Source organism: Pinus tabuliformis, chromosome 4_2 (genome assembly GCF_031772625.1).
Source record: "Pinus tabuliformis cultivar Carrire ecotype Pingquan chromosome 4_2, CPIR1, whole genome shotgun sequence".
Classification (NCBI taxonomy): Eukaryota; Viridiplantae; Streptophyta; class Pinopsida; order Pinales; family Pinaceae; genus Pinus; species Pinus tabuliformis.
The window spans coordinates 184,425,297-184,497,385 of record NC_142304.1 but is presented as its reverse complement, the minus strand read 5'-3'; positions in this window follow the sequence as shown (position 1 = coordinate 184,497,385).

The following is a 72,089-nucleotide window of genomic DNA, read 5'->3' as shown; positions in this document are numbered from 1 at the left end:
TTGTAGTGGTTTGGTGGGCTGATTGGGTGGCCATCCTTCAGGTCGAATTCCTTCTTTCTGGGCATGTGCAAAGGTGGTCTGACTAGCCCACACAGTCACTTGAGGAGTGCACTTGTTGTGAGTGGATTGATTGGGAGTTTGAGGTGAGTTTTTCCAAGGGTCATATGGAGAATTGTTGGAGGGATTTCTCAACATTTTGGGGGTGTTTTGGGCAGTAGATACACAGGGGGTGCAAATACCCAACTGGAAGAGGAAATCCCACTATTTGGGGTATTTTTGAATGGTTGGACGAGGCAAAACCCTTTCTGGGCCTTTTTGGGTTTAGTGAGGAGAGGCCACGGTTAATTTTGCAGAATTTTCTGAGCACTCTAGAGGGGTAAAATTTTAGTTCCTTTCTATCGATCAACAACAAAGTTTATGGGCTAGTGCAGGGGTTGAAGGAGAAATACTCCCTATCATCTTGAAAACACATTTTAACACCTGAGACTTGTCTAGATTTATTTTGCAAGCATGGGTGCACCTACTCCATACATATTTGTAGTCTCCTTGATATATTAATAAAATGACTTAGTTTGGCACAATTTTTGGGTGTCTAATTGCATGTTTGAATTTTTTTGTTGCATATGGTGTTTTTGCTTGATTATCACTGTTAAATTCCTAGTAGGAATATTACAGTGGTATCAGAGCGTCGATCTTGGCTCAGCCATAGGGGAAATCTTATATGACCATAAAAAAACAACAAAACATCACCAATAAGAGGCATAGATACATAAGTTGGGAGAGGGTGTTGGAGATCACATCATTCTCCTTTGACTCACCCACACACTTTAAGTGGGCCAACCAAAACCACATTGCCCACGCTTTTACCCTCAGGAGTTGGTGATCAGTTTGGGGAGGATGAGATGCCCATGGGAGACCATTTTCGAGAGTGACAGTTGATGGAAGAGGAGCTTCGAGCTGCACTGAGTTTTTGTGATTACTACTAGCTTAAGCAAAATGATAAGGGAAAGGACGCAAGAGGTTTATGCACGTAGAAATCGAAGTTGCAGCATACCATTCAGAGGATGTATCGCCCCACATTTGATGGTTCATCCAAGTGCATGGCTAGGGAATGGGTGGAGAATCTAGATACACACTTTTGTCTTAGCTGGATGACTGAGGTGGAAGAGATTAGAATGGCTACCTTACACTTGGGGGTCAAGCCACATGATCAGTGGTTCAATTGGTTGAACACGATGGGGCATGTCAGCATGACTTCCTATGAGGACTTCACATGGAGGGTTGTGGAGCATTTTGACAAGAGGCATCCAGAGGCACACTTCAGAGAGCTGACCCAACTCAAGCAAATAGGTAGCCCTAACCATTGCATAGTATATTTCTTGAGGGTGTCTATAATGGTGCTAGATTTATCAGATTCCAAGAGGGTCTACACCATTATGGAGGGTTTGGTGAAGCCCTTATGTGGGTTAGTGAGGGCAAGAAGGACCACCACTCTATAAGAGGCAGTGAATCACACACATGATTTGTAAGGCACAATTCCCAAGGCTAGGGAAGTAGTTCCATCACGAGATCCATTTCCACAAAGGGATCAGGACATTAGGCCCCTATCATAGAGATATGTTCAAGGGTGTGGGAAGTTGGACGATGAGGCTAGGAGAGACCTCCATAGGAGGAAGATGTGTCACACGGAATCTGTCAAGGGTGCGGACACGACTGACCTTCCTAGAAGTCTAAGACGTTCTAATGACAAACAAGACAAAATGGAGTGATCTTTCTCTAAATACACCTTTTACAACATGAAAACTACAAGTGTTTAGGCTTACCTTATTCCAAAACATTGTTGTTGAAGTCCGTTCTTGACGATCCGGATGAGCTCCTCCTTCAAGTCAATTCCTGCAACCACAAACAATCAAACAATTACCAAGCACTTGCATTTCATATAATAAAACATATATTCAACATGCAGACCAAGGAACACATGAAATAACTCATTAACACAAGCTATTGAGAAAAATAAACCAGTTTGTATTAATAACGAAACAAAGAAACTCTTACAACCTGGCCTTGGTGTTGTGCAAGTTCCTCCCAGGGTCCATCAAGGGTTTTCCTCTACTTTGACAAAGCTCACCCTCTCCCAAGTAGAATCAAGTGAAGACAATCTCTCCTCACAAGGGCTCTAATGGAAGACCTAAATCCTGCAGCATTTACCCAAAGAAAATGTATAGCTCCAACCTCCTCTCCTTCTGGCTCAATGCCTTTATTTATAGTGCTGTAAAGAGGTTATTCAGGTCCACTATCAATGGGATCATCCCCCTCTATGGGTGGGATAGCTCCCTTATTGATGGGATAAGTTCCCCCTTAATAGAGATACATGAACCAACTGGAGGCGCATCCATTTCATCAAACCGACCTCTAGAATGTTCTAGAAGTAACCACAAGTAACTTTTTCAAGATAAAACTCGCGCATTTTGCCTTTTACAGAGGGACGCACCTGTCCCTTAACATACAGAGCGTCCATGGACGCAGATTTTGTGAACATGGTCAGCGTCCCCGCAGGTAAGGCTAGAGAGAACCTGCGACCCCAGAGATAAACATGATTTTTACAAGACTTTCTCTCTTCTTTGAGTTTGAGATGGATAACAGAGGCATGAGACTTGCCTAAGAGGGTAGCATGACTTGTTGATTTGAGCCATACTAACTGTAAGTAGTCAAGGTGACATTTTTTAGTGTAACAGATTGCCCCCTAAAGTGCGAAGCCTGGAATAGAATAGGGTTTTGTAATTCTAGGAAGGGTGAAGCGCTTTATCATTTCAAGGATTGCCTTGTGGATGGCCTGGTTGGAACCTGCAATTTTCAACACAAAATACATGGATAAGATTATATCATCACTGAGGTAGGCATTCCCATACTCAGATTCAAAACTTTAACTAATGGACTAACTATCCTGATACAGGAATGATCTTGCAGTACATTATTTTTATAGACTTTTGTAGACACAGTATGGACGCAGCCATCTGTTTATGATAAGTCTACATAGACAATGAATACAAAACTCCTTGCAGCCTGGATGGTAGAAACTAGATCCAGGGTCTTCACTTCTACTTCCCGAATTGGTACGATTCTAGTCATGTGATTAAATGATTCGATGTCGAACATGGTAGAAACCACTTGATTACCAGTCAATGATGTAAACTGTTAACAAGTGTGAGAGAAACCACCAGTAATGTCAATGGTTCTCAAAGTACCAAGCACAACCCGTGAAATGTGAATAGATGTTTTGATGTCGAACACTTCACGGAATCCTCTGATCGAAAGTCAATGATGTAAACTGACGTCAAAGGCGAGAAACCTGCCATTGATGCATGCAGACTTCAAGGTACTGTCGATTCCTAAGTCATCTTTCTAGATAATGTGTCGATGTCGATAGAAAGCGACCCGTTGCAGGCAAGCCCGCAACACGAAATCATTGTTCAAGTTGAAGAAATGTTGCTGTAAGGACTGACTCAGGGATGGTCAAATGGATGACAAGTATTTTGCAGATGAAAGTTTTGCTTGCAGACCTCTTGAACACATAACGACACAACAGATGGTTTGGTGACGAATAACTCAAAGTTGATCCCTGAACCCGGTTAAAGATTTTCAAAGTGATTTAGTCAACTGTGAGGTAAAAGATTTCCCAACCCAGGTGAATGAAAAGTGTCGTGTTCAAGAGCGGTAATAAAGTTTCTTCTGAGGCAAAAGGTGACAAATAGGTTCATTCTTCTCTTTTTTCCCCCACCATTTCTGGCAAGTACCTCTTTATTTTTAACAAGCTTGAGGAGGATAACATATGCTTGATTATAAGCTCATCCTTCGGACGAGTCCAACCTAGTTTAAATGCGAACCCTAGGAAGGAGTGGTTCGTTCCTGTTTGTAATTGAACAGGTCCTTTACTGTAAAAGTTTAACGAGCCCAGTATAGGAGAAACTCGGCGTTTTTCAATTTTAGAGAGTCTGAAAAACTTAAGGAAACTCCACGTTGAACTTTTTCGTATATTTGTGTCCCTCAAGCCCGAAAAAGTATAAAATAATACCTGGGGGAACCGCTTGATCTTGCGACCAAGGAGTACTTTCATTATTAGTGCCACTGACCTGAAAAGTAAAAAGCGATCAAGGACACGTCGTTTTATTTCCTTATCGAGTTTGAAACGACAAAAACCCGGCAATCTTTTCCTGATTTTACGGTCAGAAAAGAGCTATAAGGGGACCGTCTTTTAATTCCGTTTTAACGAGTGTAAAAGAAACGTTCGGCAATCTTTTCATGTTTTAGGAGTCAGAAAAGGGCTTAAAAGAGAACTCCAAGTTTTCACTTTTTCGTAAGTTTTAACGAGTTCGAAAAAGGTATAAAAATGTACTCATGGTTTTCACTTTTTCGTAAATTTTAATGAGTTCGAAAAAGGGATAAAAATGTACTCATATGACCGACTTTCAATATAATTTACGAGCAGGAAAAGACGGAAAGAACTCGGCATTTTCATTTGTTTTACGAGAATGAAAAATAGCAAAATAATCTCGGGATTTTCATGAGTTTAACGAGTCTTGAAAATAACTGAAATTGACTCGAGATAGGTTTCATTTTTACAAAAGCTTGAAACAGATAAAAACTATGCTTCAAATTAGTTTCATTTTTACACAAGCTTGAAACAGAGATAAAACTGTGCTTGATGCCCCCTAAGCATAATTGTTAGAGCGCATGCCCCCCAGCTTCATTTCATTCAACTAAGGTGGATGAAATGAAGGTTCAAGAACGAGATCATTTGAAAGACTCGACCTAAAACTGTAAGAAAATTATGCAAAAACTGAAATAACTAACCTAAACGTACAACCTAACATCTATGAGGTCTAGTCAAACTCTCGACTCAATTAGAGGAGGATTTGTTTCATTTTTTAACGAGCTTGACACAGGAAAAGAACTATGCTCGGATTCGGTTTCATGTTTATGCAAGCTTGAAACGAAAAACTATGCTTGTTATAAGTTCACATGCCCCCAGCATAAAGATGCAAACCAAGGTACATGCCCCCCAAGCTTCATTGCATTCAATGAGGTGGATGGAATGAAGCTTTACTTTCAAGATCTTGGAAAGAATTGTGGGAGTTGTTTCATTTTTTATTGAGCTTGACACAAGACAAGGAACTATGCTCATAACTACTCTCTACAATCTACCTAACAAAAACTTAACTCTAAAAACCTTGATTCATTTTTTAACGAGCTTGACACAAGACAAGGAACTATGCTCAAAAATCCTTGATTCATTTTTTAATGAGCTTGACACAAGACAAGGAACTATGCTCATGACTACGCTCTACAATCTACCTACTTAACCTACCCTTGTTTCATTTTTTAACGAGCTTGACACAAGACAAGGAACTGTGCTCTAAAATCCTTGATTCATTTTTTAATGAGCTTGACACAAGACAAGGAACTATGCTCAGAAATTCGCATGCCCCCAGCATAATGATGCAAAGCGAGGTACATGCCCCCCAGGCTTCATTGCATTCAACCGGCTGGATGAAATGAAGGTTTACTTTCAATATTTAACTTGAAAAGGGAGTTGTTTCATTTTTAAGGAGGTTGACACAAGAAAAGAACTATCCTCATACCTGATTCATTTTTTAACGAGGTTGATACAGGAAAAAACTACCCTCGTACACACTGATTCATTTTTTAATGAGGTTGACACAGTAAAAGGAACTTTCCTCACTACATCCAGTTTCATTTTTTAACGAGGTTGCTACAGGAAAAACTATCCTCGCTACAACCTATTTCATTTTTTAACGAGGTTGATACAGGAAAAAACTATCCTCATACCTGATTCATTTTTTAATGAGGTTGACTCAGTAACAGGAACTGTCCTCAAAATCCTACTTTCTACAATCTACCTACATATCCTAAAATCTAGCTGATTCATTTTTTAATGAGGTTGACTCAGTAAAAGAACTATCCTCATACCTGATTCATTTTTAACGAGGTTGACTCAGTAACGGGAACTATCCTCGTACCATCCAATTTCATTTTTTAACGAGGTTGAGAGAGGAACAAACTATCCTCGTGGACACCTGTTTCATTTTTTAACGAGGTTGATACAAGAAAAAACTATCCTCGTACACACTGATCATGGCTTCCAACTAGAAGAAAGACATGTCAATGGACACACCTTGATCATGGCTTCCAAGAGGTCTTCATCAGAAGGAAGAATAGTTCTCTGGAAGGAACACATGTCAAGGGACTCAAAAGGGATAAGAACATCGTGTTCAAGTAATCCCATAAAGTTTTCCATGTCAATTACCGGTTCTAAATCAACAGTGAGAGGCTCACTTACATCGGTAACTGAAAACATGGGACCGGTTGCCACATAATTAACCCGTGGCAGGGTAGATACCACTTTAGAATCAGGAACATTTAAGGCTGTCATATAATTGGTAGTTGAAACAAGACTAGGGAACGAAAGCTGGTCTACAGTCACAATACTGCCATTGTGAGGGAAAGACATCACGCGAAAGAGTGTCGATACGACAGCTTTCATTGCATAAACATAGTCTCGCCCAAGGAGTAAATTGAAATCCAAGGGACCTCGAACTACCATAAGATCAATACAGACAGTTTTACCTTCCAAAGTAATGGAAAACTTAGGAAGGATCCCTAAAGGTTCACTAATGGTTCTGTTAAAAGCTTTCAGATTCTGCGTAATAGGCGCAAGCTGAGGGGAACCCAAAGCTTTCCAAACAGCTGAGGATAAAATACTAACAGAAGCACCTTCATCTACCTGAGTACGATGTATGTCCCTACCACCAGCCTTGACAATGATTTGGAAAGGGATGGAGGAAGGAAGACAAGGTTCTGTCAGTCTATTCCAATCAAAGGAAAAGACCTCAGTACTTGGAGGGGGTTCTGTAGAAACAGGTGAAATGCCCCCCGGCATAGAAGAATCCGATGTAACAAGAAGAACATCAGCGGTATGAAATTTACTCTCGAAAAGGAGAGTGTGATCGACCGAATGTGAAATTGAATCGACCACTTGATCAACTAATGGATCATCAACCTGAGTGACATGAGTTTCACTCTCCAATGGGAGAGTGTGATCGACTGTACTTGAATTTAGATCAATCACTCCGTCAGTTGACGGTAGGTTGGGAGAAAGTTTACGGTAACCAGTTGGAAATTCTTGCTGTGGAACAGTAAGGTTTTCCAACAATGTTGAGGCTTCATCCATGTGAGGGCAAATGTGAGTTTGATGACTCCCTTTGCATAACTTACAAGGAAACCTAACTTTACCTTTTTTCCCAGGAACCTGACTATCACTGGTTGATGGATCAACGGAAAGTTGATGGGATTTTTCTGACCATACTTCCAAGACCTTTGGAATACCAGGACAATTGACAAGGAAGTGGTCACCCTTACAAAGCCTGCAAGGGTATTTGGGTTTACGATGCATGTCGGAATTTTCCTCAACACAACTAACACTTACAGCCATGGTTGGTTGGTTGACTTCTTTCTTATCTTGCTTCTTCTTCTTCTTCTTCTTCTTCCCTTTCTTCTTCTTCTTAGCCTCCTGGTTACTAACATCAAGGCTTTTACCAGGCGAAGAGGAAGAAATGGAGGAAGAAAAATTAGGCGAAGAAGGTAAAGGGTCAACAGAAGGTTGGTGATGTTGAGATGGTGAACTCTGTTGAGGTGAAGCATCCGGTTGAGATGGAACAATTGGAGTATTTTGGGCCAACGAAGTTGAAAATAACCATATCGGTAAACCTATTGTAAATCCAGGTAATGACAAAGTAGCCATATAAGGAGGACCAACATTTCCAAAGTAAGGAAAAGTACTAGGATTCTCATTAGGAGGGGTTCCTAGGTTGATAAATTCCGGAACATTTGCCATTATATTCAACTTCAGTGAATTTTATTAACAATTTAAAACTAAAATTAACAATTCACAATTCACACTTAACAACTAAAATTCACAATTCACACCTATGGTCTCTAAAAGTAAAAACAAACAAATTAACACGCGCTATCAAATCTAGGAGTCAAACCACACACAAACAGTATTCTTCCGGACCAAAAACGCTAGTTGGTGATGAAGCCCAACCTCGCTGGATTCAGTACAGAAATGGCGGGTGGAACAGTTACGCTGACAACCTGCTTAATGAATAGACTGGACCAAGTTCCTCCACTTTAACCGTCTCGAGTGAAGTGAACCCCCCAGAAAATCCAAGTGAGTATAGCCGACGTCTGCTCCAGGTACAGTGGGACCTTCCCTCCACCGTCACCTTGGGTAGAATCCTAAAGATTATGGTCACTAAGGTTACCAACGGCCACAAGTACACCTGGGGGAACAGTCTAAACTCCGACAGCACGCAAGGGCAGAGTAGCAAGCTCAATCCCCTTACCGGCTCCTTGACAGTAATCCAAGGTTTACCGATAAGTGACCCCAGAGATAAACATGATTTTTACAAGACTTTCTCTCTTCTTTGAGTTTGAGATGGATAACAGAGGCATGAGACTTGCCTAAGAGGGTAGCATGACTTGTTGATTTGAGCCATACTAACTGTAAGTAGTCAAGGTGACATTTTTTAGTGTAACAAGATGTGCTTCACTTTCCAAGAGCCATGGGCACCTGGGCATAGGTGTACCAAGGGCAAGGTCCATTATATAGAGTTGTTTTCTGATAGTGAGTAGAAGGATGGTGTAGAGCAGGATGATGATGTAGGAGGTGGTGAGTTGCATACCATTGGAGGTAGTGAAGGAGGAGGAGAACCACCCCCACCTGATGGAGACCTCTTTAAACCCAATGGAGGGGTCATCACTTCATTGAGGGGAGTTCCCAAGTATCTCATGCTAAGGATCAGGGGCACAGTGCAACGACAACACATAGTAGTCTTGGTGGACAGTGGGGAAACCCATAACTTTATTTATGCATAGATGGTGGAGAAGAGAGGTATACAATCTGAGAGCTTTGAGGGTTTTCAATCCTGGTGTCAGGAGACATGACTATGTAGTGCACAAGGTATGTCCCTAGTCTGACAGTGACTATGGGTAATTAATTTATGATTGATCATTTCTTAGTAGTCAATGTTCCAAACACCAACATAGTCATGGATGTCCAGTGGCTCTAATCGTTGGGATGAGTCACTATAGACTAGAGGAATCTAGATATGGAGTTCATGGGGCCAGATGGGAAGCTGGTGTTATTGAGAGGGATGCATTCATACCCACCATAGATGGTTTCAACACCTCGAATGGAGGTTGATTTATGACATGGGACATAGAGTGGGTAGTGGAGTTCGAGATTACAAAGCCAGGGACTCAACCACGACCAATATATCCCGACATCTAGGAGATACTAGACAGGTACCCGACAGATTTTGGAGACATTCCTTTAGGTAGGCCACCTGGTAGGGGATTTGAGCACATGATTGAGTTAGAGGAGGGTGTGCATGTCATGATCACCACTCAATACTGACATCCCAAGGATTCCTAGGATGAGATTGAGTGTGCCATAGAAAAGTTGTTGGCCTTGGGGGACATTAGGCCTAGTTCGAGTCCCTTCACTTCTTCAATTGTGTTGGTGAAGAAGAAGGATGAGAACCTTCACATGTGTATTGACTACCATGACTTGAATAAAAAGTCATTGAAGAACAGGTACCTGATTACATGCATATATGAGTCGGTGGACAAACTTAAAGGATTTAAATACATCTCTAAGATTGATTTATGCTCATTCTACCACCAGATCAAAGTTTGAGAGAAGGACATCCTGAATACAAATTTTTTGTGCCATTATGGGCACTTTGAGTTCTTGGTGATGCCCTTTGGGCTAACCAATGCCCAACTACTTTCCAGTGTTGCTTGAACCACATTTTCCGCAAGTAGCTTTGCAGGTTTGTGCGGGTGTTCCTTGATGAAATATAGATCTCTAGTAGGACTTGGGAGGAGCACTGGAGGCATTTGGAGGAGGTACTTCATATCCTTGAGGAGCAATAATTGTACGACAAAGTGTCCAAATGTGAGTTTCGACTAACAAAGATTTTATACCTTGGCCACGTGATTGGGCAGGATGGAGTGCAAGTTCACCCTGATAAGATCAAGGCCATACTGGATTGGTCTATGCTCATGAGTGTGACTGAGTTATGTAGATTTTTGGGCATTTTCACCTATTATAGGAATTTTGTGAAGGGGTTTTCACAACTAGAAACACCCTTCATCGATTTTACCAAGAAGGGAACATTCGAGTGTACTAATGTAGCACAGGAGGAATTTAAGTGCCTCAATAGAGTCATTAGAAGTTTCTTAGTGCTAGTGCTACCTAATTTCATACTGCCTTTTGTTTTGGAGTGTGATGCATCTAGTGAGGGTGTTGGGGTTATTTTGATGCAGGGTGGGCACCCCATAGCGTTTGAGAGTCAAAAAAATCCTAGTCATGAGAGGCTCAATTCTATATATGACAAGGATATGTTGGCCATCACACATGTGTTGGCCAAATTCTGACAATATTTGGTGTGCAAGACTTTCAGGGTGAAGACTAATCACAACATCCTTCAATTCCTTTTAGAGCAAAGAGAGCTCAATAAGAGGCAAAAAAAGTGGGTGAACAAGATCCATGCCTATGATTTTGATATAGAGTATGTCAAGGGAAAGTAGAATGTATTATTTGATGCTTTATCCAAGAGGTCCATGACATTATCCCTTATGAGTATCTGCTAGGATTGGAGGGCATAGTTATTGGTGGAGTACTCTAAGGACAGACATGATCATGAGATATTAGAGGACACCCATGTGGATGACAGGTACCGAGTGATGAATTAAGTGATTTATTACAAGGGGAGGATCTATTTGGAACTTGTTTCAAGTTAAGGGAGAGGATCATGCAGGATGCGCATGATTCTCCACTGGTAGGACATCAAGGGTTCCTCACGACATACTGAGCCATTCAGGAGCATTTCACATGGAGGGGGCTCAAGGGGGATGTTTTGAGGCACATGCAGGAGCATGATACTTATTAGAGGAATAAAGGGGAGAAGACACACCCTGCAGGTTTATTGAAAGCCCCCCTATTACTGAGTGGAAATGGGAGAGTATATCTATGCCCTTTATTATAAGGCTTTGAGTAGTATAGGGTTGGGATTGAAAATATGTGGTGGTCAACTGACTAACCAATTATGCCCATTTCTTTGCCATACCTTCCTGATCATCAACTTCAAAGGTGGCTAAGTTGTCTTTCAGGGAGGTTTTCAAGATACATGGTCTCCCCAAGATCATAATGAGTGAGAGGGACAACAAATTTATGGGGGGATTTTGGTAGAGGTTATTTTAGTTAGTGGGAACAAATCTCACACCCAGTACCAGACACCAACCACAAACCAATGGTCAGACTGAGATTGTGAACAAGTGGTTGGACGAGTACTTTCACAACTATGTGAAACAACGCGTGTGGGTAAAATGGATTCACCTTGGAGAGTACTACTACGACACCACGTTCTACATGTTTATTATGTACGTCTCCATTTCTTTCACTATATGGTTATCGTTGAAGACAAAAATTGTTCCTTTTTTACACCTTCCCTAAACTCCATTCACTCAATTCTCTTCCTTTTTGACCATAATAATCTCAATAAGGTGTCAACTTCCAAGGTTATTGGAAAAATAAAATACGTAATCATCTTTTATTCATAGTTTCATTGTTTCCTTGTTATTTGATTTAATATTTGCATAAGCTACCAGATTGCAGCAATTTTGGAACTAATGATTGATTATGCAGCTTACTTGAAGAATATGTAGGTTCTTAAACACAAATTGAGGAACAAAATGTATGGACAAGTAACTAACAACCGACATAATGATATCCAACTATCTTCATTATCCATCAGGATGATAAGAATATCGTATGAGCAGGTCAACGTGGAAGTCAACCCAACAGAAAAGGAGCCAAAGACAAATCAGACAAGTAAAGAGATAAATGTAATGACAAAGTTGATATTTTTCCTCGTGATTTTCTTATGTGATAGAAAATCGTGAAGAATCACTATTTCATGTTATCTTATATTGTTTGTAGAATTGTTGTCGAGTGGGATAGGCTTACAAATATCTAAATAGTTTATTGGAGGAGGTTATAAAACCTACCTCTTGGCACGACAATGAAATACTTGTTGTTATGTTGAAATACTCTTTTCATTTATAAAAATGAGCTTAATATTCCCCTGTGCATTGTGCATTAATGCGTGTTTAATCTCTGATTGATCGCTGCTTACCTACAACTCATAGGAGGGCCCTCTTGGAGCTGTAAGGTCTCATTTTATTTTTAGTTTATATTTCAATTTTGTATCTTAAGTTCTGTAGCATTAGATTATCTTAGCTAATCTTTCAGTTTTGACTTTCAATGAATGCTTATGATAGTGAGAACAGATTTTGTGACAAAGTTTGCTGAAGATTTATTTTATATATTTAATCATTTCATTGTGTGAATGATGAAGAAAATAAATCAAATGGATCTATTAACATATGTAAATTTTGATCAATTAGAAGTATAATTTATTTCAATGATTTATTAGTGTGATTTAGATTTTCCAGTGTGATATTTTAATTCTGTATTTAAAATTTAGTTTCATTTTTGTTAGTGAGAAGTAGATCTAGATTTGTTGGTGTGATATTTATTTCTGCAATTTTAGATTAGCTTTCTTTTCTACAAGTGTAAAGATAATTTGGATTTTATTTTTCTATTTAATTCTACACCTTAATTTAGTTTTATTTATGTCAATGTGATATTTTCCTTTCTTGCAAAAGTGAACATTTCTTAGATAAACCATGTGCATGAAAACATCCTAATTTAATTTAAAAATTTACTCACATAATAAAGAATCCTAACACAATTGGTGCACATACACTTCATCAATTTACAAGAACTGGTCACCAATTTATGTAGGTATTTAAGCTGAATTAAATTACCAAACATTTTGGCGTCATTGTCAGGGAAGTGTATACATGATTTATTTTTAAGAGTCTCTTCATTAAAAAAAAATGATAAAAACATATTTATGCATAGGAAAAGATATTCTAGGGGTGGGTTTATAAGTAGAGGCAGGGGTTCCATTCCATCATAACCACTCACCCCACCACGACATCATAGTACCACACCATCCATCGAAATTCATATTCCATCTTTTGCAGGTAGACTTAGGCTTCCTGAGGTACAAAGATTTGAAATCCAACCAAAAGATTCACCAACTTATTCTACTGAAGTTGTAGTAGACGAACCTACATCCAAAATAGAAGGAGTAATCTTTTTATCTTCAACTGGAGAACCAATTCTAGGACAAGAACTAGAATTCCCTAGTGAAGAAGAAGAAGAAGAAACTTATTTTATTCCATCGATAGAAGAACCATAAGAGGAGATAGAAAATCCAATTGAATAACCCTACATTAGCTCTGAAGAATCTACAATGGCAGGGGAAGGAGAAGGAGAAGTACATAATCTGAATGTTGAATTTAGGATTGGAGGAAGAGGTAATAGAGGAGGAGGTAGAGGAGGAGGTGTAGGAATAGGTGGTAGAGGAGAAACAGAACCTTTTGGGTTTCCAATCTTAGATGAAGATACCATAGTTACAATGAAGAATATCTCACCCTCCATCCTCCCTAATTTCCATGGAGTAAGACATGAAGATCCTTAAAAATTTCTTTTTGAGTTTGAAGTTTTGTGTAGATCTTATGACTACTTGCTTGATTTTCAAAAATGGAAATTGTTTTTAGCCACGCTTAAAGACAGAGCACTTAAATGGTTTTTGGGATTAGGAATACCATAAGAACATGGGAAGAAATGAAAAATGTGTTCTTATAAAAATACAAAGACTATTGTATGCCTCATAATCTTAAAGATGAAGTCTTTAAAATGATGCAAAAAGAAGATGAAAATCTTGAAAATGTCGTTGAACGATTTTCTTATAATGTTAAAATGGCTAAAATGCATAAACTAGATGAAGAAACTATGAAATCTCTTTTTCTAAAAGCCATTAGAGATGAGTGGGTAGATATTCTCAATTTAATGGGAAAAGGAGATGTTTCTCAGTTATCATCTAGAGAAATTTGTTAATTGTGTACACATTTCAAGAGGAAAGGCTGGAACTCGGAAAAATCCAACAGACCCTGTTATGTCTAAGACTAATAAATCTGCCATTGGGATAGTAAGCAGAGCAGAAATAGGCAATTGTCTTGACAACTTCAAAACATATATCTTAGGGAGTATTAGTGAACAAATAAACACGGTTAAGGTTCAAAACAAGCAAAAAGATGAAAATGTCGCATTATCAATTTTTGTCCTAAATGAAAAAATAAACATGCTCTAAGAGAATGCCCTCTTGATAGTGTAGAAATATGTGCTATCTGTGAAGAAATTGATGTCACAAAGGAATTCCCTTCAATTCTTGGACTTAAAGCAATCTTGAAAAATGACGTTTTAGCAAGCCAAGCTGAGTCACTCTGTTTTATTGGTAAAATACCATGGCCACCACAAAAACCAAATATGGTACAAGGTCTTACTCCTCAATACCAAACATTTGCATAACCTCAAAAAAATTGGAATACTCCAATGCTTTGGCAAAATTGGCAACCTCAAAATCCATTATGGACACAAGGTTGGCAGTATCATCCTAGGAATCCTCAGTATAATCAATTTCAATAACCGTTTATCACATATCAACCTTCATATTACCATCCTCAATCAAACACTTTTCCACAATTTCAAAATCAAACTCATCCTTCTAAGCAACCACTTCTATTACCATCCAAATCATACCCCCCAAAAAAAATCAACAACTTGCTCAACCACTTCCAATATGAATAATAAAAATTCACAACATGTTTACAATATAGAAGGTAAGAATTTCCAAGCTTGAATGATAACTCTATTAGATCTAAAAAATGTCAAACTTAGATCTAGTAGCGTTTTCGAAAAGAAGCTACCATATGTTGTTATTCAGGAACACGGAGAGGATGAACCGCTTCAAAAAGAAAAATCTCTTAATCAAGAAGAAATTCCTCAGAAAGAGAGCACCGCTATGCATAATACCTCAATAAACTCAATTCCCATTGCAAAACAACCTTATGTTTCTGTTCAAAATCCACCCTTTCCTGAAAGGCTAAAAATTGAAAAAGGAATAGAAAAAGAAATTGTGTTTCCTGAATATGATATGTTAGATGAATTGAAAATTGTTTGCATCAAAATTCCTTTGTTACAAGCTATAAGGGAAATACCAATATTTGCAAAGACAATCAACGAGTTAAGCATTAAAAAACCAGGAAGAAGAAGAAAATAAGTTTTAAAAATTCAATTAGTTAAAAAAATTGCAGATATTATGATGGGAAAACCAACAGTTCAAAAGTATTTAGGTCTAGTTAGTCCCATTGTAAAAACACACATTAATGGTGTCGATATTCAAAACACATTGATTGATTTAGGAGTAGCTATCAATATCACGAGTAAACAAGCTATGGATCAATTAAAACTTTCTAATCTTCAATACACACCAACATTACTACAGTTAGCAAATAGATATGTTATCAAACCAGATGGTGTATTAGAATATGTATATCTCTCCTTATATTATTGGGAATATCCTATTGATTTTATGAAATTAAGTCCCAAAAATAATTTAGGAGGACATCCATTGATTCTACGCATACCATGGTTAGCTACAACTGATGATTTTATAAGTTGTAGATTGGGTGATATGTTTATCTCTGATGGAAGCTCTACTAAGAAATTCACATTATATCCTCTTGCAAAAACAACAATATAAGTAGAAGGTGAATTTTGGATAGATGATGATAATGAATATTTTGATATACAATCAACATTTTCTACTTCACAAATATATGAAGAAGATCAAATTTTAAATCTAATGAATAGGAATGATTCTTGCTCATATTGTGAACAAGACAAAATTTTCAAGAACAATACAATGTTGAATATCTATCATCACATCAAATGGATTTACATTCTATGGAAAAATTTTGGAAATTATTTAATAGAAATCTTTCTAGGGAAAACTTTGAACATTAATGATCATTTTGAAGAATCCCAAAAGAAAGAATTGATAAATATGTTACAAGAACATTCCTCTGCTTATGCATGGGAATACACTAATATGAAAGGAATTGATCCTAGTATTTGTATGCATGATATCTATATTGAAAAAAATGCCAGACCAGTTTGACAACCCCAAAGGAGGATGAATCCAAATTTAAGGGAAATTGTTAAAGAGGAGTTACAAAAACTCTTGAATGTGAATTTCATCTATTCAATGTCGGATAGTGAGTGGACCTCACCATTAGTGATTGTTCTAAAGAAAAATGGAAAATGGGGAGTATGCATTGATTATAGGGAATTGAATAGAGCTACCTTGAAAGATCATTTTCCGCTTCCCTTTATATATCAATTCCTTGATACATTGGTAGGAAAAAACATTTTTCATTCTTGGATGGTTTTAGTGGATATAACCAAATACAAGTAGCTTTGGAAGATCAAGACAAAACGATTTTTACTTGTCCATGGGGAATCTATGATTACCGGGTACTTCTATTTGGATTAGGTAATGCACCTACAACATTCAAAGGGGCAGTTCTAGGCATTCTTTCTGATATAATTCATGATTTTGTGGAAGTTAACATAAATGATTTTATTGTTTATGGTGATTCTTTTGAGGAAGTTCCTGAAAATTTAGAAAAAGTTCTCATTAGATGTAAAGAAACAAATCTCTCATCAAGCCATGAATATTTTTATGATGTTCATTGATGGAATTATTTTAGGCCACCACATTTCAGGAGATGGAATTAAAGTGGATTCATCTAAAGTAGAAGTTACTTCCAAATTACCAGTTCCTGTTGTTCAAAGGGATGTTAGAATTTTTCTTGGTTTTACAGGTTATTTTAAAAGATTCATAAAAAACTTCACAAAGATAGCCTCTCCACTTTTCAAATTGCTTACAAAACACTATGAATTCATTTGGAATTCTGATTCCTAAAAATCTTTTGAAACATTGAAAGAAAATATTTTTGAAGCACCCATTTTAAGAGGACCAAATTGGAGTCTTCCTTTTCACATTTCAACCAATGCTTCAAATACAACTTTACAAGTTGTATTGGGACAAAAATATTTGAATCCTTATGCCATTTATTACAAAAGTAAAAATTTGATGCCTGTAGAGTTAAATTATACAGTGACAGAAAATGAATTTTTAGCTATTGTATATGCCATTAATAAGTTTCGACACTATATCACTGGATATGAAACTTTTGTTCACACAAATCACTCTGCAATTAGATAATTAATGAATAAATCAATTACCAATGGTAGAGTTACAAGATGGTTATTGTTATTACAAGAATTCAATATTACTATTTTGGATAGGCCTAGAAAGGAGAATAAAGTTGTTGATTTTCTATCTAGAATCCAAAATGAATATATTTTTGCAGTATCTATTAAATCTCCTTGGTTTATAGATATTGCTAATTATTTTGCCATAGAAAAGTTATCATCATACTTATCTCCTCAGGAGAAAAGGAAAGTTATTCAAACCAATTCATCTTATTCATGGATAAATGGAGAATTGTACAAAACAGGGCTTGATTTAATCATTCAAAGATGTGTCATAGAAGATGAAGTACTAGAAATATTAAAGGCTTGTAATGATGAACCATGTGGAGGACACTTTGCTGATAAAAGGATTTCCTATGAAATCCTTCTCTTAGGATATTATTGTCCTTCTATTTTTAAAGATGCCAAAGAATATGTTAAAAGATGTGATAGTTTCCAGAGAATGGGAAAGCGTTTTCCTTTAGATGAGATGCCTCTACAACCTCAAGTGCTTATTGAACCACTTGAAAAGTGGGCTTTGGATTTTGTCGGTCTAGTCAAACCACCATGAAGTCAAAAAAGGTACATTCTTGTTTGTATAGATTATGTCACAAAATGGGTAGAAGTTAAAGCACTTCCTTTTGCTACTAAAATTGATGTAGTTTTATTTATTTTTGAGGATATTTTCACTTGTTTTGGTGTCCTAAGGGAAATTGTGACAAACCATGGTACTCAATTTACATCCAAGTTGGTGCAAAAGATAATGGAGGAATACAAGATCAAACATCGAAAATCCACTCCATATCATCGAAAAGAAAACAAACAAGTTGAAGCTACTAATAAAGTACTTGAAGCAATTCTTACCAAGATTGTACATTTACATAGAAGAGATTGGGCTGAAAATCTTCCAGAAGCTTTATGGGCATATCATACAACATGGAGAAATACAACAAGACATAATCCTTATGAACTTTTTTATGGGAAGAAATTCATGTTTCCTATTGAGCTCCAAACAAAGACCTTCAAAATAATAGTCAAATTAGGTCTTGATCTATCAGAAGCCCAAAAACAAAGAAAGGACCAATTGAATGAACTTGATGCGATACAACAAGATGTTATTCACATAACCAATATAGTTCAACAACAAAGATCCAGATGGCATGATAAGTTTATCAAAGATAAAAAGTTCAAGCCGAGTGATTGGGCATTTCTTTTTTATTTTAAATTTAAAGATTTTCAAGGAAAATTTCAAACTCATTGACTTGGTCCTTATGAGATTGAAACTCTCTTTGATAATGGAGCAACCAGAATTAAAACCATTGGTGAAGAAAAAGTAACTTTCCTTGTAAATGTTCATAGATTACGAATATATCATAAACAATTAACAAAGGAAGAGTTCATAATAAATATGAAAGATAATCTTGATTTGAAGTTGGTCAAGGAAGATTATCCTTCCTCTCCAACTTAGCTTTTTACTTTATTTTTCAAGAAAAATAAAGGAAAAAGTAATATATATATATATATATATATATACATATCTATATATATATATATATATATCTATATCTATATCTATATCTATATCTATATCTATATATATCTATATCTATATCTATATCTATATATATATATATATATATATATATATATATATATATATATATATATATATATATATATAAAAAAAAAATAAAATTGTATAAACATAAAAATCAATATTGGTGGCATGGTTATACAAAAAATCTAAGTTGAAAACCGAGAATTCTTGGCAGCCTAGATTTTCTTTTAATTTCGCTATTCTTGTCCCCTTTATTTTATTCCTCTTTGCAGAAATAAGAAAACTATTGAATTGTCAATAATCTACAGCTCTCATGAAATTCCGTAGTGGACTTAATAGATTATAGCCAAAGAAAATGAATATCATGACCAAAGAAACCTGAATGGAGATCACAACTACAACAACTTGAGCAACCTATAAAAAGAGAAAATTAGAAAGGAAGAATGAAAGATTAGTAAATATTAGTTAAATAATAAAGGATAAACATTGATTTGTGATATAAATAGTTGATTATAACTATTGCATCCATCATATTATGTATTGATTACCTTCGTCATGACATAATATTGTTTTTCGCCATTCAATGCATAAATTTTTGATAATCATAAGGAAATGTGAACGACATTAAAACCTTGTTATTGTTTAAATTCACTCACCTTTATCCTTATATATCCCACTTCCCTCGAATGATATCCCATTTCCCTCGGCTCTATTTCATTCTTCTTCGGCAAAACTGCTACCTATATTATGTTCCCCTCCTTGCTACACTCCATAATCTTGTCAAAAAGGGAAATTAGCGACTGAAGCTTCCTCACCATGGGAGTTATTGTGTGTTCTAAGCCAAATGGAACCAATTTTATTGAAGAATATCCACAAGTGAAGCAGCAACTGCAACAGGTACAATGGTTACAATTCTTTGAAAATTTTTATGGGCACAATAAGGATGTTACAAAGTCATTTGCTCGGGCCTATGATGGGATATAAATGGAAATTGGAGATATCAGGTTGGTCTTGATAGTGTCGTTCATGGCAGAAGCTACAAGATTGCCAAGAAATGGGGAAAGTTGGTTTAAAAAAAAAAAGATCAAAGAGAAAGATTGGGAAATGTTCTTGAAAAACCCAGGTAGGAATATATCCATTTTTAAGAAGGGAATTCCAGTAACAACTTTAAAAACTAAATGGAGAATTTGTTGTTAATCATTCATAAATTCATAACCTATGAGGCTAAGTTTGGAAATATGTTCTTTTATCATGCTCGGTTGATGATGCATTTTATTGATGGAAACAAAATCAGTTTTCCTTATTTACTGCTTTGTAGTTTAAGAAAAATTGTCTCTAATATTCAAAGAAAAGTACAGTATATTGACAGTGCTTTGTATCATCATGGGTTAGTAAAAATTTTAATTGAAGCCCACTTGAGGAGTAAAAGGGATAATTTGGAGGATTTTCTAGTTTGAAACCATTTTAAGGAAGCTGAGCAAGACGAATCCAGTTCTAAGATAAGAAGAAGGCATCAGAAATTTCCCTCAAACCCCAAGCTTCATAACGAATTACCTGCACAAGAAATTCCACAAGATGAGCACACATAGAAATATTTTGATGATGAAATTGCTCTTGCAAATGTTTTGGAGAGTCTTAGAAAGAAGAAATATTTCGTTACACATGAAGGTCCATCAAAAGAAGGATAGAGAAAAACAAAAGTAGCAAGAGAAAGAAAGTTCTCACTATTGAAAAACCATCAAGAAGAAGTGCACGACTTATGAAATCGGCCATTAAACAGTCTCCAAGTTTTGTTGATTTAGAAGAAGAAGAAGCAAAGAAAATATCATCACCAATTGCAAGTTCGACGAGAAAAACCCTAGAAATTGACCCTGTCCAATAATAAATCTATGACTAGGTAGAATCTCTTAAAAAAAAGGCACAAGGAAAAACTATTGATTTATCCTCAAATCAAGAAGAAATTCTAAGTGAAGAAGATCATTTCAACCCTCCAGAAGAATCTATAATTGAAAATTTTCTTAAATAGGAAATTTATGAACTAGAATTGTTCAACAAGTTTTCATAGCGGGAACATGAAGCAATGAAGGTACAAAAGACATTCAAAGGACTCAAAATGATAATATTCTATTACACCTTTGCCACTGGTACAAGAAAAAAAAGAAGTTAAAGGCTAAAAATAAACTTCTAAAAAGTAAAATCAAGGATTTGTAATGACAGATTTTAATGAAGAAACCAAGGATGGAAACCATAACTAAAACCAAAAAAACAGAGCTAATTTAGATGTTGTTGCTCAAGATTTGGAGGTAGATCAGTGACAGTGTGGGTCCCAAAGTTTGAAATTTTGTGCATGGGGACATGCAATATCTTCTATGCGGGAGAATGTTGAAGACCGAAATTGTTCCTTGTTGACACCTTCCCTAAACTCCATTCGCTCCATTCTCTTCCTTTTTGACCATAATAATCTCAATAAGGTGTCAGATTGCAAGGTTATTGGAAAAATAAGGTACTTAATCATCTTTTATTCATAGTTTCATTGTTTCCCTATTATTTATTTTTCTATTTTCATAAGCTATCAAATTGCATCAATTCTGCAACGAATGATCGATTCTGAAACTTGAAGAATCTGTAGGTTCTGAAATACCAGTTGAGGAATGACATGTATGGATAGGTAGCTAAAAACCGGCATAACAATATCCACCTATCTTCATGATCCAACAGGATGATAAGGATGTCGTATGAGCAGGTCAACGTGGAAGTAAACCTAGTGGAAAAGGAGCCAAAGACGAATCAGGCAAGCGATAAGATCAATGATAAGAACGAAGCTGATATTTTGCCTCATGATTTTCTTCTCTGATAGAAAATCATGAAGAATTGTTATTTCATGTTATCTTATGTTATTTTTAGAGTTGTTTTCGAGTAGGATAGGCTTAAAAATATCTAAACATTTTATTGAAGGAGGTTATAAAACCTATCTCTCATCATGATGATGACAAACTTGTTGGTATGTTGAAATACTCTTTTCATTTATAAAATCGAGCTTAATAATCCCCTGTGCATTGCATATTAATGCATGTTTGATCTTTGATTGATCGATGTTTACCTACAACTCACAGGAGGGCCCCATGGGAGCTGTAAGGTCTCATTTTATGTTTAGTTTATATTTCAGTTTTCTATCTTAAGTTCTGTAGCATTAGATTATCTCAAATAATCTTTCAGTTTTGATTTTCAGTGAATGCTTATGACAATGAGAAGAAAGTTTATGACAAAATTTGTTGAAGATTTATTTTATAGATTTAATCATTTCGTTGTGTGAAGGATGAAGAAAATAAATCAAAAGGATCTATTATGCACATGTAAATTTTGATAAATTAGAAGTATAATTTCTTTCAAGGCTTTATCAGTGTGATTTAGATTTTCTAGTGTGATATTTTAATTCTTCATTTAAGATTTAGTTTCATTCTTTTTAGTGAGAAGTAGATCTAGATTTGTTGGCGTGATATTTATTTCTGCGATTTTAGATTAGCTTTATTTTCTGCAGCTGTAAAGAGTATTTGGATTTGATTTTTCTATTTAATTCTACAATTTAATTTAGTTTTATTTATGTCAGTGTGATATTTTCGTTTCTTACAAAAGCGAAAATTTATTAGATAAACCATGTGCATGAAAACATCCTAATTCAATTTAAAATTTTACTCACATAATAGAAAGTCCTAGCACAACTCGTGCACATACACTTCATCAGTTTACAAGCTCTGTTCAATAATTTATGCAAAAATTTAAGCTCAATTAAATTACCAAACAATTATGATGCTATAACATTTGTTAATTTGGTGTTTGGAGACAGTAGGGCACTAGGGGCCAAATATTGGATACATGAGAGCCAAGACATCCTTAGGGCTCTTAAGGATAATTTATAGACAACCCAAAATAAATAGAAGATCTATGCAAACAAGCACAAGGTTGAGAGGAATTTTGAGGTTGGGGACATAGTATTTTTGAGGCTTCAACCATATAGGAAGTACACTCTAAATTAGAAGGAATTTTAGAAGCTCAAACCACATTACTATGGGCCTTAGAGGGTGAGCAAGAAGGTTGGAGAGGTGGCCTATGAACTGAAGCTCCCACCTGGGAGCAAGTTGGGCAATGTATTTCATGTCTCATGCCTAAAAAAGGCTATGGGGTAGAAGATGGGAACAACTATTGATCTATCCGCTTTGGATGATGAGGGGCATTTGATGTTAGTTTTGGAAGCCATTTTGGAAGTGAGAGAGAGAAAGCTCAGAAACATGACTATTCGAGATTTTTTGGTGAAGTGGAAATCTTTTCCCAAGGAATATGCCACTTGGGAAGGGGAACATGTACTCTAGCACCCATCACTACAATTTCTTGAGGGAAAGAAACATCTAGGCGGGGAGGACTGTGATGTTCCTACTTAACAGTTTTGCTAATTAGTCACAATTTTGAACAACTTTTACTTTTGCTAAGGAGGACTTAAGAAAAGTGCGTTAGGAGGACCCCACTTATAAATTTTGACTAAGGGAGTTTCCAACATAGGAGAAGGGCGACAAGTCGAAAATCTTGTGGATGGTGGGGACCACCCAAGAAGAATACATGCCCCTTGGAGTAACACACACTTTTGAAGGGAGATAGACAAGAGGGGATCAATGCATGGGACCCACATGGAGAGAAGGGAGCTCAATGATAAATATGAGGAATATGGAATAATTTCTTTGGGAAGGTTACATGCTAGTAAATCTGTTAAAAAAATTCTAATCCTGTGTATTTTTGCATGAGGTCTACCAAGGGATGTTAAAGATATTTCTTCTCTTAACAAGAGTTCAATGCAGAAATCACCTTGATTCAATTATTCATAACTTAAAGATAATAGTTTATTCTAAAAAACATATTTTGTGTCTTTTCAAAATCAATATTGAAAGTTCATATATATAATTTTGCATAAAGATTTTAATCTTGAATCTAGAAACTTATTTTGCCTCACCATTTTCACTTTGTAGAATATTGTAAATGTATTGTTTGATTTCATTGTAAAAGTTTATTTTCTTGCCTAAACCCCTCTAAGTATATTGAGACATATCAATTTTTCCTTGTAAATTTTTTTATTATCAAGTAATCTTTCATGGTATTACACATCATTTATATTTCAAATGATTATAAAGTTATCTATTTGTAAAGTTAGGTATTGCATTTTGTTTGGTTTTGAAGTTAATAAGTTGGAACATTTATGTAGTTTGTTTGATCTCGTACCAATATAGTTAGCATAAGCTATCTATTTATAAAGTTAGGTATTACATTTTGTTTGTTTCTAAAGTTGATAAGTTGGATAGTTTGTTTGATTTTGTAGCAATATAGTTTCACATATATTTTCATGGTTTATTTAAGGTTTTAATTTTTTAATATAAGTGAATACAAAATAGTTTTTTTTAAATAAAATTTACTATTTTTAAGAGCACATGATATGAAAAACTGACAATATTCTTATAGTAAAATAATTTGTAAATATTAATTGAAAATTCATTTCAATTGTTTGGTTATTAAACATAAGAATGACTAATGCAAATGGTATCCTCATAAATAGTTATGCAACATTTTCTATTCACATTCTTGCATCCTCACGTGGATATCCTTTGGCATATTTTTATTTTTATGCACATGTAATGTATTACTTATTGCATTGAAATCCTCTTTTTTAGATTCATTAGCAAATGTTTTGTGCATTTGGGTCATCACATAATACTTTTTGTATTTTATTATAAATAAGTTTTCTATCTATCAACGTGTATGGATGTGCACATGTTATGTTTCTTATTCAAATTGTGAAATGACCAATTTATGTTGCAACAAGACATCAACCTACATAGGCTAGGGTATGCTTTAACGTTCTTTCACTAAAAAATATTCACACAAATATTACTCTCTTATCTTTGTAATCTTATTTATTCTTTTATACAAGTTCTTTCATTAGAGAAGGGTAACAAAAATATCATAGTTTTTCATCTTTTAGTTGATACTTTTAATACAATGCAATTCTATCGCTCATACACTTTTGGTAGATATCCTTTACTATGGGAATGTTCTTCATCACTATTATATATACACACAGAAAGGGTGAAGAATTATATATCCTAATCCTTTGTCATAGAGATATTCTTAATCAATATTATAAATGTACATACATTTATGTGTACATAGAAAACTATAATGTGGGAAAAATGAGCAATATCCACAAACTTCTTCATTATGTTTGATTCCTTGCATAAAATTTCAATAGTGCACAAAGCGCGTATCTTTCCCATTTTTCACTGCACCACCAATTAAGGATTCAATCTTATATCAAAGTGTTACTATACACATTCATCTCTCCATATTTTCCCATATTGATTTAATGTGAATATTTTCATTGAATAGTCCATAAAATTTAAAACATAATTTTCAAAGTCAAGATAATTGTAATTAAATGATAACCAAAAATATCACGTGATAATATAATAATGGTTAGTTATTTAATTTCTTTAGTTGAACGATGTTGAAGTTTTGAAAAGTCTCAAAGTTTTTGAATCCCCACATATTATCATAGTATTCAATTATACTTTTGGTTTCAGTAAGATGAAAAGAGTGAACCCTTGAATAGCGTATATAAAATGTGAAGTTCTAAAATAATTAGTTCATATATATATAGTTAAGGAATGTTATTATTATTATTATAGAAATATTAAAAAAAAGATTTTTTTGGTATTATAATTCAATTTTGCATTAAGAATAACTATGGTTTCTACAACCATACTTTTGTTGCCTGCCATAGACTTCCATTCTACCATTTTCTCTTCCTGGAATTTGACACTTTTGAGTGCTTAATGCACCTCCTCCTTGAATTCCTCCTTTGTTGTTAGGCCTCCAATAAATTTTTGAGGGTTCACTTTTACAGAGGGCTCCTCTCCACCTATAGCCTAGGTCAAGTATGAAACAAGTGATGCCCTAGCCATGAAACCTTTTTCAACAAGATCGATATGTGATGCCAACGTCAATATCATGAGAAGGGTGTTTTAATAGGATAATGATAGTGACTTTGTGGCAACAGTTGACCAAAAACTAGATCTACTTAAGAATCTGGTAAAACAACGAAAATATTTTTAAGTGAAGGGTTCATCTTGCAACTACGAGGAGATTATTACCCCATATTTGGAGATTTTCATTTTCTTTGTGAAACCACTCTCAAGGGGATCCTTATGTGGGTCATATCCATAGTTATCATCGACTCACTAACAACCAATATACAATATTGATTGGGAATCCCATTTGGCAACATTCTCCTAAATGAGGTAGGAAGCTTCGAGATCTAAAATCACTCAGTGAGCAAGGCATAAACAAGGATGCCTTGATTCATTTAGTGTCAAGGATAAGAGGTGGAGCCAAAGGTTTGGTTTCATCCTCTTCCTCCTAGCCCAAATATTTCAAGGAAACTCTCAAGCCAAGGTCCACACAGGTGATTCCCAAAGAGATCTTGGGGATAACCTTCATTGTGGATTAGGAAGAAAAGATCCCAACTATTAAAGTGGATCATCTTCAAGACATGGAAGCTTATATGGATTATTCGATGCATACCATTATCTACCAAATTAATAGGTTATGTCCTACGAAAGTTGTGCTTTGGGGATGGGTGCATCATACCCGGTCCCCAAATAAAATCTATGTTTTGCTTGAAAGGTTTTTTGTGGTGTATTTTAAATATCTTAAGGGTTATTAAAAGGTTTTTGATGGACCTTATTTTTTGGGTCGTGTTGGGATTTTTTTCATAACTTGGTTTGCTAGTTTCACCCCTCTCTCTATGCCAACTATGGTCAGTCCAGGTTGGGTAAGACTGTTGACACCTAATCTTCATGATTGGGGGAATTTGTAAATAAATAAATTAGGAATGTGAACAGTCATCGGGAGATGAACTGAACAATCACTCCTATTGTATATAACAATAACCTACCTATGGAATAATAGACGAATCAATTTTACTGCCTTTGGAGAGTTACTGCTTGGCCTGACATGGTATCAGAGCCAACTTCTGTTCTTTGTAGCTCCCTCCTGCATAGTCTGCTCATATTCTACCCTTGTTCTGTAGGCTGACATGTCTGTCATATCCCTGCGAAATCTCAGTCATTGTTCAATAATTTCGTTGTGTGTGAGTTCCATTTTGCTATGCGTTGTGAGTCTCAACCCAAGCCTGCGCCTGCCTGTCTTCTGAATACAATAATCGCTCTCTGGCTGTCCTGACAGAGAACTGAACAGTCAGACCATGTCATAAACGTTTCAAAAGGGCGTTATTCCTCCATTGCATGAATTGCTTCAAGCTACGCCTCCATTGATTATACTCTGCGGATTCTCACATCTCACCTGCGCCTCCATTGATTATTCTATGTGGATCTTGCAGGTTTGATCTTGGCCACTGTTTGAGCTTTTTTTTTGTATCTTTGTTACCCGTATGCCTTGATCTTCGTTGATCGAACTCGGCATTTTTTTTCTCTCTCTGGATTTAGTCGTAGCAATAAATTTGTGCTACTTGTGCGAACTGATGTCTCGATTTTCTGAGTCAAATGATTAATAGTGTCTCCGTCTGCGGAATGGTGTCTCAATTTTCTGAGTCGAATGGTTAATGGTGTCTCCGTCTGCGGAATGGTGTCTCGATTTTCTGAGTCGAATGGTTAATGGTGGCGCAGCGGAATGCATACACAGCAAAGTTATATTAAATGACTTCGCATTAACATTATTGTTCATCGTTGAAACTCTCTTCAGACGTATTAACATATGTCTGTGGGTCTATAATTTTTTTAACGATCTTCAACGGTTGAATCTGGAACCTGAAGCGTAGCATCTGGAACCTGAAGCGTATGCGAACCTGATGTGCTATTAGAGGATGCGAACCTGATGTGCTGTTAGAGGATGCTAACCTGATGCATTTTGTACCTGTGCCATCAGCACGAGAGTCGTTGTAGAATATATTTGAAAATCTGGATTGAATTTTTAAAAGAAATGTGATGAATGAACCAGCGCCTATAGAATATTTGAGAATATTTGCTAGTTTGTCTATGAACTAGAGCTCTGCCGTTTTATTTTTGTGAATGAGGTCTCGGTTCCCCAGATAAGAGTCCACAGCAGCCGCACAGTCACAAGGAGTCCAACAAAGTGTTGAAGAATATCAATGCACAATTTTTTTTAAAAATCATTTAAATCATTTGAATGGTAATGTTACCCTGCTGCGTTGTATAGTTAAAGCGTTGAAGTGATATGTAATATATAAATATATTACATTTCAAAACATTTGATACATAATATTTCAATGTAATGCTGGATGCTTTTATCAAACATTAGAGGGATTTGAAGAAAATATAGTGCATAAAGTTGTAGTGTAAGGAAGAGATTTGAAATCCTTTGAGAATGCCTTTTTGAGTGCAATTTCACTGTATATCAACAGATTTTTTTTTTTATCAGTAGAAGTATTTTTTACAGAATGCATTCAATCATCTCTATGGTAGGAATAGTTCTCACTGGCAAGAAGAACTGTCCTGAATGGTCCCGGATGATAAAACACACCCTCATCTTCAATGAGTTGTGGAAAGGAGTGTGTGTCGGAGAAGCAGACAATGACCCAATGCAGCCTACATCAGACAAAGAGCTCGTCATTTGGGAAAAAAAGAACAACAAATCCTATGCATTAATCACAACATTTGTAAATGAAGAGGTGAGTCACCATATTTCATCATATTGAACTGCCTTTGTAGCTTTACAAAAGCTGAAAGAACTCTATGACTCACATTCTGCACCTGAAGTTGTTCAACTCATGATTAAACTCTTCACTCTTGAACTGAAAAATAATGATCCTCTTGCTCTTACATCTGAAGTAAAGTCTATAATGCATGATATCAAATCCACTAAGGTTGAGCTGGATATCCCTCTTATTGCTTTTCTCAAGGCACTCTATCCTACCTACTCCAATTATCTTGAGTCTTTACAAGCAAATGGAAATCTTAAAGATATAACCTTTGACTCTCTTGTGAAAAAGTTTGCTGAAAGAGAGAAAACCTTTGGAAAGAAGACAACACCTGAATCTTCTGAAGAGACTGTGTGCCTTGCTCATAAAGAAAAGCGTCCTGCTCAAGATTCTACAAGAGGAAGAGGTGGACGAAGAGGAAGAGGAAGATATTTCAGAGGCAGGGGGGGCAGACATTCTCAAGGAGAAAAGGCAGACTTACACTACATTCGCTGCAAAAGAAATGGATCACATGATGCTTCTACATGCAAGCTACCATGGGACAAAATTGAATAGAAAAGAAACCAAAAGAAAGGTAAAACTGATGATACAGACAAAGGTAAAGCACCTGAATCCGCTCACTATATTGAGGCACAATGTAACATTGGAGTAAATGAAGATTTGTTTAATGCTTCACTTGCTTCTTCGAAAAATGATTGGTTGCTTGATTCAGGAGCAACCTGTCATATGACTCATAGAAAATATTTTTTTGAAGATTTCACTAATAATGTTGATGGAGCAGTATACTTTGCAGATCAGTCAAAAATAAAGCCATCAGGACTTGGAACAATCAGGCTTAAACTGCCTGGTCTTCCAGACTTTCTTCTGGATCATGTTCTATATCTCCCACAGCTCAAAAGAAACTTGTTGTCCTTGATTCACACCCGCCAGCAAGGTCACTCCATTCATATGTTTGATGGCAAGCTTGAGGTAAGAAAAGCATCTGACCACTCACTTGTCATGAGGGGAATAGAAGAAGAAAGGCTTCTCAAACTGCAAGGAACCTCTGCTCATGCACAACATTTCTCATATATTTCTCATCATGAAGAAGGTACACTTCCATCAAGTTTATTATGGCATGCTAGATTTGGACATTTAAACTATGACAGTCTTCGCTTATTGAAGAAAAATGGTGTTGCTGGTTTGCCTACAATTCCTAGGAAACATAAGCAATGTGATGCTTGCATTCTAGGAAAGCACAACAAATAGTCTTTTCATGATTCACATTCAAGAGCACATAGGAAGCTTGAACTCATTCATTCAGATTTATGTGGTTCAATGCCTGTTCCTTCTGCAAATGGAAATAAATATATCATGACATTTATTGATGATTACACCAGAATGTGTTGGGTTTATTTATTGAAGAACAAATCTGATGCCTTTCAAACATTCAAGAATTTTCATAAATGGATTGAAAATGATGCACAATCTCATATTGGGTCTATTCGCACTGATAATAGAAAAGAATATACATCAAATGAATCTGAAAACTATCTTCGCCAACATGGGATCAAACATCAAACAACTGTGCCTTATAATCCCCAACAGAATGTTGTAGCTGAAAGAATGAATAGAACAATCTTGAATATGGTGCGATCCATGCTTTTCTTCAAAAATGTAAAGATAATGTTTTGGGTTGATGTTGTTCTATGTGCTGCGTATATAAAGAATAGATGTCCATCTAAAGCTATAAGAAACAAGACTCCTTATGAATTGTGGTATGGACATGTTCCTTCGGTAAAACATCTCAGGATCTTTGGTTCCACCTATTATGCTTTGATACCAAAGGTACATAGAAACAAACTTGGTGCTAGAAGTCGTAAGTGTATCTTCCTGGGGTATTGAAACACCTCCAAAGCATACCGCCTCTATGATGAAGTAAATAAAAAGTTTGTTGTATCTAGAGATGTATTTTTTCTTGAATCATCCAAATCTGACAATGTTGTTGAGCGGCAACTTGATCGCTTGGATAGATTCGCAAAATTGAAATCATTTCAAGGATTTGATAATCAGATTCCACATCTTGAAGGGGGGATTCCTATACTAGATCAACATGTGGAATATTCTTCTGAAGAACACTCTCCCCCGAATGAAACTCCAACAACGGATGATGCTTTAAGTGATTTAATTGATAGAATTGGGAGACTCAATCTTGATTCAGTCCCAACTCAATCAACAGAGCAGCCTGGAACATCTCAGAAAGGTCCCCCAAAGTGGCTGACAAAGACACTTGAAAGTGTTCATCCTGATGAAATTGGAAAAACAGGAACTAGAAATTCAAACCGACAAAATGGAGGTGATGTAGATGACTCTAATTCACCTGTTGATATGGATGTTACTTATGATTGTGAATTGAACTTGTCTACAGATTTTGAACCAAATTACTTCAAAGAAGCTGCTTCTCATGATGAATGGAAAGAAGCGATGCAAAAGGAGTATGATGCCCTCATAAAGAATGGCACTTGGAAGTTGGTTGATCCTCCATTTGAAACCAAACCAATTGGCTGCAAGTGGGTCTACAAGAACAAGTACAAAGCTGATGGCTCACTTGAAAAGCACAAAGCTAGGCTTGTGGCAAAAGGTTTTGCATAGAAGGAAGGGGTTGATTATGAGGAAACTTTTGCCCCCACAACAAAATGGGCCACCATCCGGACACTCTTTGCACTAGCAGCTCAGAACGGTTGGAAAGTCCATTAAATGGATGTAAAAAATGCCTTCTTGAATGGAGACCTAAAAGAGAATGTTTTTATGTCCCAGCCTGAAGGATTTGTTGTGAAAGGACATGAACATAAAGTATGCAAGCTTGTGAAGTCCTTGTATGGCCTCAAACAAGCACCATGAGCCTGGTATGAAAAACTAACTGAGCATCTTCTGAAACTCAACTTCAATCATTTTGATCTTGATGATGCAACTTTATTTGTCAAGAAAGTTGGCAAAACAGTTGTGTATCTTGTGGTATATGTAGATGATCTTTTAATGACAGGGAACAATGAAAGCTACATTGCATCCATAAAGAAGGAATTGGGGAAAAGTTTTGAAATGACTGATTTGGGCTATGTTCATTACTATCTTGGCATTGAAGTAACCCAACATCCAAAATCCATATTTCTTTCTCAAAAGAAATACATTGGAGATTTGTTAAACAGATTTGGCATGACAGAGTGCAATCCTCTTTCTACTCCAATGGAACAAAACTTAAAGCTCACATCTATTGAAGGAAAGGAATTTGAGGATGCAACAAAGTATAGACAGCTTGTAGGAAGTCTCATCTACCTCACTACTACCAGACCAGACATTTCATTTGCTGTTGGAATCCTCTCCAGGTTTATGCAAAAGCCTTGTGAGGGACATTGGTCTACTGCAAAAAGAGTTCTAAAGTACTTTAAGGGAACTCAAGACCTTGGAATCAAGTATACACAGGTGGACGACTTCAGCTTGATTGGATACTCTGATTCAGACTTCGATGGAGACAAAGAAACTGGGGTATCTACTTCAGGATATGCTATGAGTCTTGGATCAGGAGCTCTCTCCTGGAGATCACGCAAACAATCAGTTCCAGCAGATTCCACAATAGAAGTAGAATACGTGGCAGCAGCTGAAGCAACGAATGAAATTGTGTGGCTCAGGAAAATTCTTGAAGATTTACAGGTAAAACAAGTACAATCAACTCCACTCATGATTGATAACACCTCTGCAATAAAGTTGGCCAAGAACCCAAAGTTCCATGATCAAACAAAGCATATCAATACTAAATATCCTCTGATTCGACATCATGTTGAGGCCAAAACAATCCATCTCCGTCATTGTTCCACAAATGAGCAAATTGTAGACATCTTCACCAAAGCACTTGGAAAGGAAAAGCTTGAACGATTCAGAATGATGCTTGGACTCACCAAAATCCCTTCAGATTAAGGGGGGGAATGTTGACACCTAATCTTCATGATTGGGGGAATTTTTAAATAAATAAATTAGGAATGTGAACAGTCATCAGGAGATGAACTGAACAATCACTCCTATTATATATAACAATAACCTACTTATGGAATAATAGACGAATCAATTTTACTGCCTTTGGAGAGTTACTGCCTGGCCTGACAAAGACTCCCAAAATTTCCTCTTCATCTACTTCATTTGGAGATCTTATCTAATGCGGGAAACCCACTCAGTCAATTCATTAAAGTAGAGACAAAAAGGATTGAGAAGGGTATTGTGACCTTTGATCAAATATCTATTGAAATAAATCTCAATAAAGGGTTGTTGGACAAACAATTTGTCAAGTGGAATGGCATTATCTATTCACGCCGAGTGGACTATGAAAATATAGAATTTTTTTGTAGTATTTGTCAACAACCTAGTCACCTCCAAAACTTATGCCTCTATCCTCAAGTGTTCTCCCCTCCTCTAGATTCTAGGAATAATCCAAGGAGGGGAAGATCCAAAATCTCCAAAAGGAGACAAGACTTCTTCAACTCACAAGCCAAAAAATATGTAGTAACAATAATATTCTATAGCTAAAATGAGTCCTTTAGCCTCAACTCAATGATAGGAAGGTACATCTCATCATGTAGAAACTTAGATCCATCTCTCCAATGGAGAAGCAGAAGATGCAACTATGGTGTTAGATTTGTCAATGAGTGGCCACAAATGATTTTATGAATTAGATCTCTCGGATAATGATAAGGAAGTAGCTAAAGTAGAAAAACCTATGGGTTTGGAATTGGACCAAGTAAATCTAGTTATTTTCTCATCTACATCCACCCTTGGTAACCCCTCGGAATGGATTTATGTATGGAAGGAAAAAGTAAAAAGGGGCCCTCGATAAAATCCATGATCATTCCTGGGTTCTTTTACCAGGAAAGTAGTAAAAGTATTGGCATTGTCAATTGTAGGTTAGTTAGTTTTTATGTAAATTCAGATTAGCTTGTCTCTTGATATTGGAATTGGTTGGTAATCCCCTAACATTGACCAAGCCAAATTATTTGTGAAAATGTAATGGATTAATCAGAGGGAAACACAATTTTTTTTTATTCACAAAAAAGAAGATATTTTCTTAAAAACATAAAAATAATAATATTATTATTAGGAAAGAGTAACTAAGTCAATAAAGATAACTAAAATTATAGAAGGGAAGAAATATAAATCAATAATTAACTATTGTTCACCAAAGTGCTAGGTAAATTGATGGAAGGATAACTTAAATAGAGGGTAATGAAATAAAATATGAAGAATCAAAGAAGAATTAAATTAAAGATTTAATTAAATAGATCAATGGAGAAAAGATGAAAGAGTAGATAGGTAAATAAAATAACCACTCTTGTAAGAGTACAAAAACACCCATGGATCAAATTGCAAGATCTAGAGACCTATGAATGAGATTAAGAAAATTGAAGAAAAATAAAGATATTTCATTGCTTGAGTAAGAATGCTAGACATCGACCTAACTTATAGGAGTAAATGAAGGTTCTAGTGATAGATTGAAGATAAAATTACAACACAATATATAGGGATGTTGCATAAGCTTATGCATTCCAAGGATTCTTTATTGGAACTTTAACACCCCCCATTAACGAAATGTAGGGAAGAAATTAAAAAAAAATGGATCCTAGAAATAAGTTCTGCTTTGGAAATCATATACAACCTCTCATAAGCAAAGAAAATGAGAAAAAGTCACAGGAAAAAAATCCCCCCTCACTCCCCCCCTAAATAAAAAGGTACATAAGAAAATAAAGAAAGAGAAAAATGAGGAGGTGAAGGAAGGAGGACTTAGGATAACCCCATACGGACAACTTCCTTCACTCTAAACATTAGCCATAAACAAATAAATCTTGACGATGCCAAGGAATTTGTGAAAATATATGCTACTTGTTCGTCAGTATGAAAATACTTCGGGTTAAGAATGCCATATTGAATAACTTGGTGAATGAAGTGAATATGGATCTGAATATATTTTCTCCTTTTATGCTCCACGAGATTTCAAGAAATATGTATTTCACTTTTTATCACACTAGGGAGGAGTAGGTTTATCTTATTGAATGTAAAACTCAAGAAATGATTTTTGTAGTCAAAGAAGTTCTTGGCTTGCAATCACTTCTTTTCAATACTCGGCTTATGTCGTAGATGATGCAGTTGTTGATTACTTCTTATAGTACTAAGCAAACAAAATCCATGGGATCATTTTTTGATCTAGCACATTCAGACTCTTTGAAACCCACAAGGTTAAAAGAACCAATAGTATACTAAATCCTAGTTTTTAGCGTGAAAAAATTAGTTGACATGCGCAGTTTACCCTTATCGGGCCTGCGCACATCAACTGATTTTTTCACGCTAAAAACTAGCATTTAGTATATTATTCGTTCTTTTAACCCTGCGGGTTTCACAGAGTTTGAATGTGCTAGATCAATGAATGATCCCATGGATTTTTTTTGTTTAGTCCTGTAAGAAGTAATAAACAATTGCATCATCTACGACATAAACCGAGTATTGAAAGTAAATTATTGCAAACCAAGAAGTTCTTTGGATACGACAATTATCGCTTGAGTTTGACATTCGATAAGATAAACCTACTCCTCTCTAGTGTGATAATAAAAGTGCAATACATATTTCTTGAAATCTCGTGGAGCATCAAAGGAGAAAATATATTCAGATACATATTCACTTTATTCTCCAAGTTATTCAATATGACATTATTAACCCAGAGTATTTTCATACTGACGAACAAGTAGCATATATTTTCACAAATTCCTTGGCATTGTCAAGATTTATTTGGTTATGGCTAATGTTTAGAGTGAAGGAATTTTTCCTTGGGGGGTGTTGACATGGCGAATTTTTCGCTATACCAACAAGGGGAACTAACTCGATCACATACCCCAATTAGACCTATTTTTGTTTGGAATGGCTAGTTCCAACAGGTTTTAAGGGACCCTGTAAATTGTTAAATGCGTTGATTGCTTCTGGGAAGAAGAATTCAATTAAATCAACAAAATAAAACAGCTATCCTCTATGTATCAAATCCTGTCTAAACTACTTAAGCTACCCTAATCTAGTCCTAACTATCCTAATCTATCCCGCAGGAGCAAAAAAAAAAGGAGGTTAGACATCATATATAAATCCCAAGTCCAAATGAATCAATTACTGGTCCACATAAGAACAAGGCTATATTAAATCCTAATCACAATGCAATTACTTATGCAGGAATATACATTCCTTTCCATACAAATAACACTTGCAACTGATGTTTAACAAAGTCTAGAATCAACAACCTTTCATGAATTATTAATGCTATTGAATTACATTCGAATAACCAGGAATAAACATGAACTGCTAGTTATCAATATGCATAAAGCAAATCACATTTTCTCTATACCAGCAACAACATATTGATTCTAAACATATCAGAAAAAAGGGAACTAAATATGAAACAATAGGCTCCTTCTTGAACCAAACATATTTCTTTATTCACAATAAATCAAAACTGTTCTCTCCAAACAAAAAGTCCCTCTCTCCTATCTGGAGGTAATACTTATGCCTCAGGCCCTAGCCCTTCATCCCCCCTGATCTCTTCAATTCCCCTTTTCTTTGCAATATACAAATCAGAACGTGCCCGTGTAGCACAGTTCGTGTAACATCTGACATGTGAAGGGTATATCTGCTGGAGGGTTTCGTTTCCTGGGGAATGAATTGATGTTGATTGAAAGAGAATGACTACATGTCATCTCTTCGCACCTATGTAGAGCAGACGTTATCCCAATTGAAAACACTGCACTCATCATCCCACATCTAACATGCCTGAAGGTATGTTTTGGAGTAATGACTGTAGAAATTTTGAATAATTTAACACATATTCACAGAGATTATCCTGATCATACAATTATAAGCGGAACATGTATAATACATAATCTCCTCTATGTTGATCATCAATTTACAGAAGCAGAAACATTCACAGGCGCACATAGAAGCATCAATCAAACTCATAAACACAGTATGTATCCCGGGGAAAGCATCTCGCTAAAAACCCCACACTATCTGTATATTAATGATTGAGTCATGTAACATTACACAGCATAATACTTCTCACAAGTATCTCCACCTCTGTTACACACAATACAGCTCAGATCTGATCTCCAAATCTCTTCCACTGCTTGCCTGCCTCCACTGCTCAATACCTGCTCAAGAACTGATGAGAATTGCTTCCCAAACTCGATTTTCACCTGCAAAATAGTCACTCACTCTTTGTGGACGTGAGCAAAGGTTAAAATGCGGGCCAAATACGTGAGCAAACTCATTGGCATACTCAATCCTTTGATTGTGCAAGATCTGGTGCACAACTATAGTCACAACTGATAGCAATCTGATTCTCTACCACTTGTCCCTGTTGAACTGAACATGCACTAACATGCAACTGAGTTAACTGATGTATTCTTTAGTTGTATTATGAGTTAATAATTAGTTTAACAACTCATCATTAGTCTATCTGCAGTTAGACTAACTACAACCAGTTTAACTAAGTTAAACTGAACACAACTCCATCAACTGTACCTCCAGTCCACTAAACTCAACTCACTTGAGTTCTAACTGAAGTCATGCATGCAACAACTCAACTGACTCATAAGAAAAACGAATTTCCTTCTGACAGCTGCATGTGCCACTTCCGTAGCTCAAACTGAAGTGCTCCAAGAGAATAAGATTAAGTTTATAGTCCAAATATTATTGTGAGATAATAATATTTGACTTTTCTATTTTTGACAGCCAGTCTAAAAATAGACTTGATCACTCACACTTTCATCAAAAATAGAAGTCCATCTATTTTCCCAACTTGATCAATCATCCATAAACATAGACATGATCCATATGTCTAAAAATAGACATAGTCTAAAAATAGACTTGCGCCAAAAATAGCCTGCGGGCCCACTTAGTGAAGGCGACTCTTTTCACTAAGCTCCATCATCTTGTTGCAATCTCAACACTCCCTCTCGACAAGATATGGATTATCAGCAACCCCTATCCTGCCTCGGTGGTACTCGAATTTGCTCCTAGTGAGAGCCTTCGTCAGAATATCAGCATCCTGATCCTCCGTTGGAATGTACGAAAGTAACATGATCCTCCGCTGCACACAATCTCTGATATGATGGTACCTGATGTGCTTGGACCCGAAAAACCCGACCAAGATCATCCTCATCCACACAGATCTCTGCTTCCTGCTGTACCAAGAAACTACTGTCGATTCGATACTGAAGACCCCTCCTGATGTGCTCTTTCTGTCCGTTGGGCTCCCTACCCACTTTGCATCCTCCTGCCTGTACCAAGATCCATATCCCGATGTGCCTCTCAAGTGGCTCAATACATGCTTGCCCGCCTTCCAGAAGAGCTTGGTAGGCTTAACCATAGCTTGTGAAAGCTGGTTAACTGCATAGCATATATCAGGTCGTGTATTGACCAAATACATCAGCGACCCCACCAACTGTCGATAAACAGTGGCATCCACTTCTTCTCCCGAAGTGGCATCCTCCTTCCTCCAACCTCCAGGAAGAGGAGTATCAACAGGCTTGCAGCCATGCATGTTGAACTTCTCCAGTATCTCCCGAGCATACTTGCCCTGAGAAACAAACAGTCCACCACTGCGCTGCCATATTTCCAATCCTAGGAAATAGTGAAGGAGGCCCAAATCCTTCATCTCAAACTCTATAGCAAGATCCTTCTTGCATGACAGTATCAACAGCTCATCACCCGTTAGAATCAAATCATCAACATACAGTACAATGATAAGCAACTTACCCTCCACCACAATCTGGTATAGATTCGGATCCGCCTCGCTCTTGGAGAATCCAAGTCCTGTGAAATAGCTGTCTATCCGTGTGTACCAAGCACATGGTGCTTGCTTCAACCCATACAGCGCTCTCTTGAGCCTGCACACATGCGACTCGCTGCTGAAGACTTCAAAGCCTTCGGGTTGCTCAATGTACACCTCCTCCTCAATGACTCCGTTGAGGAACACAGTCTTCACATCCATCTGATGAATGTGCCATCCCATCTGCGCTGAGAGAGCAAGAATCGTCCGTATGGAAGAATACCTTGCGACAGGTGCAAAGGTCTCCTCATAATCGATCCCCTCAATCTGTGAAAAGCCTCGGGCAACAAATCTTGCCTTGTACTTCTCCACACTCCCGTCAGCTGCCTGCTTAACTTTGTAGATCCATCTCGAACCTACCACTGATTTCCCTTCCGGTCTAGGAACAATCTCCCATGCACTGTTTCTGACAATAGAATCATACTCTTCCACCATGGCGTCTACCCATGCGGGATCCTCCACAGCTTCCTCGAAAGAGGATGGCTCAGTCACAACACACTTGCTCATAAGAGCCATGTATCCAGTGTACCGATCAGGTGACTGTCTCTGCCTGCGTTGGGCTGTAGGTGGTCCTACAACTTTCTCTGCATCTTGAGCCAGTCGCTCAGCTTCTGTCAAGCGCTTTCGCCCTCTGATGGTTGGCGTTGCATGAGTGGTCTCTTCCACTCCATGAACCTCGTCCTGTGGCTGATCCACGTCCTGAAGCTCATCCTTAGGAACTAATAGCTCCTCATCTGCATGCAAGTGTAGCTCCCTCTCAAGCGAACACTTCATGGCTTTCTCCTCCTGAAATTTTATATCCCGTCGCACAACAGTTTTACCACTGTCTGGCAAATACACACGATAGTTGTGGGGCGTATCAGTGTACCCCACAAATATCCCAACCTCTGCAGTCGGTTCCAACTTCTTTCTGGCATCCTTCGTCACATGCATGTAAACGTTAGCACCAAAAATCCTCAAATGAGAAAGATCAGGCTTCTTACCAGAATAAGCCTCCTCGGGTGTACTCATGCCAAGTATCCTATGAGGACAACGGTTCTGCACATAAACTGCTGTATTGCATGCTTCCGCCCACAAGTGAAGGGGTAGGCCCTGATCATGCAACATTGCCCGTGTAGCACCCACAATCGTTCTGTTCTTCCGCTCAGCTACCCCGTTCTGCTGTGGGTTATGGGGAGCTATGAGCTCTCTACGAATCCCTTCTGCCTTGCAGAAATCCTTGAACTCGTTCGAGATGTATTCACCACCATTATCGCTCCTAAGAGCCTTCACCTTCTTCCCCGACTCCTTCTCGACCAGTGCTTTGAATTCACAGAACTTTGAATATGTCTCGCTCTTCTTCTGCATGAAGAAGATCCAGCACTTACGAGAGAAATCATCAACAAAAATCACATAATACCTGTGTTTTGCTGTCGAAGCAACTGAGAAAGGTCCACACACGTCTGTGTGAATTCTCTCAAGGTTCGTCGTGGCGCGACTATCCTTCTCGTGAAAGGTGGCTTTCACAAACTTCCCCAAAGTACACCCCTTGCACTGATCTGACTGCGCTAGATAATTAAGGGATTATTATGAATGAATTGAGCTAGATCAGTGCAATTATCTAGCATATGAATGAAGGGATTAAACAAGGTTATAGATGAATTATGTGAGGGATTTATTAAGGGGGCTTTAACCATTTGTGAATTGAAGATTTGACTCCCTAGAGAGCTAAATCCCTCGGGTAAAACAGATCATTCAGAGAGATGCAAGATTAACTTCTAGGGGACCCATTCAAAATTGTTGCCAAGGCAAGTTTTGATAGGGTGGTGGTTGTGGCTGCAACAAATGGCGAACCGCTGGGCGAACCAGTTATCTCTGTTCCTAAGTAGACCTTGGATCAATAGAACATCAGGGTGTTAAGATAAACTCGAAATGAAAACTGTATAGATGGAAAAGCATGGGTTCCACTTCAACATTAATTGCTTCATGTGGGATAGAGATAAATAGCTTCTATTGACTGATAGGGTTTTGACAGGCATTCTCCAATGGCAGTGTTATGGGGTTTATTGACCTTCCTTTACCTGTTTCCAACTTTCAAAAGTCCTTTTGGGGCCATCATTTGTCTGTCAATACCTGTTTAGGTGTGTACCTCAGCTCTTTATTGTTCATCAACCTTGATGTAGATATGTTTTATTTGCACTTTATACAAGAATTTCAGTGTTATATTTTCATATAATTGAATGGGGTGCAACCATGGATCTTGCCATATTTTTAAACCGCTTAAGAAATGTTGGGCATGCTATGTCAACCGGTACTCTAAGCCTAGCAACAGTCCCTACTCTAACCATCTTCCCAAACAACATGTCCTTCCAGATTGGTATAAGGACTTGACATTCCATTTTCTTTTAAATGAGTCCTTCCAGTTTCAGGCACAAGGACCAGAGCACAACTGGATTTGCCACAGGGTGTATGACAGTGAGCTTAGCCCATGAAAGGAGGCTTACTTGTAGATAATAGGTATTGAACAATTTAGTGTGATGGATGGGACCAATGGAGAATGATTGTAAACCTTACAGGCAAGTATAGGCTAGGTCTAAGTGGGATTTATTTAAAATGCAATGTTCCTCCATGCCAGTCCAGCTGTAGTTACACATTGTTTGTTTTATAAAGATGTCCCCACATGCTCCAGATATCCAAGTTATCAATAGACCTCACCTAGTTCCCAACAGATGCCAACAAGTGGCTTCAGTTTGAATTCCACCTCTGATTTACAAGTTCTCATGGGATTATTTAAAATTTGTTTGATTTGCAAGGTAATGATGGATTTAGAATCAGAAGACAAGTTAATGAGGAAAGTAAAGGCTGATGGTGGTGAATGAGTGCAATCTAAAAGGTAAAAGCGAGACTGGAGGACCGAAATCAGTTGGTTGAGGAGGACTGAAATTCAAAACAAAAGGAAAATGAACTTTGCAGAAAAAACAAGAAAGGAAAAGGTGGGAATGTAACTAAACTAACAACAAAATAAAATAAATCCTAACCTACTCAGGAGGTAACCACCATGTGGTGGCTACTAGAAGTATCTTTTGAGATGCTGGCCATTAACAGGGAGTCTTTCAGTTTCTCCCTGTAAAGTTTTCAATCTGTAAGTTCCTTGACCAATTTTTTCCACAACTTGGAATGGGTCCAGCCATAAGTGTTGGAATTTTGCATGTTTACTTTTTGGCTCACTCAACTTGTCCCATTTAGGACTAGCTCTCCTATTTGGAAATCTTTATTTCCTTTCAGATGATGATCAAAACATCTTTTTACAATCATTTGGTGATTCCTAAATTTATTTTTGGCTTTATCTCTCAATTCCTCCACCCTCATCAGTTGGTTGATCCTCTCTTGAAGTAAGGTAGAGGGGGTTCCTCTTGAAGCTTGGGAGAGTTTTAAAGAGGGAAGGGTAACGTTGGGAGGTAGGATGGCTTCCTGTCCATAGACGAGGAAGTATGGGGAGTTTCCTAAGGCCACTTTTGGGGTGACCCTATCGACCCAAAGGGCATTTGTTAGAGCGTTGTGCTAGTTCCTCTGGTTGTCTGCGATAGACTTACGAATTATGCGTATGAGGTTCTTATTTGAGGACTCTGCAACTCCATTTCCCTGGGGGTAATAGTTTGTTGCATACCTTATGTGGATTGATTTATCAATAGAAAATTCAATCAATTTCAATGATGAAAAGTAAGAAGAATTATCAAATATGAGAGCATCAGGGATGCCATACCTATTGATAATGAATTTCTCAATGAATGATATTACCTCATCTTCATTTACCTTCTGAAGCGGGATGGCTTCAGTCCATTTGGTGAAGTAGCCAATCACTGTGAGTATGTACTTATGCTGTTGTGAAGAGTTTGGAGTGATCTCACCTATGATATCTAGGCCCCATTGTTGGAATGGGTGATAAATCATAATGGACTTGAGGGGAACAGCTGGATTCTTTCTTGTCCTGCGGCTGTTTGACACACTTTTCATTTGTGAGCGTAAGCGTGCGAGTATTTGAACACTGTGGGCCAATAATATCCAAATATTAATATTTTGTGAGCAGTGGTCTCTCCACCGTAGTGACCACCTTCTGGGTCGTCATGCATTTCTTTCAAGACATGGTCGGCATCATCCTTTTCCAAACACATCAGCCAGATTCCATCATAATTTTTTCTGTATAATATGTTATTGGCCAAATGATACTGATTAGATTTCAATCTGAGTGCTCTCCTCTGTGATGCATCCATGTGTTCAGGACATGATCCCCGTGTGAGATAGAAGCGTATGTCGTAATACAATGACTCCGGATCCAAAAGGGTTTCTGACACTTCGCGTTCATATATCAATGCTTCATTAATCCATAGGGGCTCCTCCTTGCATTCTACTTGTTTGTTTTGCATGCTTTGCGCTTCTGGTTCTTTGGATGCCCCTTCTCTATCCGCCAAGGCTTCTGCTGCTAGCCTGCACAACCCCTGCCCTTGGATTATCTTTGCTGACTTAATCTCAGGGTCAAATTCTTGAAGTGCGGTGATCTAATTCCCTCTCCATTCACCCATTTCTTTTTGCATGAAGAGAGCTCTCACAACAAGATGGGGAACGATTACTTTAGTCCTGGCCTTTAATAAATAAGGGTGGAAATGTTTATGGCCTTAAAAACCACAAAGCCTTGTTTCTCCACGTCTGGGTTGTTCAGTTCTGCTCCTTGGAGATTAGAACTCATGTAAGAAATAGGGAATTCATTGCCATCATCATTTTTTTGAGTGAGAATTGTAGCATATGAAAGATCAGAAGCAAAAGTGTACAAGAAGAATTCCTTGCCGAAATTGGGGCTGACCAATGCAGGAGCTTCTGCGATGGCTTCCTTGATTCGCTGAAATGATTTCTTAGCTTCATCGCTCCACTTATACACAACGTCTTTCTTCATCATTAGCTGCATGGGGCACACTATTTCCGTGAAACCTGAGACAAATTTTCTAACGAAATTGATCTTCCCAAAGAAAGATTGCATGGCCTTTTTATTTGCAGGGGGTTGTATTCTCATGATGGTCTCTATTCTTTCAGGATCAATAATAATCCCTTCTTTAGAGAGGATATGGCCCAGTAGTTTCCCTTCTGTGACTGCGAAGACGCTCTTCTTGGGATTCATTGATATTCCATACCTTCAACATCTTTTGAAAATCGGTCTTAAGTGATAGATATGATCCCTCCTGTGATATGAATACATAGTGATGTCATCCATGTAAACCACTACTGATCTGTTAATCAACCCTCGGAAATCTATGTCCGTAGCTCTCTGGAATGTGGTGCCCGCATTAATAAGTCCAAAAGGGATTTTACGATATGCGTAGGTGACCCATTTAGTGTTGAAGGTTGTCTTCAGCTGATCCTCACTAGATACCAACACTTGATTATATCTTGAAAACCCATCTAATAGGGACAACATTTCAGACCCAAAAACGCACTGAAGGATGTGTTCCATAGAGGGGATAGGATAGTTATCCTTTTGTGATGCTTTGTTTAGGTTTCTAAAATCGATACACAGCCTGATATCTCCATTTTTCTTCCTTACTGGCACGAGATTGGCTACCCAGCAGGTGTGTTTGACCGGAAAGATGATTTTAGCATCCAACATTTTGTTTAATTCTTTCTTCACCAATGGTTCTAGGCTTGGATGCATCTTGCGAAGCTTTTGTTGGTAGGGCTTAGCCTCCTTTTCTAAAGGAATCACATGCTGCATAACGCTGGTATCAAAGGTTTTTAGGTCTCCATATGTCCATGCAAAGACGTCCTTGTATTCTTTAAATAGCTTGACAAATGCAACCTTTTCTTGTGGAGAGCACCCCAAGCCCAAATTAACAGTTTTTGGGTCTTCTTTGGTCCCAAGGTTGACCGATTCGTACTTCATGGATGAGCTATGTGTTTTGCAATTAGTTGGCTTCTTGAATTTACTATGCAGGTCATACAAGTGCTCCATATTGACAACTGACTTTGGAATCATATTGGACTAATCCTTTTCCTCATCTTCCCTCTCGTTCAAAAGCTTGTCGTGCTATTTTTCATCAATGACTGCATTCTTGAATGTCTTCTCACAGTGCAAGATTTTCTCATCATATTCGAACACCTGCCAGTTTGAGATGTTATCAGGCACGGATGGTATGAAAATCAATTCAACATAATATTTATTCTTCTTCAATCTAAAATCGGGCAAGAGTTTGGCAGCCATACTAGCCATCAGATCGGCATCTTGGTTTTTCCCTTGAGGTGTGTATGTGATATTAGAAGAATCAAAATTGTCAATTAAGCTCCATACCTCATGCTGGTACCTTACCAGGTGTGGTGAATTGCAGTGTATCCTCTTCCTTACCTGATCCACGATTACCTATGAGTCACCAAAAACTTTAATATTTTTCACCTTCATGTCAATGGCTTTCTTCAGGCCCTGCAGCAGGCCTTCATACTCTTCCGTTTTGTTGGTGCATGTGAACTCCAACTGGCTGGCCATCAGATGTTGGTTCCCTTGTTGATCAACGAGAACGCTCCTAGCACCCTCACCTTCAAGGCAGTTAGAGCCATCAAAATAGTCTGTCCAAAATATAGAGTCTAATGTTACATCAATTGAATTGCTTCCTACAAAACTAGTTCTATCATCTACTATATTACAAGGTGGTTCATCAATTGGATTACAAGGGAGAGCTTCAAACTGTGTGTTTATTGCAGTTTCTTCAATTATTTCTACATGGAATTCTCCAAAACAAGTTTTTGTGGCGCAAACATTGAAACTATAATTCCCAAGGATAGAGTTGGTAAACATTACAAGTTTGTTGGGACCATTTAGCTCCGTCACTACATACTTCATGTATCTTTCACGATCAACTCTCAGCATATCACCCTTCCCCTTCTGAGGCAGCAAGAGATGGGACCAATCAGTTGAGAAGTATCCATTCAGTTTTGCTGACCAATCCCTACTAAGCAGCATTCCATAAGCCTCGGGTATATCGACTACCACTATATCAATGACTTGTGTGTATTGTGGTTTAGCAGTCATCCGAATCAATACATCTTTCAATTCCCCAATTACTTTCACATTTGTCCTGTCTAATTGCATGATTCGAGTTCTAGTTTTCTTAGGTATCGCATGAAGTCTTTTAGAAGCAGCATAAGGCATCACAGTGGACGAGGCACCTGAGTCTACCAAGCAGTTGTGTGTGTTCAGGTTAAAGATTTCAAATGTGATAAGGAAAGGGGGAGTCATGGATTTTGATTTCCTTCCTATCATGGCTGCACTGACATCTTGGGGGTTTCGATTCATTTTTGATAGGGTGGCTTCCATGGCTGCTGGATTTTTGGCTATGCTAGGAGTACTAATATGTTTGGAGACTGACTTCGGGGTTTGGCTGCTTGGGGTGGTGGGAGTTTTGCAGTTCCACTCATTCATAGCTTTCAAGAGAAAATCTCTTTGCTGTGTTAATTTCAGAAAATCAAAGTATGTGATATTAGCCTAGACTTCTTAAGATCATCCACAATATTGTAATCAATGTTATAAACAGGATAGGGCAGAGTGAACATACCGGTTTTTCCATTCTTAGGTGGGAGTTTACCATTTTGAGTCGCCTTCGTTGCAGTGGGAGATGCATTTTCTTTCTCTAGATGGATTGCCACTAGGGTATTCTTGGACTGACCACTAGGTCTACCCTTCTCAATAGGAACTTTTGGAGTGGGTGCCTTCACAGGGCGGATATCCGTTTTGGTCTAATCTACAGGTTTCATCACACTCGCAAGTGGCCCCTTGCTTTGTGTGTGGATTTCATTAGTGTGGATCTCTGCCATACTATCCCCTTGGTCATCATCATTCTCATTTGTATAGAAATCCCACAGTACGTTGATTTGAGATTTTTCCTCCAAGGGCTCTTCTACTTGGTATTCTTCCTCATCTTCTTATTTTGGCTCTAGTTCCACTATAGGTTCTTCTTGGTTAAGGAGCGATCCGATGAGAGCCAGCTCTTTTGTATTTAAATTCCGTTCATTGGGAGGAGTAGGCAGTGCAAGTGGACCATGACCACCTTCTGTTTTCTTATGATAGAAAGGTTTGAAAGGTTTTCTGTTGTTATACTCTCCTCCACTCCCACTTGTACTCTCTCCAGAATTCCTTTTCATATCGATGACTGTATTTTTCAACTTCTTAATGATCTGTTGCAAACCTTCTACATCAGTGGTATCCTTTTCTTTGATTTCAGCCCCTTTGTTATCACTCCCATTATTCTTCTTGGATGCTTGAGAGGTTTTCTTTTCTTCGGTTGTATGATGGCATGCTGTGAGACTGAGCATTTCATTCTTGACTTTTACTGCTTCATCGATAACACCCTGTAAGGTTTGTGCGTTACTCCTTTTGACCCACATCGCAGTAGGGACAGGGAGAGCAGTGATGTAGAATTCCATGAGCACCTCCTCAGTAGGTCTGGTGGTGGCTGGGATTTTGTTGAACAAGGTGTTGAACCAAATGTTAAAATCCTTAACCTTTTCTTTGGTTTCCATTTTCAAATGGGATAGTTCTAAAACTAAGGCTGCAGGGGTTTTGTCAACGCCATACTTGTCTAAAAAGGCCTGTTGAAAGGTAGCCCATGAGGTGATTGATCCAGTTCTCAAGCTAAAGTACCATGTGGAAGTTGAACCAATCAGGGTAAAAGGGAATAGGCGACATACTATATCTTCATTAGCTACCCCCAGCATGCGCACGACCAGGAAGAAGGAGTGAATATGGTTATTAGCGGTGTCCCCTTTCCCAGGGTTGAATTTAGGCAGTACTCTTTTTGCATTCTTGGGTAAGGGATGCTGCTGCCCAGGTACCACTACAGCGTCCTAAGTGAGCCAGGGAGGAAGTGCTCCTGGAGGAGGTGGGAGTTGGTTTCATCCTAGTTGAGGAATATTAGCCATATTGAGGATAGGGATGTTTTGGTTGAGGGTTTCTTCATTAGGATTTTCCAAATCAGGCCAGGGATTGCCTTCAGAAGGGGAATCCTCAGGAATTTCTTCCCAAGGAGAGTCGATACTCTGCAAAGAATCAAGCACAATATCTTCAAGAGAAGGGGTTGCAGGTGTCTCTTTGTTTATATGATAGACCTTTGACTTTGTTTTTGTTATCGGAGGTAAATACTGAAAGATAGGGAGTTGTGATAGGGAACAAGTGTAAGTCCGAGTAAGTCTTCTGACTGGTTTTTCCTGAGTGACAGGATACTCCCACAGTGTCTCTTCTTAAAAATGAGGCTTTTCCAAATGAGAGGAAGGGTCTTTTCTACCTTCACGATCCATGCATTAATCATTTTGAATCCATGCGTGGCACTTATAGATGAAATCTTGAAAAGTTGTGGATGGCAGTTTAGGCCCTCCTTCTAACGCCAATTTGTTGACATGGCGAATTTTTCGCTATACCAACAAGGGGAACTAACCCGATCACAGACCCCAATTAGACCTATTTTTGTTTGGAATGGCTAGTTCCAATGAGTTTTAAGGGACCTCGTAAACTGTTAAATGCGTTGAAAGATTGCTTCTGGGAAGAAGACTTCAACTAAATCAACAAAATAAAATAGCTAACCTCTAGGTATCAAATCCTGTCTAAACTACTTAAGCTACTCTAATCTAGTCCTAACTATCCTAATCTATCCCGCAGGAGAAAAACAAAAGGAGGTTAAACATCATATATAAATCCCAAGTCCAAATGAATCTGTTACTGGTCCACATAAGAACAAGGTTATATTAAATCCTAATCACAATGCAATTACTTATGTAGGAATATACATTCCTTCCCATACAAATAACACTTGCAACTGATGTTTAACAAAGTCTGGAATCAGAAACCTTTCATGAATTATTAATGCTATTGAATTACATTCGAATAACCAGGAATAAACATGAACTGCTAGTTATCAATATGCATAAATCAAATCACATTTGCTCTATACCAGCAACAACATACTGATTCTAAACATATCAGAGAAAAGGGAAATAAATCTAAAACAATAGGCTCTTTCTTGAACCAAACATGTTTCCTTATTCACAATAAATCAAAATTGTTCTCTCCAAACAAAAATCCCCTCTCTCCTATCTAGAGGTAATACTTATGCCTCAAGCCCTGGCCCTTTATCTTCCCCCCCAACCTCTTCAATTACCCTTTCCTTTGCAATATACAAATCAGAACGTGCCCACGTAGCATAGTCCGTGTAACATTTGACATGTGAAGGGTATATCTTCTGGAGGGATTCATTTCCTGGGGAATGAATCAATGTTGATTGAAAGAGAATGACTGCATGACATCTCTTCGCACCTGTGTAGAGCAAATGTTATCCCAATTGAAAACACTGCACTTATCATCCCACATCTGGCATGCCTGAAGGTATGTTTGGGAGTATGAAATCCTAATATATCATTGTTGTCATGAGTGCTTCTGCTGAATACAGAGAGTGCCTCCATCATGCACTATGGTGGTCTGTATTCCCTCTAGCAGAGTGTGTTTTGCAATGCTGACACTGATGGAACAAAGGTGTCATCTTGACACAACTCACATTATCCGTTACCAGGTCTGCTCGAATTTGCCTGCAAAATAATTCATATAAGCTTTGCCTATGAGAAATATGGCAAACATGCCTACAAAACATGAATCTTGCATTTATAACATCAAATGTGAAGGAATCCCCCCTTCTTTTTAATTTATGCAATGATTAAGTCCCGTGAATGTAAATCCGATTTGCATTGAAAATCATGGCCTAACACATAAAAATACGGACTCGAAAGACTATAGTCAGGAACCTATACCCTATCAGGTCCAACATATGGGATTTTCTATTAAAAATTGTGGCTATAGCATTTTTTGAATACACAGGAAACTACATGAAAACCTGCAGCCAAGCTATACAGCCGGACCTCAAAAATTATATATCAGAGCCTATAATCATCAGTGAGTCCGCCGTATGGTGTCGCACTTTATGCATGAGCGCTAGACCCCACAGATAGCGATTTTCGATGGGGGAAGGGTAGACTTGATAGCATATATATTATGTGTAATCAGATCGGCAGGTCCGCCATATCGCTTATCGCAATATGCGCAGGCCTAGGGTCTTGTCGATTGCGATATGCGATTAGGCCAGACCCAATATATATATATATATATATATATATATATATATATATATATATATATATATATATATATATATATATATGTTATATTTAATTTCCCCAACGGGTCCGCCATATCGGACTACACTTTATGTTCACGCTATGGACACCACCGATTGCGATATGCAACGGGGTCCAGACCCGATGTATATAAAATACGGTTAATCATGTCGTCGGGTCCGGAAGGCAGTGGAGTGCGTTATATAAAAGCCACGGACCCCGCAAATAGTGATATGCGATGGGGCTCCAGACTCGAAATATATGCATTTGGTTTAATACTACCATAAGGTTTGGAAGATAACAACGAACACTAAGTTTTAGTATTGATTGCGATAGGCAGAAAAGGGGATTTACGCATGTTTTGAGCATTTCCACTATAAAGATCTATGACGGGAATAATGATGCAATGGAGGGTTTTGTGGATTAAATAAATCCTGATGAGCATATGAATGAAGGGCTTAGACAAGGTTATAGATGAATCATGCGAGGGATTTATTAAGGGGGCTTTAACCATTTGTGAATTGAAGATTTGACTCCCCAGAGAGCTAAATCCCTCGAGTAAAACTGATCATTTGGAGAGATGTAAGATTAATTTCTAGGGGACCCATTCAAAATTGTTTCCAAGGCAACTTTTGATAGGGTGGTGGTTGTGGCCACAACAGGGGGTTATCCTAAGTCCTCCTTCCTTCACCTCCTCATTTTTCTCTTTCTTTTTTTTCTTATGTACCTTTTTATTTTTGGTGGGGGGGGGTGGGGGGTTGGGGGGTGTGTGTTTCCTATGACTTTTTCTCATTTTCTTTGCTTACGAGAGGTTGTAAATGATTTCCTAAGCAGACCTTGTTTCTAGGATCCATTATTTGTTTTTTTCTTTATTTCTTCCCTACATTTCGCTAATGGGGAGTGTTAAAGTTCTAATAAAGAATCCTTGGAACTCATAAGCTTATGCAACATCCTTATCTATTGTGTTGTAATTTTATCTTCAATCTATCTCTAGAAAATTCATTTACTCCTATAAGTTAGGTCGATGTCTAGCATTCTTACTCAAGCAATGAAGTATTTTTATTTTTTCTTCAATTTTCTTAATCTCATTCATAGAAGGTCTCTAGATCTTGCAATTTGATCCATGGGTGTTTTTGTACTCTTACAAGAGTGGTTATTCGATTTACCTATCTACTCTTTCCTCTTTTCTCCATTGATCTATTTAATTATATCTTTAATTGAATCTTCTAAAATTATTGATTCTTCATATTTTATTTCATTACCCTCTATTTAAGTTATCCTTTCATCAATTTACCTAGCAGTTTGGTGAACAATAATTAATTATTGATTCTATAATTTTAGTTATCTTTATTGATTTAGTTACTCTTTCCTAATAATAATAATATTATTTTTATGTTTTTAAGCAAATATCTTCTTTTTTTTCGTGAATAAACAAAAATTGTATTACCCCCTGATTAATCCATTACATGTTCACAAATAATTTGGCTTGGTGAACTCCAGGGAAGTACCAACCAATTCCAATATCAAGAGACAAGCTAATCTGAATTTACATAAAAACTAACTAACCTACAATTGACAATGCCAATGCTTTTACTACTTTCCTGGTAAAAGAAACTAGGAATGATCATGGATTTTATCGAGGGTCCCTTTTTACTTTTTCCTTCCATACATAAATCCATTCTGAGGGGTTATCAGGGGTGGATGTAGAGGAGAAAATAACTATATTTACTTGGTTCAATTCCAAACCCATAGGATTTTCTACTTTAGCTGCTTCCTTATCATTATCCGAGTGATCTAATTCATAAAAGAATTTGTGACCACTTATTGACAAATCCAACACCATAGTTTTATCTTCTGCTTCTCCATTCGAGAGATGGATCTAGGCTTCTACATGATGTGATGTACCTTCCTATCGTTGAGTTAAGGTTAAAGGACTCATTTTAGCTATAAAGATTTTTGTTACTACATGTGATTGTCCTGTAAGCTCATCCTTTGGATGAGTCCTTCAAAGTATTATTAACGAACCCTAAGAAGGAATGGTTTGGTCTCATCATGCTTAACGAGTCCCGCACTGTTTAAGTTTTATGAGTCCAGTGAAGGGGTAACTTGATGTCGTTTTCATGTTTAAAGAGTTTTAAAAGACACAAAAAGAAAACTTGTTTAGTTCATTCAACATAAATTTTGACAAGCTTGAAGAAGGTAAAGCTCAGTGTTTTCAATTTTAGGGAGTCAAGAGAAAAACATAAGTAAACTCCACAATGTCCTTTTTCATAAATTAAGTCTCTCAAGACCGAAAGAGGGTAAAATAATGCAAGAGAGAACTCTACTGACCATGATTAGTAAACGTATACCTTTTTCATAAATAATCTAATTCATTCCGTAAAATGGGTAAACTTATATTGAATAGACAGTTGTTCATTTACTTTTACGATTTCGAACAATCAAGTACTCGACAATATTTACATTTTTAAGGAGTTTGAAAAGGGCGTAAAGAGAACTTCTTGGTTTCGCTCTTTCGTAAGTTCTAACGAGTTCAAAAAAGTGAAAAAAATATATTGAACACCAAAATGATTTGTTTTCATAAATAACCTATGATCTGCACACTTAAACTAAAAAATCATCATCACTGCTCAAAAATATAGTCAAAAACATTATAAATTTGGATTTTAAAGGCTAATAGGCAAAAAATAATATTTTAAAAAGCCTGAAAACTTATAAAATCCCCAAAAAAGTAAAAACTTTTTACCATTTTTGTTTTTTACCCTTTGACAGTGATAAAGTTCATGTTTCACCAAGAACTTCAGAGGTAGATTTTGGGCAAACCATTGGATGAAATTCCGAGCCTTTTTCTCCAGGAAAATCATCTTTCTGAGATCTTTGTTTTCATGGTTTTTATTTCGCATTTCACTATGTATTTAGGTTTATGGGGAGGGTTTTCAAATATAAAATTTCTCTCGATGTGCACAATTTACCCTTATCGGGCCTGCAAACATCCACTGATTTTTTCATGCTAAAAAATGGGATGTGCATAGTTTCTAAGGTTATAACTATGCACATACACACTATGTTGTTTAATCAGCTGTGCATAGCACTGAAGCTAGAAAATTTTTAATAGAAAATGCCCAAATTACTTGTAAAATTCTACCATGATCTTTGTAATGATCTTCCATGTTTGTTTGCATGGTTTTGAGCTACAAAAATGGAGTGGAGATAATGTGAACATGAAGAACAATAAATAGTTTCTCTAAACCATCCAAAGACCATACAGGCATTGACAAACTGTGGCCTGTATACGTTTTTCACTATTCTGGGCATGAAGGCCCAACTAGACTTGCTAGAGTGGATGGTGGACAAGTGGAATGTACAAGAAGAATGATTCATAATTGGATACCATATGCTCGTCATTGTTGTTGACGAAATTTACTTCATATTTGGGCTCCCACACTGCAGGGTGGAAATTTCTCTGTATGGACATAGGTGGGGTGGCGAAATAAATACCACCTATCTAATACAACATTACATTCCAAGAGCTGCTCTCAAATATGGGAGAATTGACATTAAAAACATCGCAAGGCTTCCTTTGAAATTTATTGGGTTCATTGTTGCATGACAATGTGGAAGTGCAACTCTTCATTTTATTACAAAGGCTCAGATGAAAACTGTCGTAGAGTGTTTGCAACCTACTATATTCATCTGGTGCAAGGCTGTAGTTTCCAATCTGAAATGGAAACTAACTAGAGTCAAAATAGGAAAACTCAAGAACTTTGGGTATGGTGCCTTTGTCATCTCATTTGATCTAGAGTGGATTCCTCTTCTCACTCCACAGCTATATATAGAGAGAGGAGGACCTCATGACCCTCATATGCTGAAATGGACCACACTGATGCCACACCATGGAGGTGGCGAAGGACCAATGATCCGGTATGCTCCTGATTTCTTTAGGTTGTTGGAAAATCAAATCATCATGATTGAATATTTTCCATATAGAGGCATGGATTACACAGGTGATCTAGATATGCCACTTCTAGCTCGGATGTAGTGTGGCGATTTATATAAAAACTTCACACTCTGGTTATTTTTTATTTTTTGGTTGATTTTTGGCATCCAAAACTAATTTTCCGAAATGATCATGCAGATGTGGCCCCGGTGAGACCAGCAAGGTTACACATATATGATAGATGTGGTGAGCACCTAGTGGCTCCCGTAGTGCAGAAACCTAATGCAGTAGAGGCATTGAATGAGTTAGAGCACAACCTTGAGAGGTTGACCCTAGACATCCCAGATGTTGGGATAGATGACTTTCCTCTCCGCTATCGGAGGCACACTGTGGCCCGTAGGGAAAATTTTAAGGATGGAAATTTATTTTAAAGTTTAAAAACCTTGGCGAATCTCACTAATACATTATATGAAATTTGTAAAATGTTTGGAAATATTTTTGTAAAAGTATTCAAATTTCTAATAATTATATATAGTCTCTATATAAAATTTTGGTGATTTTTTATGTAAAACAATTTTACAATATAAAATTTGGGCGAATAATTTTTCCAAAAAATGGAAATTAATAAATCTTTCTTTTTAAAATGCGTGGAAAATTAGCCCATTTGCGAATATTAGCCCCTAAAATTTTCCCTAACTGTGGGGGTTCCCAGACATATTAGTCGTTTGCTACGACAGTAGCTTGCGTTGTTGTATGCTACCATGATCATCATCCATAAACACTAGTCTTAGGGTTATATTTTTTCTTTTTGATGATGTATTAGCATGTTTAGAAAATAAAGGCCACGGGGCCTCATGTCTTTGGATGACATTTTTGTAAAAACCACACTTTTTACAAAAAATTAACTAATGAAAGCTACAACTTTTAGTTCAGTCTATTTTGTACAATATATGGATGAATATTGATTTTGATTTATTACAAATGTTTTACAAATTCAAATTTAACACATAATTAACAAATGCATCAGTTAATGTTTTTAAACTTCTCATAATATGTTGGTACTCAATATAATAAAATTCTATTTCCAAGAGACAAACCCATAAAAACATTCTTTACATTGAAGTCCTTCTAAAGAATAGACACCATTCAAAACTATGAATTTTGAATCTAACATAACGATCAATTGACGAATGCCAAATAAATGGCATTAGATAATAGAACAATCACTGCGTTATACTCTATAATATTATTCATTGTTTGGCCAAGTAATATCCCACGAATAGAAACCAAATCATCTATGGGGGAATAAATTACACAAGTTGTGGAAAATAAATTCAGAGTACTATGACTAGCGCCATCAACAAAGCTAATGTAATATTCCTAGGAAATATTTACAATAAATAACAAAGCAAACATAGACATAAAAAACATGAAAATAAAACACATAAATTAGTCCATGAAATTGCACCAAAAACCACTTTGCTGAGCCATTTTATTAAAATATGAAGATGGAGCAGTGAGGTGCTGGAAAGAGTGCACCTGGGCTTGCTCAAGGAAAGCTAGCTAAGCTGAAATGAATAATAAGAAGTCCCTCCCAAATCTAATGTGACTCTCTCCTGGCTCTCCGCTGAGCCTGTCAAGAAATATGTTGATGGCTGTGAAGAACTGTTGTTAGGTCCTCCTCCGCTGCTTAGAAAATTCCAGAGAATTAACCCCAAGCTCCCCACCAAAAACCCACAAAAACCCACAAAGGAATTGGCCAAATGTTGACCTCAGAATTTTGGCCCAAATTTCCCTTAGCTCCTCTTACTGCTGGCTGAGTTGCGACCCATGTTTGACCCCTCATATATGCCTAAAAAATTCTGCAATTTTAGATATGAAATCCTTGTAAAAAACGTAGAAAAACCCAGAAAGAGTTTCCCTTGGTTCCAAACTTCAAAATTTGACCCTTCACAGCTTGGCCCTCCACCAAATTCGAATTTTGTTACTGTGGTTGCTCCTATTAATCTCTTCTCCCCAAACTACAACAATCCTCCTCTAATGGCCCTCCAAATGAAATCCTAGCAGCTCAGCTCCTAAATCCTTCTCTCAAGCCTCCCCAGAATCAGTTCCACCAATGACTGCACACTCTTGGGACAAGTCTACACAGGCCCAACCAAAGAAATATGTCTTGCTGAGAAGGGCACTCTCAACTCCCATACATTCTCTTCCTTCACCTGCAATTTGGACAAGGAATTTACCACTAATGGTACACCCTCTAATTTCAGTACCCCACTTCAACCAAGAACTGTGTGGTTCTTCTTCTGCATCTAGGCTGAAGCTAAGGCAAGTTGTACCACCTTAGACTGGTACCCCAAGTCTCCCCCAAGTCGTGACAATATCTCACTGGGGTGGCACTCTTGGTCCACCGAAGAAGAGGGTGATATTTCCCCTTGGAAACCATTGGTGCTAAACAACACTTGTGACTCTGTTGAACATCTAGAGCAACAATGTGTAAATGTCAAATTATCAAAAGGTGCCCAATGTTGCCTCCAACCCTCTAGTTATAATTGTTCCCTCACCTTTCCTTGTTGGTCCCTCATCCAAATATTTCAACCTCCTTTCCAAAAAATCGATTTTTCCTCCAAGTGGTGTCTATTCCATGGGGGTTGGCCCCTATATTCCACTAATATTGAAGTTTTTTATTTCTCCTAAGACCCATGTGTTGATTTTGGGTAGCATCGGATGTGATCTAGCCACGAAATTTGGTGGAGAGGTTGGGGCACATGAGATATCCAATACCCAGAAAGGGTTTGGGAAAATTCTAAATAGATCAGGAGATATTAAAATAATTAATATTTTTAATGGAGTCCCTAAGTTTAAACATAGGGAAAATAAAATATTAATGAGTATTAATATGAATCTATGTTAGAGTGGTCCAAAAGACATGGATCAAGCCAGATATAATCTTAGCCATTGATTAGGGGCTTAATCTCAGCCATTGAATTGTCAACAGGAAAAGTATAAGAGGAGGCTTGAAGGTCACTTGGAGATTACACCAGATGATCAATCATTCTATTCTCTAGAGTGGGGTTTGCTAAGAGAGATAGAATCAGTGATCGAGAGAGCAGTTGAGGGGCAATGAGTACAGAGAAATAGAGAAGGCAGAGATTGTGCCAAGAGAGCAACACAACAGCTAAGGAGGGTGACGTAGAGCCAACAAGGGCTCATGTAGGGCCACGTAGAGGCAGCCAAAGTGTTGCACAGAGCACCAGAGGGGCTAGCACAGCTGACGCAGAGGCTCCCAGAGCTTATGCAGGGCCTCCTGGGGCTGACGCAGGCTTCTAAAGGCTGACACGGGGCCAACATGAGACAGAGAGGGGTTGACGCAGTCCAAATTGGGCAGACGCTGGGGTTGCAGAGCAGTTTTGTGCTGAGGAGCTGTCAAAAGGGTTTTCCGGGGTTTCAACCAAGAGATTTCTCTCAGACTATGAGGTATAGCTACTAAGGAAAGTCTCTGTTGGGTAGGCCAGTTACGGCACCCAGATTGTACTCTGATATTTCTTAATGAGAAAAACCTCAGATAGTTGCATTGATTTTCTCGCATTGGGTTTTTCCAGGGACATTAGTCCAAAAATAATGGTGTCATGTGGTGTGTTTTTTCTTGTTTCTTTTAGTTGCTAATTTGTAATATGTTGAGCATGCACTGGTGTTTATTTTCAGTATTTACTTTGTAAAAAACTTGTTAAAGAAAAAATAACAAGTAGGTAGGAATAAATAAGAAAAAGTGCATTAAGGGTTTCTAAATTAAGTAAACTTAGAAACTTCAACATTGTATTAGAGTGTGATTGCAGATCATAGGAGGAATAAGAGACATCAGTCGAGCAGAGCAATAGCAGTAGAAAATAACTGTCCCGAGGTGACAGAAGTTGTTTCTAGCAGCGCAGAAGCCGAGAAGTGTGACGCGGAGCCAGCTAAAGCGACGTAGAGGAAGTCGGGAGCTGTGCAGAGCCTCAGAAAGGCCATCTTTGCTGACGTAGAGGGCTAATGTAGGGCATCCTAGGGCTGAGCAGACCCATCTGGGGTGATGCATGGCTAGCGTGACACAGAGAGGGGCTGACGCAGTTCACATAGAGGCAGTTGCTGGGCTCTAGAAGGTTGCAGGAATATTGCAGAGTGGAGCTGGTGAGGTACTATAGTCAGAACAATACCTGACAAAGCAGGGCCAGAGGAGTTGTTACCGAGGGTTTCTAGCCGAGGAACCTTAATCAGCAGTGCAGTTGCACAAGACGATCAGAGTAGGGGGCATATCAACAAGTGGCAGAAGGATTTCTAGGAGGGAAATCATGACTTAGAGGGAGTCCAGAAGTGAACTTCTAGACAGGAAGTAGAGACTCAGAGGAGTTGAATAAAGAACTTCTAGGAGGAAAATAAAGGAGCATCATGGCACTACATGGGGTGAGAGACCAGGATAGACTGGACGACGCATCAAACTTCGCAGTCTGGAAGGCTAGAATGTTATCAGTGCTTGACAGGAATCATCTCAAGAACTTCGCCATAAAGGTTATAGCTATCCCAGTCGACCCCAATGATAACGACAAGCGTGAAGAGGTGATGGTGAGGGCCAAGTGCATTATCCTTGACGGGGTCAAGGATCATGTGGTACCACATATAGCCGAGAAGGAAATGATAGTTGAGATGTGGGAGGCTCTCAAGAACCTGTACCAACATACTTCTGTGCAGAGAAGAATGCTGCTCGAGAACCAGATGAGGTCGTATCAGATGAAGAAGGGCCAATCGATTGACTCCTTCCTCGGAGAACTGAATGAGATCCGAGATCCGTTGACTGCTATAGGAGTGACACCGGATCAGGATCTTATGGTGAGGACAACCCTGAATGTTGTGTCAGAAGAGTGGGAAGTGTTTTTCCAAAGCATCCTGGGCAGAGGGACTCTCTTACCTTGGGACGAGATATGGGCAACTCTTTTCCAGGAAGAGATCAGACGGCAGTCAAAGACAGGTAGCAATAGCAAAGGGATCAAGATCAATAAGGAGGAGGAGGATGTGGCCCTAACATCTGAGGGAAAGTAGGAGAAGCGGAAGAAGAAATATATCTCCAAGATCAAGTGCTTCCACTGTGGGGAGATGGGTCATTATGCGACCTAGTGCCCAAGGAAGAAGAGTAAGGGAGAGTCTTCCGAGACTAAGGTAGCACCAACACGAGTAGAGAAATATTTTTTGACAAATGATGATTGTGCCATAAGTGCACATGCACCACTTGAGCAGAAGTGATTAGACATCGAGCTGTAGTCAGGCGAACTACAGGCGATGAGGGGTAGGATCCTCGAGGTACTGAGCCTCTTGGATTAGACCTTGCTACGGGAGCCTTGACGAGGTGTAGCAGGTCTGGCTGAGTGGGTAGAGACGGATGTGGATGGAGCAACAGAGAGAGCTACAGTCCAATAGTCCCAAGACAACGCAAAGCTAGCAGGATGCAACAATGTGAGAGGCACAAGAGTGTTGCACCAGTGCAGGAAGGCACAACGAGGTGTGCAACAGTGCGAGATGCAGGGAGTTATTGCAGCAGTGCAGAGGTCAGAGAGAGGGAGCACTTGTGATCCACAGAGGGAGCTTCAACATTAGTGGGTGTTTCTAGCCCAACATGGAGGTCGATTGGGAGATCAGTTACTTACTTCTTAGTAATTGAGTTGTAGTGCAATAGTGGGTAGCATGATGTAACATGATGAGAGGAGGTGTAGTGTGGATGCAGTGTTGGGAGAAAGGACCAGCAGCAACACAGATGCAGCAGTGGCAGTGGTAGAACCATCGGTAGCAGTATAGGAGGAATCATTGCAGAGGATGTTGGGCAGGAAGGCCTAGCATCAACACAGGTACTGATGCCGGATGATCAAAGTAATACTTAGTGAGGAGTATTGCTAGAGCACAATCCTCGCCAAGAGGGAGTGTTGTTTTGGGGTAGCATCAGATGTGCTCTAGCCACAAAATTTGGTGGAGAGGTTGGGGCACATGAGATCTCCAATACCCAGAAAGGGTTTGGGAAGATTCTAAATAGGTTAGGAGATATTAAAATAATTAATATTTTTAATGGAGTCCCTAAGTTTAAACTTAGGGAAAATAAAATATTAATGAGTATTAATATGACTATGTATTAGAGTGGTCCAAAAGACATGGATCAAGCCAGATCTAATCTTAGCCATTGATTAAGGACTTAATCTTGGCCATTGAATCGTCAACATGAAAAGTATAAGAGGAGGCTTGAGGGTCGCTTGGAGATTACACGAGATGATCAATCATTCTATTCTCTGGAGTGGGGTTTGCTAAGAGAGCTAGAATCAGTGATCAAGAGAGTAGATGAGGGGCATTGAGCATAGAGAAACAGAGAAGATAGATATTTTTCTGGGAGAGTAGCACAACAGCCAAGGAGGGTGACGCAAAGCCAGCAAGGGCTCACGTAGGGCTATGCCGAGGTAGCCAAAGCGCTGCGTAGAGCACTAGAGGGGCCAACACAGCTTACGCATAGGCTCCCAGAGCTGACACAGGACCTCCTGGGGCTGGTGCAGGACTAGAAAGGCCGACGTAGGGCCAGTGTGAGATAAAGAGGGGCTGATGTAGTCCAGATTGGGTAGACGTTGGGGTTGCAGAATAGTTTTCTGGTGAGGAGTTTCCGTAAGGGTTTTTTGGGGTTTCTGCGAGGACATTTCTCTCAAACTGTGAGGTATAGCTACTAAGGAAATTCTCTGTTGAGTAGGCTAGTTATGACACCCAGATTGTACTCTGATATTGCTTAATAATAAAACCCTTAGATAGCTGCACCGATTTTCCCGCATTGGGTTTTTCCAAGGAAATTGGTCCAAAAATAATGGTGTCATGTGGTGTGTTTGTTCTTGTTTCTTTTAGTTGCTGATATGTAATATGTTGAACATGCACTGGTGTTTATTTTCAGTATTTACTTTGTCAATAACTTGTTAAAGAAAAATTAACAAGTAGGTAGGAATAATTCAGAAAAAGTGCATGAAGGGTTTCTAAATTAAGTAAGCTTAGAAACTTCAACACCATGTACCAAAAATTTCTCCAATGCTCAGAATACAAATTTTTTCTATGCTTAACACTTCCATAATAAACTTAGTTAATCTTGTTAAATAAAAAATCAAAATTGGTGATATCACAGTCCTCCCCACCAAAAATTGCTTGTCGTCAAGCAAATCCTGAACAAGCACACTCTCTAGTTATTGATCCCCACTGTCATTGCAAAATATGTCAGGGTCCCAGATGTGCCACTGAATCATCCCCAACCTCTGCACTCTCCTGTCATGAAGGAATCCTTGAATACTAGGATCCCAGGCCATCCTATCCAACATGAAGCTCCCCTTGCTCCATTCACTACCCTGCCAAGTATAAGTACTAAAACCCTCTGCATACCATCAATAAGTAGGGAATCATGATAATGTGGCACCATTTACAACCCCTCATGAAGTAGCCCTACCAAGTAGTCCATCTCACACACTCCAAGAGTAAACTCTTGAGGATACCACCCACTTCCTGTTGATATAAAGTCTCTCTCATATGAGCTTCTCCAGATATCATCTTGGCGACCAACCTTCCATGCTAATGAAGTTACCGATGCCATAAATGACTCATTAAATCCAAATGGAAGATCTGAATGATCTCCCCATGTAGTAGCCAGTTGATTTGTGAAGTACTATGTTTCTCGAGTCCCCTACTAGTCTTAGAAGGGTGCCACCATGTTGGAGATGTGCCACTCTGACTATGAGATACTCCCCATCGTGACCAAATTGTACCCTCCTCTCCTGGGACCTCATGGAGAAAAATATGTGAAGGCCAAGCTCATCTTGCCTAGGCATCTCCATGATGCCAATGTCTACCCATCCACTACCAATCTTGGTCTTAAGCAACAACAGGATAAATCTGCCTCGCCATACAGTGGATGTCTCAGTGATCCCCCATGTGTCAAATCCAAGGTGAACTAGATCACCCTCTACCATGTCTCTAATCATCACAAAGTGGAGTGACCTATCAGCTGACTGAATCCCTGGATCCCATAACAAGATTTGCTGCGACATAGTCCTGATGACTGTTGGAACCCTCCTATTCCATATCTTTTCTCCATGTATGTAAGCAATGTATAGACTCTGCATGTCATGAATCAACCAGGTGAACTCAATTTCTCCCTGCACCTACCAAACCACATTGTGAAATATGTGATCCTGCCTCTTGAAAGTGCACCTCGATACTTCCTAGAGTCCAAACATCTGCCGATAGATGAGGTCTACCATCCACTACACCTCATGCACATATAATGACTGAGATTGTCTCTCTGAAAGTGTATCATGCAACTCCCTCACAATCATCCCCCCAAGTGTGAGCCTAGGGGTGGAACATATGCTACCTCGGCACTAAACCACGCCATCCCTAAGCCTATATCTATTGGCTCATGCACCCACCAAATGTCTCAATTGGAGTGTCTCCCTCTTGCCCATGACACATTGTGTCTCATCCAACTGCCTAGGGTGAGCCTCCCATGTCTTGTTGCCTATACTAAGAGCATCAAAGGAAAACAACCAGATGCCTTGTGACTGTAAGCAAAAATGGAGCGTGATAGGTGGGTAAGTCCCCAAGGGTATGGCCAAGAGTCTATTGGGATACTAAAGAGTAACCCTATGGACATCCCTCCCTTCGCCTCAGATCTATTGATAACCCAATCGAAGACCTGTCTCTGCTGAACATGTCCCTAGATGCTCAACAACATCCCCATCAGTCTAGGGTGAGCTGCTCCTGATGGTAAATATAATGTCCATGCCCATAAGCCTCCTTGCAGGAAATACTCCAAGAGCCCATTATGTCACACCATATGTAACTAGATACCACCTAGTATCCCTATAATCAATGCAATGTGACTTGCTCCTCCTACTCCACAATGCAATACAACACACTACGACACACCACAATGCACCTCCATGTCCACCTACCAACCACTGCTCAATGTTGGATTCTCCTATGCATCCCTGGGTGTCATGGCCTAAAGTTGCTATAGTACGCTTCAGCCTACACATGACTCACATCATCACCAATTTAGTTACATCACCAGGTCCTCTGATTAATGGATCTCCATAATCTCAAGTAAGTGGATCTTCTCTCCTGATCCTCCCTAAGAGATACAACATGCAAATCTCCCTATGTACCTATGGGGGTGTCCCTAAGGTGCTGCTCGTCAGCGACCATTGTGCCCCATATATACATTGGAAATCAACCTCTCCATACAAGGAACTATCCAGTGGCTTGTCGATGCCACCACCTCTGGCAACCTCTTGCCAAGGTACACTGATCATCCTATGCCCCCACACATGGCCAACATGCCAAGACAACTCATAGAGTCTCCCTGCCCCTCTGTCAGCTCGACCTATCATGGATGTTGCCTAAACCTCTAGTATGAATATGAAAATGGAGGTGATTCCAATCATTGTATCCACCATCCTGCTACTACCCTGACTGACCCAATCCATGGAGTGGTGGGGAGTCCCACCTGGGTCCTAACGATGATTCAACCCTCGAGCCCCTCTGGAAAACCATGATCCCTGCTGAACTATGCTCTCGAACATGGATGTATCCAAAAAACTAGTCATCCCTACCAGGTACCAACTAAATAACTCATGCCACCCAACCCCATGAGAGGTATCAAATGCAAGGGTCCTCAAATACGTAGAAATTCCATCATGTGAGTGTTATGCCTTGCGCAACTCATGTCGACTCGTCTCACTAACCCGGTCAACATGTACAATATATCTATGTAACTTAGGCATTCTCCCTCCAACGTGCATAGGTAGCCTAACAATACTGAAGACCCCATCTACGTAAGCCTGAAGAGAGCTACTAAATGGAAGTACTGAAACTTTTCTAGCTTCCTGTGTATCTATTTGCTCCACACTAATGGCATACATAAAAGATGATTTACCATCCTCCTCTGTCATGGACTCAACTAGAGTCTCAAGCTATCCCACCACAGATATCTCCTCAAGCATAACATCCTCATCTAGCTCACGCTTCTCAAGGTGCTCTTCATCTTACTGTCTGTAACTATCGTTTGGGAACTCTATCATAGATCTAGGTACCTCTGTCCCTACTGGTACCCCGTCAATGGATAGTCCCATGGGTGTGTGCCCAACTGTCTCCACCAATGTGTCAATCAGGTGTATCAAAGGAAACTCCCATAAGGGTGGCTCCTATGTCACATTATGTGTATATACATTATCCTCACAACCATGCATGGCCTTAGCCTCATGTTTGACCTCCTCATTAGTCTCTTGATGTTTAAAACCAGGTCTCCACCAGCAAAATCACCTACGAGTCTTATCCTCTAACTGCCCACCTCTACATGATGGTACAACCCTTGAACTAAACTTCTCCTTCTCCTGTTCATCCAAGGAATGTGGCATGGTAGGATGGTTAGACTGACCATACGTGTGGGTGTTGTACTGCTAGGATGCACGTGTATGTACTTGGCTTTTGTGTTGGTTAGGTATGATTCATTGCATCCCCTCTAGAAACTGTTGGTTCTGCATCACCAATTGTTGGCTCTGCCTCATCAACTCCTCCATGATATTTCTATCCTCCCCATAGTTGGCCAAGATAATGCTCTAATACCACTGTAATATTCCTAGGGAATCTTTATAGTAAATAACAAAGCAAACATAGACATAAAAACCATGAAAATCAAACACATGAATTAGTCCATGAAATTGCACCAAAAACTGCTTTGCTGAGTCATTTTATTATAATATGAAGAGGGTAAAAGGAGATGCTGGAAAGAGTGCACATGGGCTTGGTCAAGGCAGGCTAGCTAAGCTGAAATGAATAATAAGAAGTCCCTCCCAAATTTGATGCAGCTCCCTCCTGGCTCTGTGCTGAAACTGTAAAGAAATATGTTGCTCGCTGTGAAGAACTACTACTAGGGCCTCCTCCGGTGCCCGGAAAACTCCAGGAAATTAACCCTGATATCTCCACCAAAAACCCACAAATAAATAGGCCAAATGTTTACCTCGGAATTTCGGCCCAAATTTCCCCTAGCTCCTCTTGCTACTGGCTAAGTTGGGACCCCTGTTTGACCCCTCAAATATGCCTAGAAAATTCTGCAATTTTAGACATGCAATCCTTCTTTAAAACCCAGTAAAACCAAGAAAGGGTTTCTTGTGGTTCCAAAATTCAAAATTTGACCCTTCACAACTTGGCCCTCCACCAAATTCGAATTCTCTTATAGTGGTTGCTCCTATCAATCTCTTCTCTCCAAACTACAACAATCCTCCTCCAATGTCCCTCCAAATGAAATCCCAATCACTCAGCTCCTAAATCCTTCTCTCAAGCCTCCCCGCAATAATCTCCACCAATGATTGCATAGTCTTGGGACAAGTCTACGTAGGCCCAACCAAAGAAACTTGCCTTGCTGAGAAAGGCACTCTCAACTCCCATACATTCTCTTCCTTCACCTGCAATTTGGACAAGGAATTTCCCAATGATGGTATAGCCTCTAATTTCAGTACCCCACTTCACCCAAGAACTGGGTGGTTCTTCTTCTGCATCTAGGCTAAAGCTAAGGCAAGTCGTACCACCTGAGACTAGTCACCTAAGTCTCCACAAAGTCGTGACAATACCTCCCTAGGGTGGCACTCATGGTACACTGAAGAAGAGAATGAGATTTCCCCTTGGAAGCCTTTGGTGCTAAACAACACTTGTGACTCAGCTGAACAACTAGAGCAACAATGTGTAAATGTCAAATTATCAAAAGGTGCCCAATGTTGCCTTCAACCCTCTATTTATAATTGTTGCCTCACCTTTCCTTGTGGGTCCCTCATCTAAATATTTTGACCTCCTTTCCACAAAATCAATTTTTCCTCCAAGGGGTGCGTATTCCATGAGGGGTGGCCCCCATATTCCACTAATATTGAATTTTTTGTTTTCTCCTAAGCCCCATGTACCAAAAATGTCTCCACTGCTCAGATTACAAAATTTTGCTATGCTTAACACTTCCCTAATAAACTTAGCTAATCCTGTTAAATAAAAAATCAAAATTGGGGATATCACAGCTAATGTAAGTTTGAGGGAGCATCGACATCTACAAACAAAGTGTAACACAAGGTAAGCAGGAGAAGTAGTAGAGAAGTCGTTAAAATATGCTAAAGCTTTCCACACATAAAATATGGTACAACAATATACAAATTCTTCACTGAACAATCTAAGAATAATATTTCTTTAGGTAAAGACCATTTCTAGGCTTTCCCAAAGGGACTCTGTCCTAATCAATTGGTTCATAAGCCCCTCTTTCCAATGCATTTTTTACAACATAAGGGCCATGCCACATGGGCTCTAATTTACCAACACCTAACTTATCATGCTCTTGATCATAGACCAAGACTAAATCCCCTTCTACATATGAACGAGGTTTTACATTTTGATTATATTATGCCTTAACTCGTTTCTTTTGGGCATTGCTAGCTAATGCAACATCACGGTGAGTATCATTGAGTCATGCTAAGTACAAGAAATGTTCTTCCTCGGAAGAAGTGGCTCATAATAATTCAATTTCCAGTTTCAAAGACGTATTTCACATTCAATTGGTAAAAATGCTTCCACGTCGTAAATGAGTTGGAAAGGAGTAAAACTAGCTGAAGTTTTTGTCGTGGTATGGTATGCCCACAAGGCTGGAAAAAACATTAGATGCCAATATCGTTTATAAATCTCGATAATTCGTTTAATCATGGTGGTTAAAACCTTGTTAACTACTTCTACTTGGCCATTTTCCTATGGGTAATATGGAATAGTATTGTCATGGCCTAGGCCTAGCTTCGTAGTAATATCAGTCATCATAAAGTTTCAAAAATGGCTACCATGGTCCATGACAATGGCTTGTGGAACTACAAACCTCACAATCACATGATTGAATATGAAAATGGATGTTTTTTCACCATCATCCTTATATGTAGGCATCACCTTGGCCCATTTCTTAAAATAATTTACCGCATGGATAATGTACCCATGCCCCCTACCCGAGTGAGGGTTACATGTAAGCAAATCGATGCCCCATTTAGCAAAAGGACTGCCAACAGTGATTGGGTGAAGAGGAGATGGGTGCACACACATTTTTTTTATTGTAGATATGACAATTATGGCATTTCCGAATGGTAATTATACAGTCTTAAAACATAAAAGGCCATAAATACCCTGCACACGAGATCTTTTGAGCAGTGGAAAAGATTTACATATGACCACCACAAGCTCCATAATGACATTCATTCAATGCCTTTTCGGTTTCCTCATGAGTTAAACATCGTCTGACGATTGAATCGACACCACAACGATAAAGTGTATCGCCAAAAATATTGTATTGCTGGGATTGGTACCGAATACAATGAAGATCAATTTCACTAAGTTCTAGCGAAAATGTTTGGGTCCGAAGATAAATGATGATATCTCCATACCAGGGATATAAAGTACTGATAAGAAAGAGATTCATCTAGAATATAATCGTCTACCACAGTTTCCATCTTAGTATGAGGAAAGTCACATAATAATTCAAAAAATACTAGCAATTTATCATATTTAAATTTTATGAATTCCAATTGAATTCGTGCAGGATCACTATCCATTTGGAATACTTGCTCCCTAGAAGTTGTCTTGTAAGAATATAAACCATGGGGATGCAGGAAGAAATCACAATAGTTTTGCCCAATAGAATGTAGTGATGAAATCGTTGGAAAATTTGAACGGCTGCCAAGGGCAATTTCTCCACGTGCATATTTTGCTTCAGTTTTGGTCAGATTTCTACTTGAGTAATATATCACATGCTCTTCGTTTGATTTGTCTTCCTTAACTAAAACCAAGCCAATAGTGACATCAGATGAAGATAAGTATAAAATGTAGTCTCGATGATAATCGAGAGGATGCAACAGTGATGTATGGGTCAATGCATGTTAAGTGCATCAAAGGCCTTTTGAGCTACTTCATCCAAGTAAATGAGATGCCCTTTTTCAACAATCGATTAAAACCTTTAGTTAACTTGGCGTAGTTCTGGATGAATTGACGTAGAAATTTTTCTTTTCCTTGCAAAATTTGGAGTTGGTAGAAATTGGAAGGAGGAGGCAAATTAATAATAGCCTCAAACTTGCACAAAACGACACGAATTCCTTCCTTTGAAATGACAAATCCTAGGAATCGACCGGATTGCACAAAAAAAAACCTTGTGGGGATTCAAGAGTATATGGTAGTGAGGACATCTGATAAAGATAGCTATCAAATGCATTAGATGGTCTTCCCATCTCAAAAAATGAGCTGGCAAGTCATCTAAATAAGGTTACACAATATGCTTGATATCATGAAATGCGTAAGACATAGTCCATTGGAAAGTTGCACTAGAATTATTGAAACCAAATGGGAGTTTTCAATAAGAAAAAGTCCCCCATGAATAGATGAACATGGTTTTATGTTGATCAACTAGGAGTATGTGTTGGAAATAATACTGAGAGGGGGGGGGGGGTGAATCAGTATTATCAGATCAATAAAACTTTTTCAATTTCATACTCAGAAACATATACGCTACTTCAGTTAAGTGAACTAGCGTGTACACGCTACTGTGTCTAAAGAAACCAGCGTATAACCAGAAATCTTATGATTCAGTTAGTTTATCTTCAGTAAATGCATCAGGACATTATTAACCATATTAAAGGTAAACAGGTGCAGTATAACAGAACAGATCATCACACAAAAGCCACACACATGAACACCATGATATAAGGTGGAAACCCAATGTGGGTGAAAACCACCTGTTGCAAGTCGTCTCTATCTTTCTTTAATAAGAAACTTCAGTTTACAATCTTTTGTACTGGTGCAGCCTTATACCAGTACGCAGGCTACAACCTGCAGAAGGCTACAACCTTCTCTCGTTTTCCAGACTCCCCTGGAAGGGAGCTCCAACCCCCTTTGCTCTTGTACTAGCTAAGATACTAGTACGTAGGTGCTGGCCTACAATCTTCTTTCCTTCAGGAACCACTTTTCATACATTTTCAGACTGGATATTCCTGAAGCACAACATTACAATCTGAAGACCACAATTCATCATTTTTCATAACAGATCATACTAGCATCATCAATCTTTGAATCACTGAACCAATGAAACCTTGTCAACACCCAGTCACCAGAACACAGAGCAGACTACAAAACTTCTGTAATAACAGTCAGACCTAACTGCAACCCCAAAAATTAAGCTTTAAAAGATATACGCTAATTCAATGAAACCAACCCGCGTATACATGCGCTTTTACCAAAGACAACCTGTGTACAGATATAAAAATAATTTCTCATAACTTGCAGCTGTACCAAACATCAGTCATACTCAGAACATAAAATTGCGTCAGTATGCAGATCTAAAAATATGCGTAATCAACCATATACCGATAGTTCATTTCAAACCATTTGATCCCGATCTATCCTTAGATCTAGTCTTCCATCAACCGGTGTGATCTCTCCTTAGCTTAGATCAAGCAACCCAGAACCTGCATACTAGATCTCTTTCTTTATCAGATATTCAAGACTTTTTCAGTGCCCTTTCCTAATGATCTTCTTCTCCTTATATAGCCTTAGGCCCTTCACAATACCATGGTCCAAAACCATAGTAACACAATACCATCAACTTCAAAACTAGGGATCAACACGTCTGTCGAGATACCTTGGTCAAAAACATAGGCTCAAGTGCTGAGGACTAACTACCACGGACCAAAGGGAAGCTTCTCGACATGTACGCTCTTTTCTGTTCATGAAACTGCGTGTATACGCGACTTCGTATATAGCGAGCCTGCGTATCCGCGACTTAGTATATAGCGTACCAGCGTGTATATGCAACTTGGGCTTAATGAACCTGCGTATATGAAATTTCTCTTCATTCTTGTAGTCTGGACTGAGATCTGTCATCAAAGAGAGTTGCCATCAAGGACAACACCTGAACCGTAGCGCCACACCTGTGCCAAAATGCCAACAGTATGTTGATTTGGTTGCAGCCAGAAAATCCATCCATAAATGGAAACATTTCATTTCTGGCACAATCGTCAGTGATTTGATTGATATAGGGGGTAGGATAATTATCCTGTGGAAAAGAATTATTGATATCCTTTTAATTGATGCATACTCTTATGGTCCCCTGCTTCTTGTTAACAGGTACAATATTGGATACCCAATCAGTCAAGGGCACTGGGTAGCTGAAACCTGCTTTTAGCATTTTCTTGACGTCAGCTTTAATTGCAGTAGTCTTTCATGGATGCATAGGATGTAATCATTGTCTAATAAGTTTTGTATTCGAGTAAGTCTTGATCTCATGCACAACAATTCTTGGGTCAATTGCTGGCATTTCCTCATAGGACCAGGAAAAAATGTCGCGGAATTCTTGAAATAGGGCTTTATACATTTGAATCTCTTCGAATGAGCATGAAGTGCCTATGTGAATATTTTCAATAATTCCTATTTTGACTGAGATGTCAATGGAAATCATTGTAGATATATTTTCCAAATATCTTTTGGATTTGGCTTGAAAAATTGAAATGGGCCATTTCAGACTATCTACAATCTCTGGAAAAAACATAGTTGAAAAATCATTCTCAATTTTATTAGAGTCAGGTCGAAAATATGAACGATGATGACAATTGTTCCATGGAATTTCATCCAAAGTCATGACCTCCATAGTACTTTTGTTAGTCATAATGTATAGTGAAAAGGATCAGGAAGTGAAGTTGGTTCTAACCAAGGTAAAGGAGAATAATCATCATTGATCATATTCACTTGATCAATCTCAGAAGATGATGGGTAAAAAATGACTGAACTACTTGATAAGCCAATTCAGGTAGGCTCAAAGGAATATCATTGCCATAGGAGGTGAATTCAGACTCTGAAGGGAGTATCCATGGATTAGAATATTCCATAGTTCTTGATCTAATCATGTTAAACTTGACAAAATTAGAGGGAAAGTTAGGTGGATGCAGTGCAAAGGTCCCCATCATTGATGAGTCTTTGAGCAAACCAACACCAATATCCTCATAAAGAGTATTTATTTTCTGACAAAAAGGTATGTTACCCATAGTGTTAGGGTCCAAAGTGTAGTAAGACAATTGATCTACTTTGACAATTTTCCCTTTGTGAGGAAATTGTATCATTTAGAAAGCGATGAGACCATTGCTGACATAGCATAGGTCCAACTTCAACCAAGAAAAAGGTTGTAATCGAGTTGAGCATCAACAACTTCAACTTCAATTGCGACCATTTTACCCTCTAACTCTATGGGAAAACCATATAATATTCCATAAGGATTAAAACCTCTTCCATCCAAGGTTTTCATAGTGGTGGGTGAATAATTGATAGTTGGAGAACGTAAAGCTTTCCAACAAGCAAATGCCATAATACACGTAGAAGCTCCTTCTTCAACAACTGTGAAAAACACTCATATGGTTTTGAAAAAATCTAGAATCTGGAATGCCAGTTGATGTGGGAGTCTAGGTATATAAGTATCAAGATCAAAGATAATTAGATTACAATCCTATGAATTAATAGCTCCAATGGCAGAAAACAATAGCTTTCACTATGTTGGACATGTTTGCAGCACCTCAAGAGGTGACATTGTGGAAGGAAACATAGCCAGGTCTTCAACAATGTTGTAATTTTGTGCAGCTCTAGCATGTAGGTTGAAAGGTTATTTTTGAAGAAAACCTTTGGGAGGTGGTCAAAACATCATGTCAGGATTCAGTTTCTCGATCTATAATGGTTTAGAAGGAGGATGAATTGAACTGGAAGGTTGACCAGATGAACTAGCCTCATTCCCATTGACAAAAGGACCCTTAGATCTGTAATGTTTTGACCTTGTAGCTACCATAACTTTCTTCAAAGACATCATCATGATATCTTGCAATGCAGAAGAGGAATATGTGTTATGAGAAATCATGTTTTTCTCTTGAGAAGGAAATGGATCCTTCAAAACAATGAGATTTGGAGAGCCTTTAATGAATTTGGAAACATCTGCCTGATGTGGGCATTACCTCATATAATGATCCTCATTGCAAATAAGACAAGGATAGTGAGGCTTTTGTTTCTCGTCAGTAGGTTAAATTTTAGTGGGTTTCTCTTTCGAAGAAGCATTTTGTTTCAATTTACCTTTCCCCTTCTTTTTACCTTCAGATGATTAACTCTTTCCAGTAGTTGATTCTACGACACTAATTTCATAAATAACTTTCGGAGAGAGGCTTTCAGTGGGTGAATCTTGTATGGTCAAAGTCTGAGTAATTTTAGAATTTTTCTTTTTCCCCTTAGACTATTGGCTAACAGAACCTATTATACCATTAGTGG